The sequence below is a fragment of the Papaver somniferum genome, unplaced genomic scaffold (assembly GCF_003573695.1).
Source record: "Papaver somniferum cultivar HN1 unplaced genomic scaffold, ASM357369v1 unplaced-scaffold_80, whole genome shotgun sequence".
In the NCBI taxonomy this organism is placed as follows: domain Eukaryota; kingdom Viridiplantae; phylum Streptophyta; class Magnoliopsida; order Ranunculales; family Papaveraceae; genus Papaver; species Papaver somniferum.
Window position 1 is genome coordinate 506,715 of NW_020650971.1, and position 70,884 is coordinate 577,598.

A 70,884-nucleotide genomic window follows, 5' to 3' on the forward strand; every position below is an offset into this window, starting at 1 on the left:
CGGGCATCCAACTCAAAACCAATTGGCAATGAGTGGAAAGGCCCAAAGGATTATAAACCGCAGGATCTTAGAAACCCAGACAATGTGGGACTAATAATCTCAACAAACGAAGCTCCGTAAAAGACAAATGCACGGTCTAATTTTATTCTCAATTCTCATTCTTAATGCAAGGGTGTATATTTTTGGAAAAAAGAAAAAACAAAACTTCTAAAAAAATATATATTTTATATAGAGGTGCATTCTAGTATTTTATTTTATATCTTGATTTCCGAATAAAACAAGCAAGAAAACTCAATAATCTTGGCTTTATTATACTGGAGATAAATAATTGGGATACAAAAATATTACTCCCCGAAAAACGAATAATTCTAATAGTTTGTTTTGATATATTAAGTAGATGTCAATCTTGAAAGTCTAAAACAAAAACAATTTTCTTAAAAAAAAAACTAATATTTTGGTTTTTAGAAATCATTTTGATATTATATTCACAAATTAATTTACCGACTTTTTTACTTTCAGAAATCAAAAAAAATTTCTGAAATATTATCCAAACATGCTATAAACCGATATAGAAGATAAGAATTCTTCCCTCTATCACAAAAAAAAAAAAAAAAAACCCGAAATAGCTACAGCGTTCTTCAAATGTCCCGTGTCACTAACCTTGAATTTAATATCAAACTTGGTGTTTTATAAAGAGAAAATTTATGCAACTAGGATATGTGAACCCAAATCCATGAGTTGTGTATTAACATTAAATTATGTAAACAAACCTTAATTAGAAAAGTGATCAATTATTAAATCTAATCTCAACATAATCTTAGTTGAACATAAGATTAGTATTAAATGAAATTAGCAACTTAATCACTAAAAGAAGTACTACTATTATTTTAGAACTATATATTTGAAATTATTGTTTCTATTTTTTTAATTCTATTTATGACGGCAAAAAGGGTAACATTTTTCTTGTAATGAATGAGCCAATGAGGATATCCCAAATTAGTATTAAAAAATAGATTTCTTACCAAAAATGAGAAACTATATTTGGATACAGTAGTTTGATAATTACAACCACAATTTCTATTTGAGCAGATACATCAGCATCGACAGCAATTCCAAATTCTTGTTATTTCCACCCAGCAGTGTGCCTGCCTGAAGTTGCACCATACAATTTGTCTTTCATATTTGGTTTCTTTCATTTTTAATTAAGAAGGGGTGGATGCAAATTAGGTTCTTTGCATGAAGGTACCTAAAAAGAGCTACCAACTAGCCTCACTTGTACCACCAAATCTTTTGTTCAGTCAAATAAAGTCTAAGATGGTCACAAAAAATCATTAAGCGGCTTATTTTTTTATAAAAATAGCTATACTAAGATCACCAGGCATCTGGATTCCGAAAATAAATAATAAAAAGATTGATCGTATCTCCGAACGAAAAGGCATCTGATCACAATGAAAATTTACATTTATAAACTGTAAATTATTTACTAATCATTAAATGGAAGACAAAATCTTAAATATATCGTCGGTGTATAACCATTAATAAAAAGATTAGAGTTTATAATCAACGTTGAGCTAGTGGGAACAAGGAGCAACACCATAGATCTAGTGCGGTCCCCTACAAGCCCATTTTAATATTTAGAGGCAAAATAATAATAGCGCAGAGGAGAATATACGATCCAATCGAAACAGAGTTTTTTTGTATAATAAATTTGAGCACATGGTGGTGATCATCCAATCCATCCATAGTAGATGAAGAGAGAAATAAACTGCGCTCTTTAATGTCCATATAAATATATTGTTGATTTCAGTAAGAATGAAGAAGATATAGATAGTATTGGGAGAGAATGAAGGTATGGTTGTCATATTCAATCCCAAAACTAGACAAATATATTTATCGCAATTTAATTTGTTTTTATTATTATTTTTATTTTCATGGGTCATTTTCTTGAAAAAGCAGCTTACGAACCACTTTCAGTTGTATATACTTTATCTGAATCATCATCAGCTTTTAACGTTTGCTGCACGCATACATAAGGTTTGATGTTGCACATACCAACCCAACTCCACTCTCTATTGGTTGCCATTTTTTATGTGTAATTTAGTATGACCATCAAAATGAATCCATCCTAGGATCATTCACCTTCACCTAAAATAGTTGGTATCCGATGACGTCCGAGGAACGTGAATATCCTCGATAGAAAAAAAAATAATAATCTCAAAAATCAGAACCAAACTAATTTACCTGACGCAAAGTTACTTTATTTTGGTTTTAGAAGTCTTTTTGAAATAATTTCATCAAGTTGACTTCTTACTTATTTATTTATAAAAGATGTTTCGAAGTAACAATTTCATCAAACCGACATTTTTTTTTTTTTTTTTTGACTTCTAAAAGTAAAAAAGACTACTTCCAAACACCATTTGGAGAGACCTAGGATGCCATTTTGACTTCTAGAAGGAAAGTCTTACTCAGCATATACATCAGGCTCCCAGCTATTGCATTAGGTAAATCCAATGTCAAGAAGTGCTCGAGATAGTCTATGCACTCAAACCGGACCAACTTGGCACAAAAATAAAAGACCATCATGGAAACCATTGACCTTACAAAGCCCATCCTCCTTATCATGGCTATGCATCACGTCACATCATCTCACGGACTTGATAGATAAAAATTGAGAGTAAAAGAATTTTATTTTATTTTATTTTATTTAGAATAAAAACAAAGAAGAAGATAAATAATAATTATCCATGAGATAATGTAACAGCCAAGAGATTTAACGGCGTTTTAGATTGCTAGATAAGAGGGGGTCGGTCGTTGGATAATGTAAAGCAAAGAAAACGGGATTTGTGTGGTAAGAAACAACGGCGTTAAACCATGAAATGAAACCCACGACAGTGACGGTTATTCCGTTACATTGCGTAATAAAACCGTTTTCTTTCCCCCACTTTATTCGATTCCCAGTGTGGAGAAAACAACGGGCTCTCCAGTAAAACTTTCTAAACAACCACCGGTTTATTGGGTAATCAGTTAGTATTTTTTTACCTAACTTTGTGTAACGACACGTGTTGAAATACTAGTACGAAATTACACATTTTCAGCCGTAAGTGTTGAGGATTTAGAGACGTACTGGATAACCAATGGTACATGCTGCTCGAATCACAAATGCTGTCGTGCTATTCATGCATAACTTGGTTGACATGTTCACTCAAAGACTTCACCGACCATGATGCATGTTTCTAGCTCACAAGTTAAAACGTTTATGCTGGCATCGGCAGGAAAGCAGGAGGAATAGGGTTGGATGTCAATGACCTGAATTCAAAATTCGTCGCAACCTGAACTAGGGTGTGGGGGTGGAGCCAGCCCAAAGCAAAGAAGTGCAACCCAAGCTGGCTTTAAAGCTTAAACTAGGCCCAATAATTAGTATTAGGTTATTTACGTTTCTGATTTTATTTCTTTGCACCTATACAAAAAAGATTATCCAAACCAAATTTTTGCATCGTCAACTTAGAAATTTTGGCTCCTAACCCTACAAAATTGCCTATTGATCCAAAAATAAAATTGGAGAAGCAGCAGGACAGAATACACATATCTTAATGTGCACTATATGGTGAGGTGACGTGAGGGAGAAACTCGTCAGCACCAAAATAATTATCTATACAAAGGAAAAAAAATGGCAAGCTAAATCACCTGACCGAATTGGAGTATACCCAGATTAATTGGGGTATACAAAAGTTAAACCCATCCAAGATAGTGCGCCAAGGGGTGTCTAAAAGATGTAGAGGACCAAATTGCTGACTTTTCATACTTTCATAATTGAAAGTGTTAATTCCTTATGTAATTTTGAGTATGAAATCACTTAGCATCTTTGGTTTGTACAAGTGTTTGTCTAGTATGGTTTCATTTCCGTTACAAAAAAAAAACCTCAAAAATAATAACACATAATTCATAAGTTCAATCCAAATAAAACCTAATTTGGGAATTTTAATTCAACTAATTAACTAACCAAATTGATTAATCTAAACAAATTATTAGTGTTAATTAACCTTGCTTGATTGGGGTATACCAAATGAGACGAAATAAGGTCATTTTGAAGTAAAAAAAAAAGCATCTTAACCAAATATTTTCAAAATGGCTAATATATCCTTGTTTAAGTAACACTAAAAATTCTGATTAGGTTAATTAAGTAGATTAAAACTTATGAATTTAAGTAATCAAATTTTGTTTTTGATTGAACTCATGTGGGAAGATTTTTGATGAAAAAAATTAGCTTTGAGAATTTTTTTTGCAACGGAAATGAAAACATACTACCCAAACACTTCTAACAAGGGGGTTGCAAAGCTGATGTGTGAAATCATACTCAAAATTAAAGAAGAAATCAACACTTTCAGTTCTGAAACTATGAAAAGTCGGCAGGGTCGACGAATGAAGACCATGCCGACTATATCAGGCCGGAAAGGTCTACGGATGAATAACATTCCGACCATATCCGGCCGGCAAGGTCGATGAATGAAGAAGATGTCGACTTCATTATTTTTGACACAAAGGAGACTGTTGTAAATGTTTCACTAGTCGGTATCTTATTGATTTTTCACCTTGCCGGCTAACTTATAGTCGGCAGGGTCGACAAAAAATACCTTGCCGACTATAGGGCTTTTGACATACAGAGAAAAGTTGTTACAAATGTATGATTAGTCGGCAAGGTTTTAATTTCATAAGCTGCCGACTAAACTATAGTCGGCAAGGTATAAGGATGAATACCGTGCCGACACTATAAATGCAAATTTCAGATATGAAAAGTCGGCATGGTATTCAACCTTATACCCTGCCGACTATATTTTGGTCGGCAAGGTCGACAAAAAATACCCTGCCGACTTTTGGTTCGTTTTGATTCTTCGTTGTTGTTTTTTTTTGATTTCACATGTATAGTTAGAGTGTAGAAGAAAGATTTTGATTTTTTCTTAATATGTTTTGGTCGGCATGGTTTTTTAGTATGGGAAATTTGGTCTTTTAGACACCCCTTAACACACTAGTTTGGATAGGAATAAAATATGTATACCCCAATCTCGCCAGGTTAATTAAGCAAGAATAGATTAGGCATTTTGAAATTATGACCTGAATTTTGTCTCATTAGGTATTATTAATGTTAAGGAGTATTTTGTTTTACTTCAAAATGACGTCGATTTTATCTCACTAGATATACCCCAATTAATTTGAACATACCCAGTTCAACCGGGATAAATTATTCATACACCCCGTGTGTCCCCTCTGCATTTGGTAGGAACGGGGATACCATTTTGCTTGGGACTGTACCAAATTGCAAATAAGACAAACCATGTTTTGGTAAGGGATTGGTACACCCCAAACAAAAATGGTACCCTATTAGCAGCCATAAAAATAAAGACCAAAATCTTATGAGCTCAATGCCATATGAGACATGGAGCTTCAAATCGTACTTACTTATTCTCAAGATGTAGCTCACCAACCATGCCGAGATTAGACGCCCAAACAAATTCATTATTCTCTCAAGCGCTCACCAACCAGATTAGACGCAGAAACAAACTTGTTTTATCCACTGCTAAAACTATTTTTGATAGGAAATTTATAATTTGCAGCCTCCCATTGGCTCAATAGACATGTATCACCATCAAAAACGTCCCAACACACAAAAAACAATGGGCATATATAAAAAATGGCGGTGCACGTGATGAATAGTGACATAGGCTGGCAAATAACAAAAAGGGGGAATGGAATCTGGATAAGCGGATGAAGAAAACAAAAGAAACGTGATGGTGGGACAGGGTTAGGGGACTTTCACTCCGCTTCACGACAGAAACTATCCTCTCTTCTTTATCTGAATTCTAATCCATTTCCCTCCCACAAAAAAGGAGTGAGCCGTAATCCATTACGAGATCTCGATCGTGATCGTCTTGTCTGCTCCGTTGGATCTAGTTATTCATTGAACGAACAGTAGAGATTGTACTCATCTGTGACATGCAGGGAGGCAGTTGAGTATATAATATTTGAAGGGGATGAACATTTTGTTTACACCGTGTATTCAGCTTGTATAGCTCCACCTCTAGCACTCAAACGGCTTTATAGAGTTCCTCCTGCATTACTTGCCAGAACAAACAACCATCAACTGAAGTACGGGTGACTTGATATGCCTTGATAGTACTCGGAAACAAAAGTACTCAGCATAACTAATGGGCCGTTACACATTTAATGGCCCGCAATGAGAACACTACTAACTCAGTCCAGCAGATTTTGTTTATCTGTAAGAAACTGTGTCCCCACGTGTAGCCCACTAATTTGTGCATCAATAATTAGAGGAAGTGACGCAAGCTAGCTAATAAAGTTGTATTTTACTTGTGATGATGGAAACAGGATATCTTTTGAATAATTTACAAGTATTATTGATTTGATCTGGTTTAGTCTAATCCAGATATATTATTTTAATCATGATAATTTTAATGGTAATCGTCATCATCTTTTTGTTTAAAAATGTTTGTTGGTAAATCACATGAGAATGACACTCTCCGTCGTGTATGTACAAAAACATTGATTTGCGATACCCTCTCAGCACAGGATTCAATCCCGAGACCAAGAGAGAACCAAATAGTTAACAGAGATCCTTCTTTGCTGTTAGTTCAATATGTGCGGGGATAGCTCAGTTGGGACTGAATATTATTTCTCTTCATTGAAACATAAAGAACTTCTCAAAGTTGAGTTTGTGCCACTGGGGAGTGCACAAATTTTCTTCATCACCCCTATTTGTTATTGTTTCTCTTTTTCCCTTCTTTGAAACTTAAAGACTTCTCGAAGTTAAGTTTAGGTCACCACGGAGTGTATAAATAAGATGCAACTGAAATGGGATGGGATGGATTTTGGGATAGTCAGGTGAACAAACTCCAACAACAACAACTTCTTAGTTGAAAAATGGTGTTCAGTACAGGCTGCTTTTTGTAAAGCAAAGTCTAGGGATAAGTTTTTTAAATACATGGATAACAAGACTAGCTGGATATTTTATTTTGCGACCTCACAAAATTATTAATATTTGGAGTTTATCAATATAGAGATTTATGGCAAAAAGATATTTAATTTTTTTAACTTAAAGTATGTAAATAATAATGGACGTGGATGTCTTCCTTAATTATCCACGTGAGCAACAAGTCGTATATGCTTAACAGAAGAACAAATCATCGATGGAAGTAGACAAGAAGTAGAGGGAGAGCATCCTGATGATGGTAGGAGATACAAAAAGTTTCATGCCACGAAGCTTTAAACATGCATGACAAGTTGGAAATGTTTTGGCCTCAACATGAAGTTACATCATTTTCTCAAACATGCCAAAAGATGCGATAACAAATTAACAGTCCAAAAAAATACATCCTTTTCTCAAACAACTATAGATAAGTAATTTTAGTTCATCTAAATTTTGATGTAACGTGATGTATAAGTTTCCAATAATGTCGATTATATTAATATATGGAGGTAAATTCCTTATGGCGGGACTAGAAAAATCTATTAACATTAAAATATGAAAGTTATTACTATTTATAACTAGCCCGAGTTGGGACTATGATTTTTTATTAATATATAGAGTTTATTAATATGTGGAGTATCAATATATGGAGTTTTTACTGTACTTTCACTCTCTTGTAAATAGAATAATGCGTAGGAAAAATATTGATGCTGTTAGTGACTCTAATTTTGTTTGTCATAATGATGGAGAAGCTATTAACAGTCTTCTAACTGACCATTTTAGTTCTGTTGGTTGTACAACTAATCCTATTTTCGCGTACTGAAATTTGTGATGGATTTCCAATCTTTTATCTGGATATGAAAATGCCAGTCCGTTGTGTAACCAACTGATGTCGAAACTAATTTTGTTGTAAAAAGCATGCCATTGTAGAGCTTTCCTGGTCCTGATGGATTTTAGATTGGCTTTTATCAGACTCAGTGAGAATGTGCGGGTAAGGATATCATTGATGTTGTTAATTATTTTATTTTTTTTGAATCCGGTTTTATGTGCATTTGAATAGAAGTTACTTAACTCTTATTCCAAAAACTAAATTTACTAAACCTCAATCCGAGTTTAGGCCAATTGGTAATGTTCATTACTTTTTTTGTACGTACATAAACAAAACGTTCAAAATCTTACTTACCTTTTTTGTTAATATGTTTTTTTATCGCGAAACAACCCAGGGAAAATTGTTCAACACTTCTTATAGAATAGTTTCCAAAATCATTGTTAATGGGATTAGGCCTATTCTTGAGAAACTTATTTATTCTTTTCAAGATGATTTTGTGCCAAATAAATCAAGCATTTCTCGGTAGAACTCACAAGTATTGCTATTTCAAGCCTGTTGTCAAATTTAGTTGTCAAAACTATATCATTTCTAATCTACAATTAGTTAAGTCTCGGATTAGGATACAAATGTATTTGAGATACGACATCGCAGCATTCATCATTGCGTTCTACCATTTGCATGCGAAGATCAACCGAAGCTTTTGTAGAACTTCATCGACAAAAGGTAAGTGGAAACTGAACTATCCTATATCTCAAGTTTCATCTTTTTATCTATGAGACCATAACTAATTAGGCTATTATGCATAAACAATAAATTCTAATTATCAAATTAAGGAACTTCTCGAAATATAATGACTAAGCTTAATGAAAATTTGTTCATACTTGATAACTTTCGATTAAGGACAATTTATTATTCGAAATTAAAATAATGACTCAAGTATCATTCAGAATTAATCTGGAACAGTGATATGTGTCATCCATGTTATTCGGGAATGTTTCAAATTGATTTAGAGAGAAATATAGAACTACAATATTCGGATGCCAGACAGTGTTATCAGTCTTACAAACTGAGAGAATTATTATAAGTCTGGAGACGTATGACATGTACTCGTATACGCAGCGACGTAGCTATATATTGACATACGTATTTTTAGTAAGCATATTCTTATGCTTACCTTGAATAAAATCTGTTCACTCGTGAACCAGATTGGTACATATTTTAGTATACAAACCGTTAAGGAACTATGGTCACGGAACCGGTTTGGTACACGTACCATAAAAGTTTTGTTGATTCCCGAACCAGTTAAAGTCTTACGGTATGTAAACCGCTACACGTACCTGAATTTTTCAGTTAACTCTGGAACCAGTTAAAGTCTTACGGTATGCAAACCGCTACACATACCTGAATTTTTCTGTTAACTCCGAAACTTGACAGCGGTTGTAATATGCAAACCGGTACACGTATTGTGACTCAATTGACTCACGAAAGGATTTTGTATTTGTACTTTGTATACCTACTTTTCATGTCGATTAAATTATTATGCACAGAAATTATCTTACCAAGATAATTTGCAGTTGAGTAATCTCTATAAAATCATAGACATATTTGATCACCTGATTGCGGTTCGATTTAAGTTTTAAGTGTTGATGAAAATGAGTACTAAGAATTTAAGTACAAAGCGGGTGGTTTCGGTTACCCACGTTGAATATAGTCTTTATACACTGTTTGGTTACAGTTTGGTCACCTAACTAGAGTGTATATCTTGCTTATGTAAAATAGATTTCAAAGATTCATCTAATGGTGAATGTTGATTTCTTGGTTCCAAAGCTATCTTAGCTTAAACCTAAAACAACCTATGCTTTGAAAATCTATAAAAGGGGAATCTTAAGGAACTAAGATTTTTGAATCCCGACACTACTTTTCTTGGTGTGTCATAGTTGTGACTAGAGTCGTCCTCTTCCTAGAAACCTTTTAGGGTTTTCAGCGATAAAAAAGACTTCACAGAGATTCGTGAAGCCAAGTACAACTATTGGCTATTGATAACTTGAGTATCCTGATCGATTGTTGAGCTTCTCACTTGATCAAGATAGATAGAAATCATCTAAGTTTGTCTCAAACTTTGTTGATTCCACAGGTTTTATACTCGTGAGGTGAATAATAATCAAGGCTGCACTTCGGGTTGCATAAGTCCCTATTTTGAGGTTAGGCAGACTATGTCTATTGCTATCGATTTTCATCACCTTGATCAAACTTTTTTATCGCCAGGGAAATCACATATATATGCTTAATTTGTGGGATGCAAATTGGTTTAAAGTCTTCAATTGAGTTGAAGAAACTCTTAGTTAGTGTGACGTCAGCTAAGGGAATCAATTGCGCGGATTCCTACTAGGATTCAAGAGGCGTAAGGAACGCGACGATAACTGAAGTGCTCGGAGGGTTTAATTCGGTATCAACTACATTCCATTTCAAGTTAATTGGTAGGCTAGTGCCTCTAGCAGCTTAATACAATTTGGCGTTCAATCTGGACTAAGTCCCGGGGTTTTCTGCATTTGTGTTTTCCTCATTAACAAAACTTCTGGTGTATGTGTTATTTCTTTTCTGCATTATATTATTTATCCTTATAATTGTAATATCACAGGTTGTACGTTAATCAATCATAGTAGATACATCCGACCTTGTTTGTTGGATACGACTTGATTGATTACTTGGGAAATTAATCTTGGAATCACCCAAGTGCTCTCACCCAGAAATCAGGTTCACGGACTGTGTCTGTAAACGTTCTGATTTGAGAGTTAGAGATATAACTCTGGATATTCCTTCTCGATTAAGATCCATTAAACTCTCCAAATTGGATATTGAGTTTGTCCATAAAGATTGCCTAAGAAAAAGTTGGTTGTATATTTTTGGGACCGCCACGTTTTCAACAATATTATTTTTGATAGCAATCTTTCCAGTTTCCTACGACAGTTGGTTACTGGAGACGGTCCTGGGTTTAGTTGCTTACAAATGCGTATTTCTTGTTTGCCAATCATGAAAGAGGGTCTCAGTTTGTATACTATGAAGGATACAATGCAGTACTGCTACTTAGCTTCATGTTTGCAGACACAACAGCTACATGGTGAAATTTTGCATAACTCTAGAATCTTTGGTTTGAGATCTACATATATGCTTGTTTTCGATGCTTTTTCTTGTGCTGGTGGTCTTGATTTTTTCATTTTTTTGTGTTTTTGATACTTCCTCCCTTCCTATGAGTAAATCGGTAGTGCTATACGCATTGATGAAAGAGATGCCCCTAACGTACACATGATTATTTGTTAGCTATCCCAATAGACAACCCAAGTCAGAAGATTGGACCTCGACAGTTTAGTGTTGTTTTTGGATATACGTGCTTGGTTTTCCATTGTTCCTTAAGGATAACGCCTAACCCTATTGTGGTAAGGATGTGGATATTTTTGGAGATCACGCATTGTACTATGCGCACGATGTTAATTGGTTTCAAATTTCTCCATGACCTTGTTCAGAACACCTTGGTTGATATCTGCTTCAGAGTTGGGGTGCAGGCAAGGCCGAGAAGTTTCATTTTTCTTAATGTGGTGAATCTAGATCTGCTAATATATATATATATATATATATTCTGGTGTACAACTGGAAAAACAGACGTGAAACTTGCTTTGATGTGACTGGTGCTCTACGTTTCACTAGCAATAATCTACAACATTTCCGCCCCTGAGGTGGCTGTGTCTCGTGAATGAAACAAATACCTTAATATCTGTTCGACACATGGTTACAATTTTGGCACCTTAGCTTTTATGAGCTTAGGCGAACTTGGTGAGGAGACCATGATGTTGGTTGAAGACATCTAAGCCCTTATAAACATACCCAGCTAAACAAATCATTTTGAATGCCTCAAAATTGGCTTCCACGTTTAGCTTCTTGATGAATCCGTTAGTGCCCAAGATCATCATATACTGGGCAGGGCTAGTGCATTCAGTCGTGAGCCGTGTCACCTCGTAACTATGCTAGGAGTACAATGTGTATGATCAAGGCAACGCCTGTGGTAATGATTCTGGACAGTCACTCTTCGAGCTAATCTGTTTTTCTGCGCAACTCTAAAAACAATGCTGACGTTGCTTCCACTTCGGAAGCAGGTGGTTTGTAGTTTCCTATTCAAACAACACGTGCGGGGATAGCTCAGTTGGGAGAGCGTCAGACTGAAGATCTGAAGGTCAGGTGTTCGATCCACCTTCACCGCATTTTTTAGTTTCTTTTCTTTTCATGTTTTTGAGAAACAAAATATATATTAGTCTTGAAGTCCAATCCATGCAAAAAAAGATGGAGGAGCCAAGATTTCTGAAATGGGGATGCAAGAATTTATTTAAGAGAGTTGTAAATGTTTTTTAGGGATGCAAATAAGCAAAATTAAGTTTATATTATAGCAAGACAATTTCTATTAGGCCTAAATTAGACTTTGGATGGGCAGGTACACACCCTTGCAATGATGGCCCGGCTCCGCCTCTGTAGTAACAGTTGAAGAATGCCTTTCCAATATAAGATTTATCTACTAACACTCTGTGCTTTCTTGGCAAGCGTATCTGCCAATGCATTACCCGTTCTGGAAATATTTCTTAAAAGTTTGACAATGTTTATTACTTTACTACGCCTAGAGATAACAGTGGAGTTCCCAGGAGTGTTGGGTTTCGGAATCATGACAACCCATCCTACTATAAATAGGCCCCGAGTGCAATGCTGCTCTACAGTCTGCTCAGGGGAGTCCCTATGAAGCTACAAGACATGTAAACACGACATGAATGTAGATTTTAACACCTAGACTAAATTTAAACTCCAAATGTCAGTTCTTTACTTAATCTTTTCTTTTGTCTCGTATTCATTCTTTTACACAAACCAATTTCCATTTCTTCTTTTCATACAATTATTCGTGATTTATAAAGGGGATACGAGTTCTATTAAGTGCTGATACCGTTTCATATATGACAAAAAAATCCCATCGATCCTGGCCGTTGAATCGAGAAATTGAGATATAACTCTTTGATATACTTTTACTAAGATTGAGTCTGACTGTGTAGTTGGTTTTCTTAAAAGTATATTGGAATTTGTCCATACAGATTGCTAAGCAAAATATTGGGTGTGGTTGTTAGAACAACGCTTTTTCAAACCTCTTGTTAGGTCCTCTTAAGATTAAATCGTTCAATCCAATATTGTCTAGTCTTTTGAAGTTAGACTTAAAAATTTGATTAGTATGCCTTGAATCAGGCTAGTTGAATTACCACCGTGAAATATGTCCTTAATTCTCTTCCCACTCATCAAATGAGATGTTTTAACATCCCTAAAGACCTTATATTTACATTATACTCGCTTCAAAAACAAATTATGGGGACACACGGTTGTAAAGTATTTGTTTCACCTTTCGGGGTCTAGGTTTTAGAATTCTTGAGATTTTTAACAAAGCCTTAATCAACAGTAGTGATGAACTATGTATGGTACAGGTCTTAAAAGCAAAGTAATTTAAAGATAAAAGCTTTTTACACAATGACAAATTGAATGAGAAAAGCAGTTGGGTTTGGAAGGGGATATATAAAAGGTATTGTTGCCATCAAGTTTTAGGTTTTGGTCTGTTAGATGTGCTTCTAAGTTAAGGTTTTTCTTGATTATTGAACTGTTAGCCTCTAACATCCTCCTGAACCAACTACAAGTTTGACTATCTATCTTCGTGTGCTTTTGTTTGTGAATATTTCATTCCTAATTCTAGACAATGAAATATACATCCGATTAATTATCTTTTCCATCCTAACTCTGCTACCAAAATTTTATTTCTTTGGTCGGAGAAGATACCCTAATCTGGATGCCTAACATAAAATGGATTTTCTCGATGAAAATCGCTTATAACTCTCTTTACTATCATTTGTACTTTCTCGGTGAAAATTTCTTATAACTCTCTTTACTATCATTTTTTTCTTAGCAATTCCCCATAATCAACAGTCCTAATAATGAAAGGCTCTTTGGATTACTAATCTGCTTCACAAAATCGTTCATATGGAATAATGGAAGTGTTCCAAGAATATAGTGCCAACTAGATCCAAGTTAGTTAGGTATAAAAATGATACTCCCTCCGTCCCTATTATAAAGGCGGAGTTGTAAAAATTTGTAGTCCCATTAGATAGGTAGACTTTCAATTCCAAGATGGGTTTTCCCATATATTGTCTTTATTTATTATAGGTAATTATCACCACAATTAAGTTAATGTTTCTAGTGTTGGAAATTGTATAAAGGATAAAACAGGAAAGAGGATGGAAATGTAGGAAATCAAAAAAATTTCTTATTCTTAGAGAAACTCACTTCTCCACCTATATAATGGGGACGGAGGGAGTATTAGTTCATTGCAGTCTTTGTGGTGCTGGTTTTAAAACTTCTGAAAATTTATGTTTAGAATGTGCTTACGTCAGGTTAATATGGTTGGAAGTTGGTATCAATATTTTTTTTTTTGATCGGTAAAGAATTTGATGCTAGGAAGTTTCGAACTCAGGTTGCTGGTATCATCACCCAATGAGTTTACCACTTTACTACAGTGACATCGGCAGGAAGTTGGTATCAATATTTGTAATGTTCTAAACTTACATTCCTGTTTGTAGGAATGAATTATGAGTTGGTTTGCGTCGATAATACTATTGTTTCTTGAATATTTATAAATGAAAAACTCTTTACTTACTAACGGTCTCTTTACGAATGATCAAGAAGGATAGATGTGCCATTATATTTAAGAATGTTTCTTCCAATAAAGCTTCTTACTAACCAGTGTGCAGTTTTGTTATTATCTTAGACCTACTCCCGGGATCCGTCAGATAGAGATCTTATAAAGTTCAACATGGATACATAATTTTTTTAAAGAAACAAGTAAAATAGGAGTCAGACTAATAATTCGCGATTTTGTGGGTTTCTATCATCGAGTTAAAAGGAAGTAGTATGAGAGAAGATTAATTACTGATCATGAAGTTGAGCAGTTGGAGTGTCTGGTGCTCAAAGCAGCTGTGATCTAGACGAATTTTATTAGATATGACAAAGTGGTGCTTAAGTTAGTTAATGAATTACTAATAAAATAACAAGCCTGTTATAGGGACGGCATGATTTATTAGAGTGGCGGCATTGTAATAGGACAAAAAGGATTATTACATGATAATTCAAGTGTCCTTATCCAAAAAAAAACAACAACTGGAAATGACAAATTAACCCTTACACAGTTTAGTGTTGATAATCTAGTTTAGTGTTAATGATTAAGTTTCACTTCAATTAACTCTAAATCAAATCAAAATCAGATTTTAGAGTTTTAAAAAAAATCTATTTTTTTACATTTTAAGAGTTAATTACTGTTGGAATTTTGCTCGTAACCAACAGTAAATCTTAGTTACAGTTCGTAAAAGATGAACTACCAACCGTAACTGGTTAAATTTGAAGAAAACTCAATCGTAAAACCAGTTACGGTTTGTAATTGAATGCTCGATACCAACCGTAACTGAAGAAAATTCTCAGATATAAGAACATGCGGCTGGTAGTTGAACTATTACCAACCGTAACAACATCAAAATCTCCAGTTACGGTTCGTAATAGAGTTAGAATCAACCGTAACTCACATAAACCCAGAAACTTCAATTCCAATTTTCATCTAAAACCCTGATTTTTTGATAGAAAATAAACTTAAATCGAACAAAATAAACTGAATCCTAATTGGATTTTTCAAAACATACTTCATATAAGTCATTACACTACAGTTGATTAATTTTCGAATCGCCGATTAATCGAAGACGATGAAATTTTGAGTTTTAATGGAGGTTACGGTTGATGGGAGGAGGAGAAAAAAAGAAAAAAGAAAACAAATTTTCAATTTAGTTTTGATTTAGGTTAAAAAATGGGGAGGGTAATAAAAACATGTGGCCCCTATAACATGCTTGTAAAATAAATTAATCTTCGTAGTGAGTTTATTATTAGTTGAATAGAGATTTGATTTTAGACATTAAATTTTTGTTGTCATAGAAAAGATCAATTGGTTACGTACGTTAGTTGGAAGGATGAGAAATGGCGTTGGTGATTATTTGGTCAGTGGTTATAATTTTGAGCATTGTGGCAATTTTCCTCAAGATATATTAAGTTGGATCAATGGCTGTAACAACTCAAATTTGTTAAATAAAAAATTCTCTTTTGAATCAAAACTTAAAAGGAATGCATGAAGTAGCAGTCTACAACTAGTTTAACACGTGCGGGGATAGCTCAGTTGGGAAAGCGTCAGACTGAAGGTCGCGTGTTCGATCCACGCTCCCCGCATTAATTATTATTTTCTTTTTCTTTTGAAAAACAAGGATACCTTCACTTTTCGGTAGTAGCCTGCTAATAGGCACATTTGTCATCTTTCCACAAAGCCCATAAACATTTTTTGTCGGCCCAAGGCCTGCTTATCACTTGAAGCTCATTTTAGTGACTTCTGCTTCTGTGGAACGAACGATTATAGAACTTCTTTACTTTAAAAAGAGTCAGAACCAAAAGTCGAAGGCACAAATATTTATAGCGCGTTTGGATACAATTTTGCTTCACAGAAAGTCGACTTTTCTGCTTCTAGAAGTCGTTATGAAATTTTACACCCAAACTGATTTCTTGCTTTTTGACTTGTAGAAGTCAAAAAGTTACTTCTGGATGTGTATCCAAACGCGCTATTAACTTCACAAAAAAATTGATTCTTTTATTTTTATAAGCCATTATGAAATGTTGTACCCAAATTAACTTCTTACTTTGTTACTCCTAGAAATCGTTCACCAATCCAAGCGAGAAAGATGAAGGATTTGTTAGTGACCTAGCATGGCACAGCAGTCTACGAGGGGAGGAATATCTCATTTTTCAGTCAAAATCCATCGTCTAGTACACTGGTTTCTTTGCAAGCGTTTCTGCACTTGGGAGTCTCAATTGAAGAGCGTCAAGTGCAAATTGCTCTGTTTATAGAAGTATAAGCATGTTAAAAAGCTACAAGACATGTAAACACGACATCAATGTAGCTTTGGAAATTTTAACGAACACCTACACTAACAAAATACTTTTGTTCGATTGCAATGCAGATACCAATTTCCATTTCTTCTTTTCATACCATGATATCATATACTAATCGAGTATAATTTTATTATTAATAATAGTCCCTTTTATCTAACGGAGAATCTATCTACCTTACAAAGACATGAATAAGACCTTGGAAGGAAATCAATAATAACCTAAATATAATCTCTTTTTTTTTCTTTTTTCTTTTACCTATCTACCAGGAGTAACCGGTGCTCCGTCCCTGCCATACTTCCTGCTCTATCTATACTTTGCTGATTTCGCCTTCAGCACATACACCAACCTCAATTACCATTCTTCCTTTCTTGTTTGTAGGTAAAATACGGCAACAGTTTCTTCTAGGACTCTGCAAATCGAACCAAATACCAACATTTTTCTTAAATAAAATTACTGGAAAGTGTTCGGAACATTATTTTAAGTTTCTAGGACTCTGCAGGTTAGTTCAAGCCTCAAGGTTGTCCATGTTAGCTTAGTAGCAGGTACAATTTTACTAATGATATATGATTCTTTGATATCTAACACCTCTCCAAATTGACAGAATAAGCACCCATTTCAACGAATAATCTAATACCCGCACCATCATAAAGTACACAGCAGTCAGATTTAGTGATAATAATAACAATCTAGCATTGAGAATGACAGATGGAGCATAGAATACTTTTTATAAATGAACAGCAGATTAGATATTGATAGTTTATTCGAAGTTGCAATGTAAACCGGACATATGGCAATGTTGTCTTAATGTAATGCAAGATTAATACTAACAAATAAGCATTAAATGGTTGATTAAGTTACTAACTGAGATGTACTCATGGAAGTTTGTGTAATAAGAAAACTAGACCGATGTACCTTATTTCTTCTAATTTTGTACACTTTCATATCGAGATACTACTATGTAAAAGACAACTCGACAAGCATAACTGAGAAATCGAGAAGAAAAAGAAATAATGATAAGAGGATTACCTTGTCCCAAAGATGAGGGTCGGGTCTCTTGTAAACCAAAACGGTCTCTATGTCATCTGGACTCGTCATTTTCCACTTGCACGTTGGGTGTGGAGTTCGGTGCTTCACATACTCGGTCACCGTTTGATTCAACGTAGAATCAAATCTAGCATTAGCCATGAAAAACACAAATGGTTTCTGACATGGATTTCGAGCAACTGGTCTTGTATTGAAAGCATAAGCAGTATAATCTGCTCTTTTATACCAATTCAAAAAAGTTCTCGAAGGCATTTCCATCTCACGTGGTGAGAAAACACCTCTAAAAATCTGAACTGCATAACCCCAAGAAACAGACACAGTCCACCTATTCTTTTTGTCATAACAAATTGATTGCTGCATTAATCCAGCCGAGTCAAGTTTCATCGGTACCATGAGCCTTTGTAACGCTTGTACACGCGTCACATTTGGAAATATTGGTTCAACTACATCTAAATGATGTAATGTTACCAAAGGTGTCACCGGATGTGCCGCTAGTAACCCAAACAAGTTACCATACACATCGTACTGCATCCATATTAAAAACAACAACAAATGTCAAAACGTGAAAGTAAAAGGAAGAAACACAAATCCATAAACACAGGAAAATGGTGGTGGTCACCAGACTCATCACCACCACCACCGACTCATACCGACAAATAATTCAGTTTTGTGGGTCCCACGCCTTGAACACATTACCAATCTTTTTCAACATTTCCACAGTAGTACATTACTATAACTGAACTATAAACTGAAAATTGAATTGAAATCACATTTTCAGTAGTTTACCTACATTTATGACTATGCGAAAAACTCACCCAAATCTGGGTTTACTCGACCCATGTTGCAAACCCGTTACCTTACACGTGGTCCATTCTTTAATGGGACTGTAATATTATTTTTGTACCAAAAGTCACATCCTTTTGAATCAATCAATAAAAATAATCAAACCACCACCCAACAGAGATAATGAGATCTTTGCAGCTGTAGGGCCCTACCCTACCTACTAAAAGTGTTAAGGGTGCTATTCCTGTGGGTCCCACAATGGTCCTACTCCTCCAACAAGAAGAAAAACAAATGCTTAAAATGGAGATTACTCTAAACAGCACTAGTAAACAATTTTAGAACATAATCTTAAAGTCTAGTGTTTGTTGGCGAATGGAGACCACAGAAATGAACATAATCTTAAAGTCTAGTGTTTGTTGGCAAATGGAGACCACAGAAATGAACATTTTGGGTGCAAGTCCAGCTAGGGAGACTGGATTCCTCATCAGAAGAAAAACAAATGCTTAAAATAAAGAATTAGTCTAAGAGTAGTGGTAAACAACTTTAGAACATAATCCTAAAGTGTAATGTTTGTTGGGGAATGGAGATCACTACAATTTTGAAGGAAATGGAGACCATAGAAATGAAAATGCATCTAGGCATTGTGGGTGCAAGTCCAGCTGGGAGGGGATCGATTCGTCCGATTCAACTTTCTTCGGATCTAAAGGCTTTCCTCGAGGGGCCAAGGCATCCGACTAGACCCACAAGGATTTGTGCCCTGTTTTGATAGATTAACTAGATTGAAAGTTCACCTATTCATTCACAATTATAACCTCATTCAATCAATGACACTACTGTGATTCAGCATTGCATCCTCTAGTGTGTATTAGATATACAACTCAGAGGCAGTGAGTTACCACCGAGTTCCACTGTGTCACTTGCCTTCTACTCTACTGTACATTCTCATGGGGAGTAATATTTTTAACCAAAAAGTGACACCAGTCGAAACCTTTGAATCAATCAATGAATAAACAAACAATTGCTACAACCAAGATATGTCTGTGATCATTTTGCAGGTTCTAGCCCTACCACCTTTCACTATATTACCTACTGGTAAAAGTCACAGGATGCTGTTTATGTTGTCCCATCATAGTCCACCATATGAAGAAAAACAATGCATAAAGAAAAGATAAATACAGTACAATCTAGGAAACACAATCCAGGCAGAAGGTATGGGTGAATTCAGCAAGACCACATAATTTTGTTGCAGAATTTACTATAGCTATAAATTTCACCAGCAACATTCAATGCTACAGTGCTCTAATTCAGCATTCATGTGCAATTATGCATCACCTAGTGCATTGGATGTGCAAGTGAGTTGCCACCGAGTTAGAATGTGTGATGTGAACACCTAGCTAAAAATGGAGGTGGGGGAGAGGGTGTTACCTGATGGAAGCCAAGTTCTTTAGTAAGAGGAACACCTAGCTCAGACATGCAAGCTTGCATCCGGTCATCGGAACCGTAAAGCCCCGGGTACCGATGAATGCACCGGTCTTGAATCTTATCAAGTGCAACAGCCAATGGATAACTAATAGCAAATCCACCACCACCATAAGCCATACCATAAGAGAAATAAATGTTCTGCAAATGACTTTCAGATAAGCTCCCAATGTAATAATACTGATTATGATCATATTTTGATAAAACCCTCACTAAATTCTCCGCAACAAAGAATGTATCATCATCTCCCATTACAAACCATCTCACATTTGTCATACCAAGTCTCAATGTCTCCGATACAATCCTTGATATACGAATCGCAGACCGGTGACCTTGCCGGTTAGTATAAGGAAACCTTGATGTGTCACCTGAGATTTTCACTTGTGGAATTCCTCTTTGATCTCCTCTTAGTTTCACCGGTTTATCTAACCAGACAATCCCTCTCATTTCATTAGACTTCCACCATAACTTGATGTAGTTTTTTCTCATTTCCCAGAGCTTTGAAGATGCTGCTATCCCAAATACAATGTGCTTTAACCCTGTTTTGGCTTCAACCCTTTCAATCAAAGAATTAGAAGAACTACTAGTCTGATTCTGATTTTGATTTTGGATAGAAATTGTTGTTGTAATGCCAACACCATCATCATCATCATCCTCATTATCAGTACTACTAATGGAGGATGAAGAAGAATTAAGAAGATGGTGAATGTGATTCAATGTAGGAATTTGTTCAATACAAGAAGAATTAGAAGAAGATGATGAAACCAATTTCAATGTATAAACTAAATAAGTTAATGAAATGAAGAGGATTAACCAAACCATTAACTTTTGCAGACCTCTAGTTGAAGAAGAAGATGAAGCAGAATTTCTTGGTGTACTCATGATTTGATCAGAAATTAGAAGCTCTTTTTGAGACCCTTTCATTTGTAATCTTGAAATGAATCCTCTTAATAGCAAAAAGGGTTCTCAATCAAGAATTTATAAAACCCCAAACCCATTAAACACTTCAACCCATAAAACACTTCAAGACTTCATTATATAGATAGCCAAAGGTGAACGAAACCCTGAAAAGTACTGTGTAATTTTTTTCACCCCAGCTAAAATCTATAACCCAACATTCTTAAATCTGTAATCTTAACAGCATAATCTAAAATTTAATACAGATCTCACCCTCATTTAATTCGGTTGAGCTGATTTCATTTTTTTTCTTTCTTTGTTCTAAGAATAGTATAGACCAAAAATTCAGCTCCAATTGAGAAATCTAATGAGAACCCAGATTCTGGTTCTAGATGAATTTCATGAATTCAGAGGAAAAAGAAGAAAAACATTTTTGAGAGAAATTTTTTGTTGTTTGATTGTGATTTGCTTTTCCCAAAACCCTCTGAAAGGAGCACGCGCATGCAGCGTACGTGTCTAGAGGTGAGGGTTATTGTGGAGGTTTGAAACTTGGAAGGACATGAGATTTTGACCTTATATTACCTTACACTTGTGCCTTATCTACTGTCGGTGTGCAGCAGCTAGTAAAAAAGTTTCCGTTTTGGATTCAGCTTCTTTGGGATAAAATCCATGGCAACCAACAGCTCTATTAAAAAGATAATAATGAATCTCAAAGGTGGCAATTATTGTGTACACACACACTTGTTAGTGAGAAAAGGTCACAAGAAGAAATCATGGTAGTTGGTACATGATTGGGAAAATTAGGTAGGGGTAATAGTTACACGACAAGTTTGGATACCCGAAATAGAAATAATTTTTTTTTCTATCGCTAAAATGATCACAACTTTAATTAGTGATTACAAAGTGGTATTTTACCATCCGATTAACTGTATTGAGAAAAACAGTCTGAATTTTGTCTTAAATACCCCTCTAGAATTCTTGAGGTGATGATAGTGGTGGTGGTGGTGACGGTGGTGGTGGCGGCTATAACCCAGAGAGGAGGCGGTGAACCCTTCTGGGGACTGTGATGGAACGATCCTGAATGCGGGCTGAAGTTCGGTGCCATGTAAAGATCCCGATCTATTTCACCAACAACAGCATCAACAAGCAGTAGCACCACCACCACCTACAAGCAGCACCACCACCACCTACAAGCACCACCAAAAGGTTATACTAACAGCTCAAAACCATCAAAGCCATTCTTAATAACGAACCTGTTCAACTTCAATCCCTATTCCTCTTCACTGATAAAACATACATGCACCACCCTGTAATTATCCAACACAATCTGTAATAACACTTTATTATTACCAATCCAAACTAAGTTTTCAGAAAATAATACCCAATTTCAGAAACTTAGGCTTATAAGAAAAAAAATCCCAAAACTAGAGTTTCTGAATCGAAACTGGGATAACATATAATCTTGTGAAAAATCAACAAATTACAGAAAAATAAAAATTCCCAAAAATTTCTTTCACAAATTTAGGGTCTATGAAAAAAATCAAAATTAAAAAACTACGGTTTCTGTGAACATCATCATTTGTTTTCTCTGTAAGTTTGGGGAGTTTTCCTCTTTTATGAAAAAAAGTGATTTACTTTACTTCCGCATTATATTGCTTTCTATTGATAATTAAAGTAAATACACATGTACATAAATCGTCAAGTGGTTTGACCCCATAAGATTGTTTCGATCACGAACTAAACCTATATATTAAGTGTACAACTTGTTGAAATAATCTTTTGATGATTGTTGTCTATATAAGATTATACAACGTATGTCTGGAATAGGTTGATATCAAAAATATTGTGGTGTACTCAGTATCCTCGTCATTTCACTATATATACTATACTTATATAAGGCTTAGAGATGTGCATGTTAACTTACGATTGTTAATTTTAACTTTATTATTGTATTTAACATCTGAGAAGCTATCCATGAATGACATCGTTTTTTAACTGGAATACCTAATTTTGACGATTATGATTATGTTTTTCATACATGGAGGCTTATAAAGAGTATGATCTTTTTTTAAGTTATCAATCTGAGTACGAAGTTTGGGTATTTTAATGCATCCCACATAAAATCCGTTTTCAATATAAGTTTTTATTTTTATTATTAATGTTATAAAATCCATTTTGATATTGAAATTATATCCAACATAAGGATGGGTATGATATACAATACCATGTCGAAGTTGTGATTCACGAATTAAAGGAGCCGGAAGAACATAATAGATATGAACCTGTTCAACAGAGGATATATTAGAAATTGGAGAAGCTAAAATGAAAATAACGAAAGAAAAAACTGAGATGTTGCGGGGCATGGTGATCGACACCTTGGCCCAGTTGTGAAGAAAAAAAAAACAATGAGTTTGGATTTTTTTTTGAAGAAGAAAAATACAATCGATTTCTCACTTGCCGCGAGTGTTGTCCATCACTTTCTTTAGGACAAGTCGAAGTCGGGGCCGACCCTCCCGTTAAATCAAGGAAAGCCTTGCTTGAGGCCACGGATGGGAGGAGGCCACAAAGTCTTAATTTTACATAGGTCAATTTGTATGTTTTTTTTTTCCTATTTTGAAGTTAACCTTAAAACTAAGAAAGAAAAACCGAAAACAAAAGATATAAACTTTTTTAATTAATCGTAAAACTATGAAAGTAAGATGGAAGGAGAAAGATAAAGGAATGGAGATTCATAACAATCTCTAGACTCTATCATAATCATTAATACTCCTAATGCACAAGGTAAATCTTGTTTGTATCCTTCCATAATATCTTCTTGTTTATTTTCGTTCATTTTGTAGCTTTAGGTTAAACCAAATTTAAAGGTTGTGGTTAATTTGCTAATCGGAGAATCAAATTTGGTTCCATTGTTGATTTCTTTTTTCCTTATTGTTATGTGAACCGATAATAAATACTTAGATTATACAATCATTGAAAATTTTGATATTAGTGATAATTCTTTAAACCTAGACTAGTTTGTTAGTCGTTAGTTATTACATTAGAGACCGATTTAAATTAAATGGAATGCACAAGTTTAGATTAAAGTTTGCTAGCTAAGACATCAAATTAGCCTCGGTCTGTGTACATTTAGAAATTAGGCATCAAATTGGCTTTAGTTTGTGTACGTTTAGAAATCTGTCATCAAATTAGCCTTAGTCTGTGTGTATGTTTAGAAACTAGGCATCAGACAAATGTATTATTATACTCATACTAAGTAAGGAATTGTAACCACATTGAATGACTGATGATTAAATCCGAAATGTGGTTCTAGTAACCATTCACTAAGACTGTAATAGGTCTTTTTTCAAGAACTAGTATAGAAACATCAAAACGGAAAAGAAAGAAAGAACGAACAAAAACTAGTACAATAACTTGTTAATTTGTACAAATGGATTTACAAGGGGCCACAAAAGATGTAAGACCGGCCCTGATCAAGTAGTATACATACAATTTGCCTCCCTTCCATTTTTTACCTTCAGTGTGCAAACCCTAGAGCTAGAAACTTTATATTTTTCTCTTTTCTTTTCTTTTATTTTATTATATTCTCTTTGGGTGATACAAGTCTCTGGTGCTCATTTTTTTAATCAATGGAAAATCTACTTTATCAATTAAAAAGAAAACACAAAGAAAAAAAAAGGATTAGTATTCATACGATGTAAAATCCATCATTGATATACAACTATTAGTGGCTGTTCTTTTTTTTCTTTTCTTCTTCGCAATATAACCGCGTGTGTGGTAGATCAACTATATTTTGAAGGTCAGTCGTGTTTTCAAGTCGACCATTTCTAATAACTTATTTGTTTAGTCTAGAGAAATATTGAGGCATTCACCTTACCAACACAAATGTGGTGACAACATTTTTTTCTAGCCCATTGGTGGTTCTTTATCGTATCGATTTTCAACATCAAATTCAATGAAACTTTATTTACAGTAGGTAAAAATGGTTTGCTCTTGCTTGAACATCCAGTACATCCATTTTAGATCATATATCCGAGAAAAAAAAAGTAAAAAAAAAAAATGACCGAATTTTGCATCGCTTCGTAAATTATTTTATAGGATATAATGACTTAGATTCCGTACAATAAGCATCAAGCGGGGATAGCTCAGTTGGGAGAGCGTCAGACTGAAGATCTGAAGGTCGCGTGTTCGATCCACGCTCACCGCATATTTTTGTTCACCTTTTTTTTTTTTTTTTTTGCTTAATTTCATGTCATAAGTAGACTTCAAAAACATAATACATGTTCATTTATTATTAACAATTTCGTATACAAGGAATCAAAAGATAAAAACAACAACAATCCAATGGAAATGATACAGAAATAAATCAAATTTCCGACGAAATCACAAGCACTTCTTTGCCATGGATCTTAGTCGCTCGAACACTGTTTACGCCATTGTCTTTCGAGCTTACAGCAGCAACCCAATGGAAATTATGCAGAATAAATCAATTCAACTTTCACTTTCCGGCGAAATCACAACCACTTCATTGCCATGGATGAAACTCAGTTTCTCGAACATTGCTAGCGCCACAGTTGCTGCTATTCAATAATTCTCGACGTTCGTTGTACTTACCATTGAACTGATAAACCTCCAAATCACCCCATTGTGTAGCCACTACTTCTTCAGTTCGATCGAACCATTTTGGACTATATTTAACGCCGCTAGCTTTTCGCCTTTTCTTTTCAGCCTTTTGTCGCTCTTCCAACCTGCTCTTTTCGCTACCAGCTTTAGATAGGTCACCGGTCTCATATGCATATCTGTCAGGACGTAAACGGGAGTCTGACGACAACAACTTCTCGGGTGCAGTTTCGAAGCTGTTTATCTTATCACCAAAGTATGTGTAAGGAAGTGTTTCGGTTTTAGGAGTGTCACCAACGCTCCAGACCTGCAGCAACAACACCGAAAACATGAAACTGCCGATAATCTAACTTGCAACACACATTACTGCAACAAAACGGGAAATAAACTTCTTCAATGGCGCACGTTTAAGGAGAAAGGAAATTGACCTCTTTTAACTCAGTTCCTGCAAGTGGCTCTCCTTTGATATCACATGGTTGGTAACTCATTGAACTGTTCCATTTCCCGGTCATATGTATTTGAGGCTCCTTTGCAGCATTGTAAACATATCCATCCACTTCAGAGGGACGTCCCGTACTGCAGATGTACAGCTTAAATACGTAATTATAACTAACTAGGAAAAATATTAGTACTAGTAAATGCTCCGTACCTGAACCAGCGGGACGGTTTGAAATTTAGCACAACTTTGTCTCCGGTAGTCACGTTTGTCATGGTCAAGTGCCCGGTAAAATCAATCCAGGTTTTTCCGACAACAATGTTGTTCGCTTTTGAGGGAGGGGGAACCAAGTCTAACACTACACCGTCTCTTTTGAGGGTAATACGGGTTCTGCATTATATATACGCAAAATCGAACAAAACTAATCAACGGAACCATTTTACACCATGAAGGCATATTGAGGCGTACAAGGAAGATCTTCCTACCTTTCAAGAGGACATACATCAATTGAATTTGCAAAAAATTTGGTCTTTAATCGGGACGTGGAATCATAAGTGAAGTGGTCATTCTCGGCATGTGAAGCACCCAATGGTGGACTATCACTAACCTGAAATCACGACGAATCAAATAAGAGAAAACCCGAAAACAAGAAAAGGATAATGAAATGAGAAATTGCATGATCCTAAGAAACCTGCTCAGCAATGTATGAAATTCCATGGTGATTGACCAATTCAAAAGTCTCTCCGAGAATTGGATCGAACGGCTTCAACGTCCTCTGTGACGTATATAAGAAGCTTGTTGCCCATGATGCTGCAAAGAACCAAATCCATTAGAGCTAGTTCCGGTATAATACGCGGTAATCTGCATATTACCGTATAAAATTTTACAATCATTTAGCCGAAACACTTACAGGCATACACTAACCGCATGTAAGGATCCTCACTCTCATCAGCCTTATCCAACAAGTGACAGCACCCCATTACCTCGGCAATCTTCTGGAGTTGGGTGACTGGTTCGAAATAAGAAATTGGGATTGCAGACAGTGATGTAAGCATATTCCAAGTACGCTCTTTCTCCTGCAAGCGCAATTAAGAAACCGGCTTCATGAAACATTAGAAGATAATAACATACGACGCTTCATAAAAATAGCGTGCATTGAGGAGGAGGGTTGGCTTTCTTACCTCCAGCTGCTTAGATAGCTTTGATTGCCCTCCATTGATGGGTGGCTTTCCCACCTGATCCAGCTGCTTAAAAGATAGTCCTTCACTAAGTGCAACTGCTATATCCTCTATTCCTCCATTACTAATGTGGCCAATCAAACAAGTAAAAGTGAAAATTATATTAGTATGTCACAAACTCGATCTATCCAACATGTGATGAAATTCAACTAGTATCAGATCATACCTGTTAGCTGGTTTGTGGGTTTTCACAAAACCACCAAAGCTTAAAGAGGATAGCAATCTAGAACTAGATTTTTTCTGAACCTTTGTGGATGCCATTTGAGAAAACTTGCTGAGTTATGAATAATTACTTGAATTTTATTGAGTTAATAAGAAAATGAGAGTGATCAGATGGAGAAGTGGAAGGTGGAAGTCTAGCTGAAAACGATACTATATATTTATAGGCGGGAAGGACTAAAATCATGGCGTCTTTAACAGATTATCCCAACTGTCAAATCATCATATTGAAATGCAGTCATGGTGGCCGTGGGTACATGTAATGATTTTCGTTTCCGAAAAGTTGTCTACTTTGCAGTGCTACTTCTTACTGCATCTGTTGCAGTGTAATTTTAGTATTATCAAGTGTTGGTTCCACTTTTTAAAGTCTAATTTTGTGCTTATTTTCTGATGACTCTTCACGTAACATTTCAATGTCATCATCCTATTTATATATTTTGGAGGTGGGATTATTTGTTTACTACTTAACCGAATCAAATAAAAAAAAAATAATCAAAGTAACACTCTTTCATGCAGTAGTGACAGTGTGCCATCAGTCAGTGTAGCACGGCTGTTGAATCTTTTGGCTTGCAAATAAGTTTCTCCTGCTTCTAGATGTAATCCTTCCTTTTGATGTAACTTGTCTATATGAAAGATGATCTTTTACTTCACCATCTATTATTGAGGAATCAAATCAACCACTGAAGAAAGTGAATCTTATACCAAAAAGTGCAGGAAAAACTAAAATCTTATAAGAAAAGAAAATGTAAAAGTAAAAGCAAAAGTAAAATTATTATTTTCGTGAAAAATATTTATTGTCTGATCTAGGTAACTAGGTAATCCTTTATAGTTTCTATTTTATTTTTTCAATTTTTTAAAAGTTTTTTCTTTTTAACCATTTATACTTGAATGTATGAGTTTATTATGTTCTTCTGCTACACGCAAGAAATGATGATGTTCAAGGGTCCAGATTCGTGCAAAGACTAAAGTTGGGAACCAGTCAAGAATAATGGACCTACCATTTCTTTGCATGCCTGATGCCCCACACCATCCATCACGAGTCATCCCTTGCTTTCCATGAATAAGGTCCGGCCATCCGAGCAGAATAAAAATCGTTATCGATTCGCTAACTAGGACCAATGTTCCAAAATATTTATCTGATTTCGGCTAAACTTACTTTACATTGAAAAATTATTAACTGTTCGAGAAGTACAGTTGAGGATCAGTAGTATATTGACTTACATTGACCAACAGAGAAGATACATGAAACACTTGCAGAGAGGGGAAGAAATGAAAATACACCGTCAGGCAAGCTAATGATAAAAATGTAGCCTTCATTGTTGCCATCATAGCTAGGATGATTAACAATGAAGACCAAAGCATCTGTTTTCCAAGTCTCCAATTAACACTGGATTAAGGTTAAAATGTTCTTTAGGAGAATCCCCTTTGGGAATCGTTTCTTTTTGATTGTTTATTGGCTTTTGGCTGTCTCTTCTTTATTTTTTTGGTCACTAGTACTAGTAAGTAGTGACTGAAATGAGTACATTGAACATGTAACTATCAAGTTCTTTCCTTTTCCTTTTTCAAAAAGACATGATCATTATCATGATTATAAGTCGAATAATTACTTCAAAATGACAGCTAAAACAGTCCTTTTGATTCGATCAAACGAAAGATAAAAAAAACTGCAAAATATAACAAGCTAATTCCTCTGAAGTTCGCATGCTCTATATGACTATATTTTGGTGAAAGTAGGGGCGAAACTATAGCCCAATAGCTCAAGAAATCTTGTTTTCCACTGTCTATTATAAGTTGGGTTAGAAAACATGTTTAAAATTTTAAGTTTAAGTCCGGATGAAAAACCGTTCAAACCCTTTAATTTACGAGTGTATACGCCGAGTATGACCTCTGATTAAATATGAGAAAAACGAATCACAAACAACCTGACATCTAATTCAGGCCAAGTCAAACACGAGTCAGATCTAAACAAACAAGCCAACAAGGTGTCATCATGCTAATGGACTTTCATTATTAGTCCAATAACCAATACACATTTCATATAAGCCCATGGTTGATATCTTCCTTGGTACACCACTCCAAATCCAATTATCGATAGGGTTAAGAGGAAAAATGCCTCAATTTCGACCATCACCTTGTCAAAATGCCCCGGACGTTAAAAAATAAGTCAAAATGCCCCAAAACCTTACTTTTAACGTTAGAGAAATATATCTGGTCAAACCGGGGCATATTGACTAGTCAACACCAATGCTAAATTTCAATTTTACCCTTGCTAATAATTTATGGTGACACGTGTTTATATCCTATGGAATCCAGATCACGAAGAAAATTAACGGACAGATGGAAACATTGGACCAGTGTCAAAACCGTATTTTCCCACGTGTGTATGACGAAATTACAAAGTTTATCCTTTGATGACTCATCTATTGGTGCCACGTGGTTTTATATAAAATGGACACGTGTCATTTAAGTACACGGTGTCATTTTGGTGCACGTGTGAACCCGTACGTGTGTTGCTAATGTCTTATCTTCTCTTCATCGAGTTTCATCCACAGAAACTCAAAACCTGAAAAAGAAAGTTATCCAGAGAGAGAGAGACGGATTTCGAGAGGGAGGGAGAATATTGAACTAAACTTAGAAGATCGAGAGAGATAGTTCGAAAGGTTGACAGATCGAGAGAGATAGGTTGACAGAAAGACGGATCGAGATAGTTTGCTGATGTTTAATCGAGTGAAGAACTGAACTGTAAAATTTACTGAAAAAGGTAAGTAATCTAAATTATTAATTGTTTTTTGACTTATGTTGATCGTTATTTAGACTTAGTATTTAGTATTTCCAGTAATCGCTGCTTTGAATCTATGTTTAAAAAAGTTAGAGCTTATAAAATTTGGAATTTCAATTTCTGAAATTAGGGTTTTTTTTTTTTTTTCAAACGGGTTAATAATTGTTAGGGTTATATTGTTCTATGGTTCTGAATCTACGTTTATACAATTAGGGTTTATAAAATTGAGAATTTCATTTTCTGAGATTGGGTTTGGATATACCAAAATTCTGTATTAGGGTTTATAAAATGTTGTTATTATTTTTTTTTTGTATTTGTAATTTTGATCATGATTATTGATCTGTTTTATTTTGTTTTTTTTTTTCAATGTTTCAGAATGGCTATTGAAGATAGGGATTTCTGGATAACTGATATAGGTCGGATATATAAGGACATGTATTTTTATGATTGTAAAGCTGGTATAAGTGGAGACAAATTCATGCCTATGATAAAGGAAAGGATGGTAAATGAACAGGGTATGAATCCTACACTTTGTTGTTTTTATTTAGTGATAATGATGGGAATGCATGGGATAAGTGTGAATTAGAAGATATGTTTTATTCATTCTGGAAAAGTGGGAATCCAAATAAAAGCAATTTTGTAATATTGTGGATTGCTCCAATTATTCCTACAACAGTAGAACGAGGTTTCTGTTGTGATACTGCTAGTGCTAGTGGGATGAGTTGTGTGACTGAGGTGATAAGTCCAGTGAAGAAGAAATTCGTGAGTAAAAGGGTTGAGGTTAGGAGGAGTCCAAGACTTAATAAATAGGATAAAAACCATGTTAAGAAGCCTTATACGAGACCAACAAGACTTGATTTTGTTCATGAAGAGCAAGATGTTCCAACACAAGCATCTGTTGCAGACAACCAAGAACAGGGGTATGGAGATATTCCAACACATGCATCTGTTGCAGAACCAAGAACATGGGTATGAAGATGACCAGGTGAATATGCCTAATGTACATATAGATGAGTGTCATCCTGGTGATAGGCCTGAGTTTCTGTTTAAGGAACATGCAGATGAAGATGCAGAGGAGGGTGAAGCTGAAAGTGAATATGAAAGTGAAGATGAAGAAACACAAGAAAAGTTCATTTATGAAGATTGGGTTTCTATGTGTGCTAGAGGTATAGATGTTGGTAATGAGCCTGATGATTGTAATGAAAATTTCAATCAAGGTGGTTATTATGAAGAGCAGAATGCACTAGTGAATGAAACTTCACATGATTTGGTTCCCATATATGATGTCACCCAAGAGGATGAAACTAAGTGGCAACAAGTCTTTGGACAACATTTAAAGTAACAAGAAAGACTGGAAATAATAAATGAAAAATTCCTGAAATTGAACCTGGGGAAATAAGTTCTGGTATGGCTTTCAGATCCATAAAAGCTTATAGAGATCATTTAAGGGAATATTCAGTGTTGAAACATAGGGATTTTAAAGTGAAGAAGGGAGATAGGACTATAAATTATGCATATTATGTGAACAAGAGTTCCCAAGGATGTGAATGGAAAGTGAATGCAAGACTGTGTCCAAAGGAAGGCACAATCACAGTAAGAGTGTGTAACATGAAACACACCCGTAAAAATCTGAATGCAAACCACAGCAGAAAATGCAATACCAAATTTGTAGCTAAGTATTTGTTGAAGACTATGGATGTGGGTTCACCAGTGGACAAGGCAGAGCATATAGCCAAGAAGATCATTAGTCTCAAGTTGCAAACTGACATACCATATTGAGTTGCCAATGATGCAAGAGTATGTTTCTAATGCTTGTCTAAGTTTTTTTTTTGTTAGTTTAACCTGTTGTATGTGTAAAATGTTAATATTTTGTTTGTTTATGTACACAGAAATTGGTTTTAACAGAGTTGAAGGGAACTTTTGAGAGTTATTACATAAAAGCACCAGAACTGGTCACAGCTGCTACTTCTTTGAACCCAAACAGCATATGACATTTCAGTTGGACCAAAGAAGGTGAAGATAACATATTTGAGTCTGTCATTTTATCCTATGATAAAGGATTTTTTGAATGGTTGTAGAAAAGTAATTGGCTTAGATGGAGCTCACCTAAATGGTAAGCTAGGTGGTGCAATGCTTGCAGCCACTGGTGTAGATGGTCAGAATGGGGTATATCCAATTTGTGTGATGTTTACTACAAGTGAAACTGAAGAAAAATGGTTCCTGATGTTGAAAGAATTGAGGAAAAGGATTCCAGATATGGATGGACTTACCTTTATTTCTGACAGAATGATGGGCATACTTGAATCAGTTAAAAGGTTGTTTCCCTTGGCCAATCATAGATACTGCCTAAGGTAAATGCATTTTGTCTTTTTATTTCCTTATTCACACATTTGTAATTGTATCTCTCTTAATGTTTGGCTTGTTTTTTTTTTCAGGCATCTTTACTTGAATTTCATGACCAAGGGATTCAGGAATCCAAGACTAACATACCTTCATTGGCAGGCAGCCAAGGCATACAAGTATAAACACTGGGAGGTAATGTCTGAATGATGTTTCAATATAATGAATGAATTGGCATGTTTCAATAATAATGAATGAATTGTCATGTTTTTAGTTAAATTATTTAACTTAGATACTCTACATATTTTCTAGGAGGCCATGCAAGAAATGGTAGGGATAAATCCCAAAGCATACCAGTACCTGATTGATGCAGAGCCAAAGTCTTGGACAAGATCATGGTTTACTCATGATGTTGCTTGTGAACACATCTACTCCAACTTTTCAGAAAGTTTTAATAACATGTCCCTCAAGATCGGAGACAAGCCTCTCACTCAGATGGTTGATATGTACACACACTTGGTGATGGTGTTGTTTTCAAAAAGAAGAAAGCTTGCTTTAACTTGGCAATTGGGTGATATTGTTCCTGCTGGAAAGGATCTCATTGAGGTGATGTCCAATCTTAGAGGTAACTATGAGTGTGATCCTTCTGAAGAGATGAAAGTGTATGAGGTGACCAACAAAGCTACTGGAAAAGTTTTTGTGGTAAAAGTAGAACAACAAACTTGTACATGTAGACAACGGCAGTTGAGACAGTTCCCTTGCCTACATGTTGTAAAAGCCTTGTTCCCTTTGAATCCTGATTGGGCCCAGTTTGTAAATTTACATCAATAATGTTGTTGTGGTTTGCTTGTTTAAATTGAATACTGATTTACACCTAAATATGGTTATGCAGTAAATGAATGATGATCATTGCATCAATAATGTGCAGGTACTGCAGTAAATACTAAACTGTGGACTATTATAGGACCACTTACTCATGGTCAATAACCCTATTGGGAGACATTGATGAGTATGAAAATAAGGTTTGTCTAGATTTCAAATGCTTTAACTTTTTCCATTGTCTGATATTTTTGTTTTCAGAATCTTTTCATTGAAAGATGAGATCTGCTTTTGTCCTTTTACTTTATTGTATCATTATTTTTTCATTATTCTCTAGATCTGTGCATTTAAAGTATACCAACACTAACTTTATTTTGTTTGCAGACTGGTATCAACATTATACATCCACACAGATTGAGAGATAAGGGAAGACCTTGTGTCAAAAGAAACAAGTCTTGGTATGAGAAGAACAAGCCGCGCAAAAGAGTAACGAAGTGCAGTGTATGTAAAGGTCTTGATCATAACATCCTTACCTGTCTAGGTCCTCCAGTTGGGTCTAACCCCAAGAAGAAAGGAGTTAGAATGGAGTGTTCTGTTAATGGGGATGAGTTTTGTATTACTGCTGCACCAACAAAGAAGATGAGGAATGCCTTGTCTGCACCAAATAATGCATCAACATCTGCATCAAAGAAAGCAACAACATCTGCATCAAAGAAATCAGCTGAGGTACACCATTGTCAAAGGGCAAAGCAGTTGCTACTACACCATCTACTTCTTCAGATGGTTCCCAGAAAAAGGGTAAGACAACTGCACCATCCTCCTCCACTGCACCCAAAAGGAAGGTAACACATCCATCTACTTCTTCTACACCTTCATCTGCCTGTTTTAACCAGACTTATCATGGTATTGTTAATATTTCTAGCCAAACAATCAACATTTCTGAACCACCATCAAAAAGGGTTAGAAAACCTATCTCTAAATATCAGTAATATCAAAAATGTTGGTTCATGTTTCCCTTATTTCTTTTAGCATTTCTTTGAACAATTGAAAGTTTGTAATGGCAGACATACTAGTATTCAATTTCTGTTTTAAGAGTCATGACAGTATTTTATTTATGAATCTATGGTTTTTAAAGTATGGAGACAGTGATGCTTTTATTTGTTAATCTAGGTTATTTCATTTAAAACACTCATAACTGCAAACTAACATTACATTGAGAAATACTTCCAATATGTTACATTAACTTTGTTGACATGAGTTAACTTCTAATTCTGCACTTTATCTTCACTTTATCTTTAAATTGTGCACAAATTTGATCTTAAGAATTGTACAGTTGCTTTTGTTTTTCCACAAAGATTGCATCAGAAACCCATTGGAAATCTTCACACTTTTGGCATTTTAGGTACCCAATACCATAATTCCATGATGTCTGAGCTATGTTTAACATCCTCACCTTAGTTGAATGGCATTTGGGGTTGATACAAGAAGTCTGTGACCAAGGACAGTCAGCAAATCTGTGATCACCAGCACAAGCATTAAAACCTCCCTTGTACTGAGGAGCCATGGATTTAACTGCATCAGTAGCTCCATCAAACCATTCAAAATTTGAACACACTGGATTAGAACAAGAAAGGAATTTCTTCCCTGAATTGACATCATCTTTAACCTTTAGAAGCTTTTGAATTCCATTACAAGGAACTAGTTTACACCGTGAGTAAATCCAAGGACAATCCATGGATTCATGATATTTTTCGCTACACATTTCACATTCCTGCATTTTGATTAACTATAAATTAAAATCATTACTATGCTACAAATTCTAATGATACTTCTTTTTTATGAAAATTGAACTTACCATTTTAATGCTTGAGCTAGCAGCCATTAAAGTTGATGAAGAAACACTACCAATACACTGGAAATATGTTTTGGATCACCATCATATATAAGAGTACTTCTGGTGAAAAAATGGTCGTTATTTTCAACGTTCGGGACCTGTCACCGCCCGTTTCATATCCTCGGACACGTATCACCATCTAATCATTTTAGACAAGATGGAAATTTTCCAATATTTGAGGACTAAGATGGTAAAATTCCATGACTCGTGTGTGTCACATGTGTCGCAGATTCGTTGAATCTAGTCCCGAAGAACATAAATGTAAATTTCCTACATGTGCGGGTACACATGTGTGTTTTTTTGACTAATTAACTATCTCTGACGTTAAAAATAAGGTTTTGGGACATTTTGACTTATTTTTTAAATTCGGGGCATTTTGACAAGGTGATGGGCGAAATTGGGGCATTTTGCCTCTTAACCCTTACCGATACGTATCTCAAGTAACCTTTTGTATCTTCCTTTGTACACCACTCCTCATTTTCATTCAGTTCTTTCGCCTCTATCCATTTCTGACATATCAGATTCCTGGCTCCGTCACTAGATCGAAAGTTTTGCAGCAGCAGCAACATGGGTATGAACGATCTTCCATCTGATATTTCATTGAATATATTTTCTCGTCGAGATGTTGATTCTCTTTTGGATAGCAAACTTGTTTGCGAACCATGGTGCAATCTCGTTAGGAATCCATCCTTCGCTCAAACTCATCTTTCTCGTCAAAAGTTATTGCTCTCGCCTAATGCATGTGTAGAGATTATGGAATTAGGGTTCCTTTTGCTAGAAAAAATTGACGATAAGTCTGATAACTGCAAACTTCACTATGTTGGATGCGATGTTGATTTTAGGAACAAGTCGTACCAAATGAAAACGAAAACAATTAACATTCCACACATTAAGCAGAAGAGCTTATTAGATGTCGTCGTGGTTGATTCATGCAATGGCTTGATTTGTTCTACTGTACCTCACCATCAGCAGTATGACCCTATTCACATATGTAACCCTGTCACCAGAGAGTTTGTTTATCTTCCAAGATACGAAAATAAAACCGGTTCATTACGTGTATATGGGATGCAGAGTGGCTTTGGTTACTGTCCTTCAACCAATGAGTACAAAGTTGTAAGAATCTATCACAAAGGTGCTTCATGTTTTTTCCAGGTTTATAGACTTGGCAATGAGAGTACTCATAAATGGTCCGACGAGAAACAAATCCCGTACCCGTTGTTTTATAACGTTCATCGATCAAAGGGTGTTTCTGTAAATGGAGAGATACATCGGCTGGATGGGGCATCAAAGATTGTTGCCTTCAGCTTAAAGGATGAGGAATTCCACTATATAGCTTCACCGCCACCTCTTGTGGAGGCAGTAATACATATCTTCAAAATAAACTGTGTGTTGGGAAACTGGTTATGTGTTAATCGTATATCAACCACTAAGGAGAACGACATATGGTTATTTAAAAAGAACAATGAGATGAACGGGAAACACAATGGAACTTGGAATTGGAACAAGGAGTTTACCTTGCAAGCTGAAACTAGAAGTGTTATTCCACTCGCTTTTACCAATGATGGTAAGGTGTTATTTTCGCAGGGTTATGGACTTGCCTATTACGATCCAAAAGAATGTGAGGGGGTGCTTGTAACACTTGGCCGGGATGATCATGATCGAAGTGCAGGTTTGACAGTTTATGAAGCAACTCGTCACGTTAACAGCTTTGTTTCGCTGAAAGCTCTTGGTGTCAAAAGCAAGAGAAGACTACAATATAAGGGTAAGTAAACTGAACGATGATCCAAGGGTATAATCCCTACGATTTTATGTTTTGAATATTTTATTGTTTAGCTAACTAGTGACTGATCATATGTAAGCTTCAAATTCTTTACTTATAAAACCAACATTAGATTTATGCTCCTTTTCTCAAAAGACATGATCATTTTCTTATCCAAGTTCTTTTACTTGCTGCTCTCTATTTCATCCAGTGTGAAAAACTAGTCAAGCCCCTCCCCTCCCGTACAAGTTTTCTAGTTCTGCTACTGGCACCACCACCACCACTATACAATTTTTCTCTCATGCAAGAAAATATTATAGGAAGCTGTAAGCTTTAACATTCATTCTAATACGAAAAACAAAGTTACCACATGCCCGATGCATAGGACGGGCACAGAAACTACTAAAGCATGAAACTCTCTCCTTCCAATAAAGAAAAATATAAAGCATGAAACTTGCAAAACTTTCAAGGACAAGACAATTTTAGAAGTTGGATATTATCATCACAGGCAATGCCCCACATTGATTAAAATGACTTTTAAATAATTCAAATAAGTTTTTCCTCAGTGAAGTTTACAGTAGATATCAGCAATTTCTTCTTCTTCTTCATATTCTTAAGTGTCTATCTTAGAAGAGGGGTGGAAGTATTGTTGGCATTGGCTTTAGCACAAATGGTGTTTTCATCAAAGGATCATTTGAAGTACTGTCAGACAAGAATAAACAAGGACAGCGTAGCTCCTCAAATCTTCTGGTTCGGATATTGAACTCCCAAACATAGTTCCAGCAACCTAGCAAAACAACATCTTGGTCTAATGGATTAAAGCCTACAACCTGTATTAGTACTTCAGCAGAACCCCATCTAGAATTTGCATTTTGTTTCTTAAAATCCATCTCTACTATGATATCGCGCAACTCAATACCATACAGTGATTGCCAGTTGTCTTCCTTGAGCACCCAAGCACTCAAAGTTCTTTGATTTGTAATTCTAGCGTAACAGATCAAGCCATCTGACTCCCCAAGATTACGATCTCGAGCATTAGCACCATCAACATCCGGAAAGTCAATAATTCTACACTGATAGCCATCAGTTCTGAAGTTGTTGAGAATGCAAGCTACAATTTTATGTCCTTTGTTAATCCGAACACCATCATGGGTAACAACAGTATCGTACCAAAGTCGTTCCATTGAGACATTAACAGGGCATGAAACTTCAAAAGAGTTCCATTCACCCGATTTAGAACAAAATATATCAGCCCAAACTTTCACTGATGATAAACCTGCGATACGTACAACCTTGTAGCAACTCGTGGTATAGGATGACGAATACTCACTAAAGAAACCAATAACACCAAAATGACACCAAAAGGGATTGGGTGGTGAAGGAATAGAAACCCATTTTTGTGTGAGTGGATTACAAACATAATACCTCCTCCTATGGTTCAGCGTAGTATAACAAAGTACCAAACCATTACTAGAACCTACAAAGGCTAGTTCTAATCCTTGGATTTGTTTAGAATCCGTAAGAAATTGAAAAGAAAAACCATGATCAAAAAGTGTAGACATGGACTTTGAATATAAACCAGGGCATGTGTAATTTCCCAACTTCAGAGGGTGTAATTTCTTCAAACCATTGGGGTTGATCCTTGTATGATGATGCATCCATGGGTGAGACTTGTTTGTGATGTTAATCTGAAACCATTCGGTTAAGAAATAAGTGTCAGAGAGAATAGATAACCATACCTTTGAAACAGCTTTGAACTTATAGATTGATGTTAGAGGAAGATAAGTGAAGATGACGATCAAAATATCTTCCGTTAGAAAAGCACCCGCCGCCATCACAATCTTTGTTACGTGAGAATAGAGATTTGATTCTTTGTGAAGTTTGTGTTTTCAAAAAGATTATGTCCGACAGTCATGGACGAAACCCTGGTCGATGATATAGTTGATAAAGGGCTCGATATTTTCAAGTTCAGTTTGATAGATAGACTTGAGTATAATGAAATGGTAATGTGGTGCCGAGTCAGATCCAGACGGCGAGTCACCAAAAAAAAAAAAGAAACAAGCTGTTAGGTCAATAAAAGAAAAGACCTAGAAGAGCATGGGAGCTAATGGACTTGTATTTGATATCTTCCTTGGTACCCCACTCTTCATTTTCCGATTCAGTTCTTTCGTCTCTATCCCTTCTGACGTACCGAACTCTTGGCTCCCTCACTGGTGTAGGATGTTAGTACTGGAAACGGAAGAAACCACACATAGATAAAACTTCTCAAAGGAAGAATATGATTATTCAAAGTCTGTCCTCTTTTTCTTTAGACGAGGACATATATAGGCCTTATTAGGCTTAATGACAATATCTTCTAAGATTAATGCAAATAAAAGGAAATCTACCCAAATACGATATCATGCAAGATATCTCTTATTTCTTAACAAAAATAACAAACATGCAGATATTCTTGCATGGTTAACGAATATTCTTTCGCTGATCTCTTCCTTTCAAATAAGATTCTGCCATATCTTGCACTACATCATTCTCCCCGGGAAAGAGGAAATTCGCCCTCGAATTAGGCAGGTTAGGAAGATCATCATCGGACGAGTCGCCGTGGTAGGGAATTAGATGACGCACATTGAACACATCAGCCGTATGAATATGACTGGGAAGCTTCAAACGTTAAGCATTGGGGTTGAGTTTTTCAATTATTTCAAATGGACCAATCTTGCGAGGACCCAACTTGTTGTATGTACCCGCCGAAAAACGTTCGTTAATAAGCACAGCCCAAACGAAATCACCTACCTCAAATTCAACATGACGACGATGCTTATCAGCGGCCGTTTTATATTTGGTAGAAGAAGCTACCAAATTTTGAGCAGCAATCTCATGAATGTGGTGAAGATTCTCCACTAACGCATCCGCAGTGGTATGCACACGTTGTAGGTCTGGAACCGGTGCTAGGTCGAGTGAGGAACGAGGGTTAAACCCACAGACCACTTGAAAAGGACTAAACCCTGTGCTTCTATGAATTGCTCTATTGAAAGCGAATTCAGCTTGAAACAGATGTTGATCCCATTGCTTAGTGTGAGACCCAACCAAACTACGAAGTAAATTCCCAAGAGAACGGTTCACTACCTCTGTCTGTCCATCCGTTTGTGGGTGATAAGCGCTGCTGAATTTTAGCTCCGTACGTAACAATTTCCAAAGGCACCTCCAAAAGTGACTAAGAAATTTAGAATCACGGTCAGAAACGATGGATTCCGGAAGACCATGCAGACGGTATACATGTCTGAAAAATAATAGCGCCACATTAACCGCGTCCGTAGTCTTCTTGCATGCTACAAAGTGTGACATCTTGGAAAATCTGTCAACTATAACAAAAACAGAATCCATTCCCTGTTGAGTGCGCGGAAAACCGACGACAAAGTCCATACTAATATCAGTCCATGGCTTTGAAGGAATTGGTAACGGCATATAAAGACCCGCATTCGTAGCTGACCCTTTAGAGATCTGACAGACGTGACAACGGGAGACAAATCGTTGTACCTCCTTAAACAGACGCGGCCAAAAATAGGAGAAAGAGATCAGTTGGAACGTTTTGTCACGACCAAAGTGACCTTCGTTATGTATCTCCAGGATGATCTTCAACCGCAAGCTACAGGACGGGATGCACAGTCGAGTACCTTTGAAGAGAAAGCCGTCCAGCAAGGAGAATTGTGTATTATTGCCTGCACGTACAGCTTCCAATATGACAGAAAAATATGGGTCTGATTGGTATAATGTCGCAAACGAGTCAAACCCCAATACTTCCGTCCGCAGGGATGTTAAGAGGCTGCGACGACGACTCAGACCATCAGCCACACGGTTTTGAATACCAGCTTTGTGTTTGAGGACGAACGTGAAATCCTGCAGATAGCTAGCCCACTTAACCTGTCGTGCATTCATCTTGTCTTGATTACCTATGTGCTTGAGAGCGTCGTGGTCAGTAAACAGAACAAATTCGGAATGAATCAAATAATGACGCCAGTGCTTGAGAGTCTGTATGATGGCATAAAATTCCAATTCGTACGTGCTATAATTACGTTTGGCTCCATTCAACTTTTCACTGAAAAAGGCGACCGGCTTACCTGTTTGGCTTAAGACGGCACCAATACCAACCTTAGAGGCGTCTGTGTGAACTTCGAATGGCAAAGAAAAATCGGGCAAAGCTAATATAGGAGCCGAACAAAGCTTTTCTTTAAGCAAGATGAAGCTTGCTGTTGCCTCTTCTGTCCATGCAAATTTACCATTTTTTATGCAGTCGGTGATTGCCGCTTCTATCGTGCTAAAATGGGGAATAAATCTCCTATAAAAAGACGCAAACCCGTGAAAACTCCGAGCCTCATGGATTGTTTGGGGGCAAGGCCAAGTACGTACAGCATCAACCTTAGACTCATCCACCGAGATGCCATCCTTGGATATGACGTATCCGAGAAACAGAATATGATCCGTACAAAAAACACACTTCTTTGGAGCAGCAAAAAAATGTTGTTGGCGTAAAACTACTAAGACCTCACGAAGATGACATAAGTGACAGTCCAAGTTAGTACTATAAACCAATATGTCATCGAAATAAACGACAACAAACTTACCCAGAAATGGTTTTAATACTTCGTTCATTACGCACATAAATGTACTAGGAGCATTGGAGAGACCAAACGGCATCACCAACCATTCATAAAGTCCTTCCCTTGTTTTAAAAGCGGTCTTCCATTCATCTCCTGGCCGTATACGAATCTGATGGTAGCCACTACGCAAATCCAATTTACTAAAAACTGTAGCACCATGAAGCTGGTCAAGTATATCGTCCAATCGAGGAATAGGAAAACGATACTTTACCGTAATCTTATTAATAGCACGACTATCCACGCACATGCGCCATGTACCATCCTTCTTAGGAATGAGCAACGCAGGAACTGCGCAAGGGCTGAGACTCTCCCTGATAAGGCCTTTGGCTAACAACTCCCCCACTTGACGTTGTAGCTCCATATATTCTTTTGGACTCATGCGATAATGAGCTCGATTAGGAAGCACTGAACCAGGCACCAAGTCTATCCGGTGCTGAATAGCTCGGGAAGGAGGTAAACCCTCTGGAAGATTAACTGGGAAGATATCCTCAAAGTCCGATAATAGCTCCTGCACACACGCCGGAACTTCCATAGCCGCTGTAGCCTCAAGAGAGAGACCACACAAGAGGAACACCATCCCTTCAGTGAGCATCTCGTTCTCAAACGGACGCCAAGAAAGAAAATTGGAAGCCACGGAAGAAACAGGGACGTTTACTGTCATATTGGCAGGAACCAGGGTAACACGAGTATGCTTAAATATGAATGAGTATGTGTTCAGCTTACCATCATGAGTCACTGCCCTATCGTATTGCCATGGTCGACCCAACAGCAGATGACAGGCATCCATCACCACGACATCACACCACACGGCATCTTCATAGACAGAACCAATTGAAAACTTCACAAGGCAACGTCTGGAAATAGTTACCTCGGATCCCTTACTAAGCCAGTGAAGGGAATATGGGCTAGGATGTTTTTCTGTGGGAAGCTTGAGTTTCCGAACAGCCTCGTCAGACACCACGTTTTCACAGCTGCCAGAATCAACGATCAAACGGCACACCTTGCCTGCAATGGTACACGTTGTCTGGAAGATGTTCTTTCGTAGCCATGACTCGTCAGCGTCAGCTTTAGGAGTAAGACATGAATGCCGGTAGATCATCAAACAGTCACCTTGGTCTCCTGGCAGGAACACCTCATCGAACTCAGCTGATGTCTCTTCCGCATCAGCAAAGACATCAGCAGTAGTATCCACTTCTGTAAGCAAAGCCTTACCCGGTCTTCCAGCCTTGCGACACTCGTTTGCCAAGTGATTTGGATCTCCACAACGATAGCACTTAGGACCAGACTTCGTAGGCGTACTAACAATCGGTTGAGCGGAAGCAGTATGAGAAGAAGAAGTCGGGGGACGGCCAGTTGCTGCCCGAATCGACTTACGAGATAGTTGTTTCTCCAATCGCAAAGCACGCTGATGAACCTCAGACACAGAATAATAGTCAAACAGATTAAGGGTATCTTGAAAAGTCTCTCGCAAGCCCCCTAAGTATCGATAAACAAGTTGGTCTTCGGTGTCTGTAATACCTGATCGTGTGACCAAGTCATAGAACTCTTTTGTATATTCATCAATGGACCGAAAACCCTGACGAAGATTTTGTAAACGAATATAGAGTTCCCTTGTATAGTTAAACGGTAAAAAGGCCGAACGCATGCACTTTTCAAGCCTAATCCAGGAAGAAATAGGAGGTTTACCTTTCTGAATTCTAGATGCTTTCAACTGACGCCACCAAACAGCAGCCCTTCCGCGAAAGCGCGTAGCCACAAGCGAAACCACTCGATCATCAGGAACCCTCTTAAATTCCAGAACTTCCTCCACGGTAGAGAACCAGTCTATACAATCTTCCGGTGATAAACCGCTACCATGAAACTCAGGAATCTCTATGCGGAATGACGATTCCCAACTCCTAGAATCACGCTCACGCCCAGCAAAGGGGTTTTCAGTATCCGTATCGTCATCTGTTCCATCCGAATTGGATTCATCCGTAGGAGGACGACGGCGCTCATGTCGTTGTAACAATGTTGCTACTTGACCGGCGAGCTGCTCAACCGTGCGTGATAATTCATCGTATCTAGTTCTCTCCATCACCTCATCAACTAGAGCTTCGCGAGGACCACCTTGACCTCTACCACGAACCATGTTGGAAGGATCGATACCCAGATTCTGAATACCAAATGGTGTAGGATGTTAGTACTGGAAACGGAAGAAACCACACATAGATAAAACTTCTCAAAGGAAGAATATGATTATTCAAAGTCTGTCCTCTTTTTCTTTAGACGAGGACATATATAGGCCTTATTAGGCTTAATGACAATATCTTCTAAGATTAATGCAAATAAAAGGAAATCTACCCAAATACGATATCATGCAAGATATCTCTTATTTCTTAACAAAAATAACAAACATGCAGATATTCTTGCATGGTTAACGAATATTCTTTCGCTGATCTCTTCCTTTCAAATAAGATTCTGCCATATCTTGCACTACATCACTCACTGAATCAAAAGTTTTGCAGCAGCAGCAATATGGGAATGAACGATCTTCCATCTGATATTTCATTGAGTATATTTAATCGTTTAGATGCTGATTCAGTTTTAGATTACAAACTCGTCTGTAAACCATGGCTCAATCTCATTAAGAATCCATCATTTCTTCAAACTCACCTTGCTCACCATAAGTTATTGCTCCAAACCCTTGATTATGCATGTGTGAGTGTGGATTTAGGGTTCCTTTTGTTAGAAAAAATTCTCAGTAAACCTAATGATTACAAACTTCGCTATGTTGAATACAACGTAGATGCTAATAAGAAGAAATCATACCAAATGAAAAACAAAACGATTAACATTCCACCCATTAAGCATAAGTTTTGTGTTGATGTCACCGTGGTTGGTTCCTGCAATGGCTTGATTTGTTCTACTGTACGTCATGATGAACTGTACGACCCTATTCACATCTGTAACCCTGTCACCGGAGAATATGTTTATCTTCCGAGATAAGAAAAGGAAAATGGTTCGTAATATCTGAGATGGCGGGTGGGTTTGGTTACTGTCATTCAACTGATGAGTATAAAGCTGTAAGAATCTACCTCAAAGGTATTCATTGTTTTTTCCAGGTGTATAGGCTTGGCAAAGAGAGTATTTGTAAATGGACAGAGGAAAAAGAAATCCCAGAATTGTTGGTTGCTTCCATTGATCATTCGAAGTCTGTTGTTGTGAATGGGGAGATACATTGGCTGGATCTAGATTCAAGGATTGTTGCCTTCAGCTTGGAGGATGAGGAATTCCGCGTTATAGCTTTACCGCCACCTCTTGCAAGAGGCAGCAGTTCCTATCATGATAAGAAGACACTTTGTCTGTTGGGAGACTGGTTATGTCTTGTTCATTGTATATCATCATTCACAAGGGAGGGAAATAAACATCACGTCGACATATGGTTATTGAAAGCGAACATGCAACAAGATGGAATTTGGTTTTGGAACAAGGAGTTCTCTATGCAAGTTGAAAGTAGAAATGTCATTCCACTCGCAATTTCAAACAACGGAAAGGTTTTATTTTGGGAGGGGTTGAGATTTGTCTCTTACGATCCAAAACATGGGGTACGTGAAAAACCAAACTGGGATCATGACCACATAGCTCGTTTGTCAGCTTATGCAGCAACTCGTCACGTTAACAGCTTTGTTTCGCTGAAAGCTTTTGGTGTCTCTGATGGAGAAGACTACAATATAAGGGTAAGTGATGACTTAAGGGTTTAATCCCTAAGGTTTTGTGCTTTGAAAATTTTCTTGTTTAGCTAATAAGTAAGTGACTGAAATGAAATGAGTACATTGAACATGCAACTTTCAAATTCTTTACTTGTAAAACCAACATTGGGTTTATGTTCGTTTTCTCAAAAGACAGCATGATCATTATTCTGATAATCTATGAATAATTACTTCAAAAGGACAGCTAAACAGTTCTTTCTATATGAAGATTAAGAAAATGCAAAGCTAGTACAATATTGTCAAGACTGTACTGTCACTATGGGTCTGCAAATTCTAACATAATCTGCCGTTACTTCTGCAAAATACTACATATACTGATTACAAGTTCTTCAAGTTGTTTTACTTGCTGCTTTCTATTTAGTATCGCTGTATTGCCAGGGGTTGAACTCAGTTGGTTGAATGTCTGCATCCTTATCTGTAGAGGTATCTATTGCTGCCCTGTGTTCATCATACTTACCATTGAATTTGTAAGCCCGTACATCACCCCATGGTGTAGCTTTTACTTCATCACTCAATTCGAACCATCTTGGAACAAACTTATCAGCATTGGCTTCTCTTCTTTTCTGCTCGTTTCTCTGTCTTGCCTCGATGCTGTAAGTTTTTTTCACATGTACAACATCTGAAAAGCGTTAAAACATCCACAAGGTTCTTCCAGAGATAGTGAAGTCTACTACCAGAAATTAGAATCATACAGAAAAATACAGTAAGGGAGGGGCAAAATAACCTGGATTTTTCACGGCTGACTTTGGAGAGATCACCTTTCTCAAGTGCACATCTATCAGGACGTAAACGAGAATCTGATGCTAACATCTTTCTTGGTGCAGTTTCTAAGCTGTTTAGCTTATGTGTGAAATATGTGAACTGAAATTTATCCTTTTCGGGAAGATCAGCCACTTTCCAGACCTGCATTATGAAATAATGCCACGACCTTAGTTACCAATGAGCATACGTAGTGGAGATTTTTAGAGGAAGTTCGGAAATAAATTTAACCTCTTTTAGTTCAGTTTCTGCAAGGGGTTTCCCTTCCTTATCACATGGCTGATAACTCAACGACTTGGTCCATTTTCCTGTCATAAGTATCTTAGGTTCCTTGGCAGCATTGTAAACATATCCATCCACTTGACCACGAGATCCACTGCACAACCGAAAATTATCAGATTGCAAGCAATTCGCAACACAATAAAAGTAAATGAACAGAATAAGGCGAGCTATGCACCCTAGGCGCACGAGGCGGAAATTGGGGGCCACTGCCTTGAACTATTTTTCTGGTCGCCTTGGGCGCGCTTAGGCGCCTAGCGCCTCACACAACGTAGTGCACAATGATATCAATAAAAGCATTTGAGCTACCCCCTGGTCTTCCATGTTTATACAATGCATCAATGTTGCTTTTTTTTCATTTTAGGGGCACAATTTGACTAATAATTCAGCGAGAAATCGTAAGAACTACACTATATGCACTTAAGTTGGAGAAAGAGAGAATGAAAGAGAGAGTCGCAGAACCATACCCAAACCAACCAGGTTGTTGAAACTTGAACACAACATAATCTCCAGTGGTCATGTTCGTCAAGGTTAACTCTCCCGACAAAGAAACCCACAATCGGCCAAATATAAGGTTATTAGCTCTTATGTGAGGTGGATTAGCATCTAGAACAACACCATCTCTTTTAAGAGTAATACGAGTTCTGGCCAACATATAACAATTTCAGAACTAAAGCGAACATATTTTCGAGAGACGAACAAAGCAAATACAGATCAAGTTTTACCTGGTGCTAGGATATATATCAAGTGAATTTCCCAACAATTTGGTCCTCAAGTTGGATGTAATATCATGTATGAAATGCTCATTTTCAGCATGTGCAGCATCTATTGGTGGATGATGGCTCACCTGCAAGCAAAACCATTTGGTAAATGAAACAAGCACAGGAGACGAACAAAAAGAAACATAGTGCCCGATCTTGACATGCTACCTGCTCTCCGATGTATGTAATCCCGTCGTGATTAACCATTTCAAACGTCTCACCAACTATCGGATTGAATGGCTTTGTTGGCCGGCTTAACGCAAAATAGACAGATAATGCCCATGATGCTGCAATCAATAACTACAAGTCACTAAAAAAATCATGCGATGCAGAAAAATAAATTCATAGGAGAACATTCAAGGAAACCACTTACAAGCGTATACCATCCGCATGTAAGGGTCCTCACATACATCTGCTTGATCCAACAGGTGCGAGTACTCCATTAACTGCGAAATGGAGATTATACTTCAATGAACAACACAAACAGTATCAATTGAAGAAATTCAAGATCTCAGAAAAGAGAAGGCACGAACCTCCGCCATTCTTGAAACATTGGTTGCTGGTTCCATGTAAGAAATTGGAGTATAATTTAAAGATATAATATCTCCACCGATGTACTTCTTCGCCAGCTTCCATAAGCTCTCTCGCTCCTACATCGAACAACTTAAGAACATAAACAGAATACCAGAAGAGTCTGTGAGAAAAACAAAACTGAGATAATTACATCTGGTTTCCATTTTCCTTTAGTAGCTTCTACTGCTGCATCCACTCTGTCTCCATCTGGACTTATAACTTCTATTTCATCGATACTACACATAAAAAAAAATAGTAAGAACCTCAGCAAGTTAGATAGATACATTCATTCTACTTATGGAAAGAGAAAATTTGCATATACCTGTTAACAGATTTGCTTATAGGGATCTTTCCGATATTCGACAAGCTAGACTTGATTGAAGAAAAGAATCTACCACCACTGCTCTTTTTCGAGGCCATTGAAGCAAATCGATACTGATGCAAAACAAGATTCCTTTTGCAGTGAAAACAGCTTCAGAATAGCAAGAGACTAAGCAGAGAATAATTTTGTAATGATTTTGAGTTTTTGATGAGAGTATGAATTCTACTTGGGCGTTAGGGCAGTTGGGCATGCTTTTAATGAGTGTGGTTGGTTTATTACTTATTTTCGGTTCAGTCATTCAATTGGGTAACTGTGAAAATCAAGTACTCTTCTGTACAAAACGCGCATTTTTGGATGTGTTTTCATATCAACATTGAATGACACCAAGAACAGGTTAATTAGCTCCAACTTTAAAAGCTAGGACTTCAAAGCTAGTTTCACAGCTATAAAAAGTAAGAAGAACATTAACTTTTTCTGATAGTTCATGACCTATAAATCCCACGCCAAACTTGCCACGATGCATCCACAATCCGCGAACGTGGTCGCTGAAATCACGGAGCATGCGTAATGGTAATTGTATCTGTTGGGTGGATTTGCTAAATTGGACAAGTACAGAGGAGACCCTTACAAAATTTATAACGTTGATTTAATCTCGAATCGTGTTTTCCTGAAGACGGAGAGGAAAGGGAAAAACAATATTCCACAACAAATATATTACAAGACTTTATACATATAAATGGTGTGAGGATGTGAGTTGATGCTGAAAACCAGCATTAACAATAAGCAAAGGTTACGTAAGAAACATGATATCTCATTCTGTTGTCACATTACCATATTGCCACGGGTTGAACTCGGTCGATTCAATGTCAATTATATTTGTGTCGTCTGAGATATCTGCTGCTTCTCGGTGTTCGTTGTATTTACCATTGAATCTGTACACTTCCAGATCCCCCCATGGTGTAGTTGCAACTTCCTCGGACATTTCAAACCATCTTGGAGTAAACTTATGGCCTTTGGCATCTCTGTTCCTCTTTTCAGCCCTCTGTTTTTCCTCAAGGCTGCAAAATATGGAGCAGAGTAACTTTAGACTTTTAACTGAATTGAAAGAAAGAGGAACAGAGATGCCAAAGGGCAGAAGTTTCTCCCATGTTAATGGAGAAGAATGAACCTTTTTTTGTTTACTACAACCCTATGAACAATTCTTAAAGAAGGTCACTCTTTCAAGGTCCACTCTCTTATGTAAATATGAAATGCTAGAAGCATCCTGAAGTACCAATATTCATTAACGATTCATAATGATTAATGAACTACCTATCGCACACCACTGTTCTGGTTTCTGATATTCCCAGTTCTCTAACGTTGTCAAAGTCTAGAAGAAACTATTGGTTACAGATTCAATTTTATGTTGGTAATACTACCGAGGGAGGAAGAGAGTACCTGCTCTTCGCAGAACCAGCTTTGGAAAGATCACCCTTCTCAAGCGCATATCTATCAGGACGTAAACGAGAATCTGATGCCAACAGCTTCTTGGGTGCAGTGTCTAAACTGTTTATCTTGTGTGCGAAATGCGTGTACTGAAATTTATCATTTTCTGGAGCATCCGCAACTTTCCACACCTATAAAACATTACCAAGTTATTCACTTTAGTACATAAGAAATCTAGTTAAATCAATGTACCTTCAACACTTGGGAGAAATCAGAGTAGGACTATCTTGAAGAAGGTTTAGTAAATCTAACCTCTTTCAGTTCAGTTCCTGGAAGTGGCTCTCCTTCCATATCACAAGGTTGATAACTCATTGACTCGTTCCACTTTCCAGTCATCAGTATTTTGGGTTCCTCCGCCGCATTGTAAACATATCCATCCACTTCATAGCGCCCAGCCCTGCAAAATTACAACTTGAACACCAATCCGCAGGAAGTGAACTTTTAAAAAGAAATACATGTGTAGTCATGGGACTATAAAATAGGCCTAGGCTGCCTGATTTTTTCAGGTGTTTGGCGTCTAATGGGTAGAGCCAACTAAGACCAGCCACTAGGTCGCCTACTAACTAGTCAGCTAAATTTAGCTTCAACTCTTTTCCGTTTAGCTCTCTGGTTTGTTTTTTTTCTTTTAGTTCGGGTATAGGAAAGAAAAGAAAAATTAAATAATAAAATTGTTAATTTAGTGATACTAAGCAGGTACATTTACTGGGTCTTTACTGGCTGACTTTAAAAACCAGTCAAAAGAAAGGTTACAGCTGACAATAGGGAAGATAATCAATATAAACTATGAAGGGTGGTGTAAGCGTTGCAATAAGATGATGTTGAGTGGGTTTGATGTTTATATCTACGCCTAATCATATATCCATTACATTATAATTGTAAGTGCTTGAAGTACAGCATAATCCTCGACCCCAGGCGGCCTTGCCCGCCTAACGACCTTAACTACCCAAAAAACTAATCTATGGTTTTACTTTTTTCTTTTTCTTATTGAACTTCTTGTTGTATCAAAGGAAAAGTACGTAACGACAAACTCTGAAGAGATCAATCACAGCGAAAGTAATGTAAGCAGATAAACATACCCGAACCATCCACAAGGTTGAAAGTACAGCACAACTTTTTCTCCAGTAGTCATATTTGTCATAATCATGTCTCCCGCTGAATCAACCCAAGTCCGCCCAAAAATAAGGTTATTGGCTTTGGAGGGAGGGGGGACCAAGTCTAAGACTACACCATCTCTTTTAAGGGTAACACGAGTTCTGCATTACAGATAACCAAAAACTGATTAAACCACAATTTAAGAATTCAACCAAACAGAACCAGTTTAGTTATGCAACTTAAAAAATATGAAGCTTCTAAAGGTACTTATGTTCAATAAAGATCAAGCTTCTAACGGTACCTTCCAACAGGATAGATCTCAACCGAATTTCCAAGCAATTTCGTCTTTAGCTTGGAAGTCAAATCATAAGTAAAATGTTCATTTTCAGCATGAGCAGCACCAATTGGGGGATGATGACACACCTGAAATGGAAAAATAAATAAATTAGTGTGTCTCATTATCGATTCAGACTACACAGATCACAAGAGCTAACAGGAAACAACTGAATGGAAAATTATAATTCTCTGCATCTTACCTGCTCTGCAAGGAATGTAATGCCACCATGATTGACCATTTCATAAGTCTCACCAAGTATGGGATTAAATGGCTTCCATGTCCGCTGCAAAGCATAATAGACTGATACAGCCCATGTAGCTGCAACGAAAAACCATGAGTTCTGTATTCCATATAATGATATAAACATGATATACTCCACTAGTAAAACACTTACTAGCATAAACCATCCGCATGTGTGGATCCTCACATTCATCTGCCAGATCTAACAAGTGAGAATACTCCATTATCTGCAAAATCAATGGTTAAAGTTGTACAGAGAAGCATCAAACTCACCCACATGAAAATCCATAATGACATCCAATTCGCAGTATTGATAGACACATACCTCTGCCATTTTCTGAAGTGTGCTCATTGGTTCCATTATAAAAACCGGAAGTGTCACCAATGACGTAATATCTGAGCCAATATAGTTCTTCATTATCTTCCAGTGACTTTCACGTTCCTATAAAAACAATAAAGTAAAGAACCCCAAACTAACAGTCAAACAACAACACCAGAAACTAGGTCTTCCTACGAATGATATATTAAGTAATTGACAGACAGATTTCTTCTTCCACGCCAACAAACAGCAACTAACTACTTGTTCTAGTTGCTTTCAGCCTGATGTGGATGGTGATTGCCCAGCATCCACAAGCCTTAGATCCTTGGGATGAACAACCTGTTGAGATGAATACCACGGTCTGCGGTAGGTAGCTAGTTCTCACCCCAAATGGGTTATCCATCCCGAAGATCTAGAGCATCTGGATGTTGTGCACGTCACCATCCACCTAAGCTTGGGACTTAGTAGCTAGCACCCTAACAAGCTTTAAAGGAAAATGCTAGAACACTTGCTGTAAGGGGTAGCTAGTTGCTAGCACCCCAACGTGGCAGTGAATCACATGGGTTCCCTGATCCTGAGAATAACGGACTCCACATGTAACAAGTTTGAAGAAAAATGCTAGAATTAGTTGCACTTGGTGCTAGCTACTTGCCAGCACTCCAATGTGACAGTGACGATTCACCCAAGTGTTCCCCAATCCTGAGGATTAGAGACTCGACTTGAGCACCATGTTTGAAGTGTTTAGCACCCTAGCAAAGTCGGAATTAAGAATGAAATTTACTTAAAAAAAAAAAAGAAAGAGAAATTAGGGATTGTAAAATCACGAGTAATAGTTAAAATTACCTCTTGCTTCCATCTTCCTTTGTTAGCTTCTTCAACTGAATCCTCTGTACCTCCTTCAGGATTAATCACCTCAACTGAATCTTCAGCACCTCCTACTTCTGAATTTCTAACTTCAACACCTTCATCACTCATCAAACTAAACAACAATAACAAACAAAATCCAATCAATAAATTAATCAAATTCCATTCGACAAAATCGCAATCAAAAAAAAAATCGAAAACTATTAGGCTAAATTTCCATACCCTAGAGCGGTTCCTAGATTAGATAATCGAGAAGTAAACGATGCGAAATATCCACCACCACTGCTGCTTTGATCCTTTGAATCCATATCGGAAAACCTTGAAAATTTTCTAGTATCGATCAATCTATTAACTGAATTGAAGAGAATGACTTTCCTGAGTAAAAAGAAAAACGAAGCTGGATTTGGATGAATTTTTAAGAAACCCTAGAAAAAGAGACAGGGAGTAGTGGGACTTGGTTGGCGGTTTTGATTTGGGGTTTGTGTTTGTTTTTTTTGGGTTGGGTTGAAGTTGGATTCTTGACGCGGTGGAAAGTTAAGATTATTCAAAATACAATACAGCGTCAATGTCGTGTTTGTACTTTGTATCATGACAATTATTATTATGTCAAGTGGCACGATTTGTCACTTTTGCCGTGCCAAAGTATAATGGAAGAGGTTAGCATGGTTGCCTCAAGTGGGCACATGAATTTGTAGGATGTCTATGTCTAAAAAATTAAGCTTAGAATCATTAAACAATTTTTTCTTTTTTTATTTTTCCTTTTCGAACGATCTTAAAACACCAGAAAGATCAACGGATATTTGTATTTTGTGAAATCAACAAGTTAGCTTAATATTTTAATTGTCACCGGTTCATTTTATTTTTGTTCTCCCACATGGTTACATCTCGTTTTGTGCACATTTGTTTAAAAAGTATTAACTTAACATTTTTCATTTGATTAATCAACAACCAATACCATTAACGTGTGCAAAAAGTCTAAGAAGTGCAAAACTTGATTTGGTTCATACTGATGTATGGAGACCAATGACGTTACATCTCATAATGGCCTCCTTATTTATTATGTTGCGTTCTCAGTGACGGACTCGGTGGCACTTTGGTCACTTCTATTTTCAATCAATTGTCAAGAGATTGGGATGTTGCCTTAATTTTGAATATAAGGCATGTACGGTTAATCATCTAATTTAGTCTCATTCTTGACAAACCCCCATATGAGATTCCTTAAAATGAATAAACCTGCTTCGCATAAATTGTTGTGACAATCCTCGTGTGAGATATCCTTAACATGATTGAACTTGTCGGATTAACTTTGCCTGAAATCGATACAACAAAGTTGATCAAAATATTTATATCATCAGCTTTGACCGAGTAATAAGCTATTTTGGGAATTAAGAAGACATGTGCAATACTTTCCCAAAAAACTAAAGTAACAGATATCTTAAGTGTGTCGTTCTATTTTCCTTTCTATTTGCAAACCTAAAAAGAGACTGATTGATTTACATTAGAAGTGGCCCGGTTGGTCACTTCTGCCGTCCATTGACTGTTTAAAGAAAGAGAATAGATTTTTGGCACGGATGCCTCAAGTAGGCATATGAATTTACAGAATGTGAAGCAGAAGTTGGAAACAAAATGATTTTTTTTCTTTTATCTTTTAGAATTCTCTAAATTTGGTACTCAAATTGATTTCTTGCTCTTGTGCTTCCATAAATCAGCAAAACAACTTATAGATTTAGCGATTAACCTTTAAAAAAATATTTTTATTTGTCCCTTTCAAAAGGTCGTATAACACTGAAAAGATCAACAGACATTTGAATTTTGGTAAAGTCAAAAAATTGGGTTATTATTTAAATTGTTTAAGCTGGTGGAGTGACTTTCCTTAATCTATCTTGACATATAAAGATTTGGGAACCCTCAAATATCGGTTCATTTTGTATTTTCTAAATTGAAGTCCCGAAACTTGTGTATATATGCACTTCTCAGGGTTCGATTGTTTATTCTTTGACCACCAAATTTTGTCTTGAAAGAAACCATCAAAGTCATGTTTCTGTTTCTTTTAAGGTTGTCTAACACGTGCATTCGATTATTCTTTCGCCAAAGTTCCTTGGTTTTTTTAGTTTTCTCTAATGTCTCGAAAAATCTTGTGATATATCTGACAACATATCTTATGAGTTGAAATGGTAATTAATATATGTAGCTGGTTGAGAAACTTGAACAAATTAGTATCAACCTATAATTTGAAATGGAAATGAAATTATGAAGTTACTATTTATAAGCATGCCTATTATGATTGAATATAAGGTTACCACCAAATTTACGATTTGAGTGTCATGCTTTCTAGGCGGGAGTGCATTTATCATGAAAACACCAATTCGTTTTATTTTTGTTCTTCGACATAATTGTATCATGTTTTGTGCCCATCTGTTTAACTAGCCATCTTTCATTTGATTAATAAAATAATAAACAACTGATCCTGTTACCATGTGTATTAAGCATCTAATTCCTTGTGAAATTGAATCATTTAAACTAGTGGATTGACTTTCCTTAATCGATCAAGACATATAAACCTTTGGGAACCCTTTTGATAGCCGTTCTGCGTGTATTCTCCAAATATATGAGTCCCGAATCTTGTACGATTAAAACATGAGAGGTTTAATTCTCCATTCTTCGATCACCATTTTTGGTGTCGAAAAAACAAAAAAAACTAATAATCTCTTGTTTTTAGGTTTGTTTAGACCTTGATGCAATTATGGTTTCGTAAAAGTTCATTGTGTGTTTTTAGTTTTCTCTAATATCTCAAAAACTCTCATGAAATATCTTATGAGCTGAAATGGTAACGATTATGTGTACCTGATTGAGAAACTTGAATCATAATTAGCTAGTAGTACTCAATCAAAATGGAAATCTGAACTTACTACGTGTAGGTGCGCAAATCATTGTGGATGATTGAATATCTAAGGTTACCACCAAATTCATGCATTGGTTGTCATGCTTTTTGGATAAGAGTACATTTATCATCTTCGACACCAACTCATTTTATTTTTGTTCTCCCACATAATTACATTTCGTTTTGTGCACATTTCCTTAAAAAGTGGTAACCTCGCATTTTTCATTTGATTGATCAAATAATTAACAACCAATCTCATTACCAAGTGCAAAAATCTTAAGAAGTGCAAAACTTGATTTTGTTCATACTCATGTATGGGGATAAATTGATGTTACATCTCATAGTGGTTTCCATTACTATGTTACCTTAGTTGGCATCATGTACGGTTCAACAACTTTCTGGTATGGGTATAAATGCTTCTAAACAACCAACATTGAATTTTGAAATATCAGGGAATCAATCATATCATGTGGCAGTAGAACTAATATTATGTTTTGGTTTTCTTATTGTTGATGTTGTCAAATCACCGATTATACCTCTACATAAATGGTTACCAGATATCCATGGAAAGTTACAGGGGGTAGTCGAACGGTATTTCTATAGACTTTCGTAGATTTTTTATTTGAGTGACTTCCGGAGATTCTCTGAAAATTTAGAGATTTCTAATGATGTTCTGAAAGTATGTTAAAAAGTCTTTGTGACTTGTTGATACAGAAAAATGAACTTTTGCAACTTTTTTATGTTGTGTTTGTACTTTGTAGTTTGTACGATGACAATTACTATGTCCAGTTCATGGACTCAATAAGTGGCCCCTGAGTCACTTTTGTCGGATACAGACTGTCTATCAAGAGATAATTGCCCCAAGTGGGCACATCGTTAGAGGATGTCTATGTCAAGAGGTGTAAAACGTGACAACCCATCACGGCTCGTCCGATGAAATTATGTGCCTAGGATTAGAGATGTAAAACGGGTCGGCATAGTTCGGCAAAGCCATTAAGAGACGAGCCCATCGTGCTATGTGTCGTGTTGTGTCCTGTCAAGGCGTGTCGTGTTGTCGCATATTAGGACGTGTTGTGTTGTGATTGACACATTTGTTTTACATTTTTTAAAGTAAATATTTTCAATATATTTAGATTTTACATATGTTTTTATTGAAATAATTTGACACAACGAAGATAGAATATCAAAAAATGGTTGGAAGGAACACTTTTTTGTGAAATATATAAAAAAAATGTGTTGTATTGTATGTAGTGTTTTATTCATGTTATGACGTGCTTTATTAGTGTGTTGCGTCGTGTTCTACCACATGTCCCTTCCACGTGTTGTGTCACTGTTCCGATTAGCCTGGCTTAGCAAAACACATTAAGCTAACATGTCATGTGCTGGGATGGGCTATGCTTGTGCTGGCACGACCCAATTTACACCTTCACATAGAATGATGTGTGTCGTGTTGTATTGTGGTGTGTCAGAGATCTAGGTAATTAATGTTGTGTCATGCCAGCACATTTATGACACAGTTTGTAATATAGCTAGATTGTAAAGCAGTACAGCCTGAATTTCTAGCACAACACAAAATACACCTGAATCTCAAATAAATCAAATCAATCCGGTTATATATGGTTGCAAAATATTGAGCATGTTCTGCAACATAGTTATGGTGGGTGAGATATAGTAAAATTTGGATTATGGTTACTGAAATGAATTTTCTCGTCTATGGTCAAATTATAGCGATTCGCGCATATGCCAAGCATTATGGTTAGCCATTTTTCTTGGTAATATGCTAAAAATATAACAAGCAAAACGAGCGAGACATTGCACTCATTAGTGACTTTCCGTCCATATAGAAGAAAACGGATATTGAGTTCCCATCTTTTTTTAATTCCAAACTTTTTTGTTGGACTTAGATAAAAGTTTGTTAGGGGTTTAGAGACATTAAAGAAATCCGTTCCACTTAGTAGCGAATCGAAGGGATTTCACCAGATTTGACCAAATTTGAACCCCTTCATGGTAAAATTTTACTATAATCTAGCTATAGACAAGCAAAAACAGCTGCCATATATAGTGTTTGGCCGCTTAGCATAGCTTGATCCGTATTATATTTACAATTTTATGCCCATTGGGAGAAAGTTTTGGGATCTTTCAGGGAGTAATTTTTGGGAATGCGGCTTAATTTCGTTTGTGGAGTTACATGACTAGACTTCATATATCTAAATCAAGCGTGGAAATCTTTTTTTTTTCGCCTAAAAGAAAACATATGAGTTATATTTTATTTAAACATTACTAGTAAATTAACATATATTTAAATTATTTGAGAGGAGTGATATTAACTTTGAACAATCTATCTCTGTATAAACCATTATCCTCTTTAGCTCGTGATACAAGATGGGATTGTAATCTTTAATATTATTTGAGTGAATATCATCCCAATAAGACTACATTCATCGAATACCACCGTATGAGAAAACCATAGTAAACGATGCGAAATATTCACCACCGTTCATCGATCCACTTACTTATCGCTCTCGGAGTTCCCTCGGGATCCTTCATCCCCTCCTTTCCCGTACAAGTCCATCTGGAACAACCATGTCCCCCCAAAGGTATGTTTCTTTTATTGGACTGCAGCACTATGTAAAATTTCCACTCAAGATTCCCTCCATCATAGATCTTACAGTCTCGCGAGCCGTTGTCCCTTGTGCAAATCTGAGTGTGAATCTACCCAACACCTTTTACTGTCCTGCCAATTCACTCGAACAGTATGGTCTCTAATCCTCGCCAACCATATCCCTTGGAATCCACCACCATCAATTATCCACCTCTCTCAATCTTGGTCATTGAAAGACATTAATGGTCCGGCAAAGGAAATTTGGGACATGGTTCCGGCAGCTATTATATGGGCTATCTGGAATGAGCGAAACAACCGAATCTTTGAAGAAAAGTATCTTTCGGATTTTCAAATCAGTGTGGAGGTCAAAGCATTGATCTTGGCTTGGAGCTCTGCCTTCAAAAGGAATTTCAACTTCAGGCTTGATGAGTGCATATTTTCTTGGGAAAGCATGTTCCACTGACATCAATTTCTATTTGTTTTATCTTTCTACTTCCTGTATTAGGATTGTATCTCTTTTTGATTCTGTTTAACACAAACTAGTTGTACTATCATTTTTTTCTCCTCTCCTTAATAAAATTCTCCTTTCACGATCAAAAAAAAAAAAGAAAAATTGCTTTGATCCTTTGAATCCGTATCGAAAAACCTTGAAAAATTCTAGTATCGATCAATCTATTACCTGAATTGAAGAGAATGACTTTCCTGAGAAAAAAGAAAAACGAAACTGGATTTGGATGAATTTTTTAAGAAACCCTAGAAAAAGAAACAGGAAGTAGTGGGACTTGGTTGGCGATTTTGATTGTGGTTTGTGTTTGTTTTTTGATGGTTGCGTTGAAGTTGAATTCTTGACGCTGTGGATTGGAAAGTTGTACTTAACTTTTACGAATTTTCTATGTCGTGTTTGTACTTTGTTGTATGATGACAATTATTATGTCCAGTTCATGGAATCAAGTGGCACTGGTCACTTCTGTCGTCTAACGACTCTCTGTCAAGAGAGAATAAAATAGGTTGGGAATTTGGCACGGTTGCCTCAAGTGAGCACATAGCCCCACAGTTACAGGATATCCGTTGTAAAAGGTGTCAGCCCAGCACGGACCGGCCCATGAAGTTACGTGCTGATGGTATTGTGCAGTGTTTTGTTGTGTCACAGATCTAGGTAATGTTGTGTCGAGCCAGCACGTTTACGACACAGTTTTGTTACATAGGTATATTGAAAAGTAGTGTTTAGCCTAAAATTTCCGGCATAACACAACGCGGCATGACATTTCATATGCCTAAATTTCGAATAAATGGTGATTCAACTATGGTTCAGAAACATCAAGCACGTTCTGCAACATACTTGGGTGGTAAGTGAGGAATTCTAAGACCATTTCTAATGAGACATCCGTGTCCTTTATATGCGGACGGGTGAATTTGTGCATTTTCGTTGAAACTTTCCTTAGTTTTAGGAAGTTTAAAATAATGATCTCCAACCATGTGACAATGTGAAAGAAGCAACATTACTGTTGTCATATATTGATACATACAAAATATTATTTTTCCTAAATACTAGGTAACTAAATACTTTTTGGATTGTTTAAATCCTCAAAAAAAATCCTCTGAAACTAGAGAATGGGTTAGAGGATGTAAATCCAACCGCCTGCCTTGCCACATAAGCTTCACATCCTCTCTTTAAGTTCCCGTCGGAGATGGATTTTTAAGAAAAATAACCCAATCCGTTAAAACCGAAACATCACATCCTCCCGTTGGAGATGCTCTAAACTTTGGAATCTAGTTGTTGAAATGTATTTCTCGTATATGGACAAATTATAGCGATTCGCATAGGACAAGCATTATGGTTGGCCATTTTTCTCGGCTATAGGTTACATATAACAAACAAAAACAGAGAGACATTGTACTCACTATGGTAGAGGCGTTGTGCTTGGTGATTTTTCGTCGGCATAGTTGAAAACAAATAGTGAGTTTTCGTTTTTTTCCCTATTTTTTTCCGTTACTTTTAGATATGGGTTTAGAAACATTGAACAAATCTGTACCATTCACTAGCCAAACGAAGGGATTTCACCAGACTTTGACAAAACAGTGCCCCTTAGTAGTTAAATTTTGCTATAATCTAGCTATAGCCAAGCAAAAACAGCTACCATATATAATGCTTGGCCTCTTAGTCTTAGCATAGCTTGATTGGTTATACCCAGTGAGAGAAAGTTTAGGGCTCTTTCAGGAAGTAATTTAAAATGTAGCTTGATTTCATTTGTAAATTTAAGAAAGTAGACTTCATTTTAAACCAACCGTGAATTTTTATTTTTTGATCTGAATGAACACATACATAATTTATATATTTTGTAGTGATTATTAATAAATTAACTTATATTTAAATTGTTTGACAGAGCTGATATCAACTTTGAACAATTTATCTTGATATAAACCATTATTCCCTCTAGCACGTGATACAAGAAGGGATTAATTGGAATCTTTGGGTGAGGACCATCCTAATAAGACTACTTTCATCGAACCGTATCTGCCACCGATCTGAAGAAACTATTGTAATGTCTGTCCGGTTTCCTACTCGCATCAAGCTCTCCTTTAACCAAATTTTTGTGGTAGTTTTTAGTTTTCTCAAATATCTCAAAAGCTTGTGTAGCCAAATTTTATAATATTTTATTCTTATTAGTTAAGATAGTAATAAGTGTGTCTAATGTGGTTTAAAAATTTGACTAGTATTATTACGCAATTACCCAAGCTAGAGGAGTAGTTGAAACTATTATTTAGGTGTGGATATTGGTTTTTTTATGAAGAATGGTTAACACCACTTCCATGCATTAATAATCATGATTTTCTTAGTTGGAATGCGTTTACCATGTGCTGCACCAATTGATTTCTTTTCGTTGCAAGCAAAAATAATAGTATGTTGTTTTATGAAACTCAAAGGCCTAGCTATTTACCAAAATTCCTATTGCTGACACCGGATATAATTAGAATGACAAAGATAACAAGTACTAAGAATTACATGCTGAACAATGAGTGATGCTACCAGCCGAAAGAAAAATCAAATCCGACCTAAAGTTTTTGATTGAAGTGTAAGTTGTTAGTTATGACACAAAAAATACCTACAATTCACATGTTTACACGTAAATTACTCAATCTAGGATTGTAATCCACTCTGCCTTGCCCATATCAAAAATGCTAGAAGAGCTGGGAAGACGGAAGGTGGATCCCTTGTGGAAGAAATTTCGGAAGATTTCTTCAATAAGGCTAGGTTGAGTACAGGTTTAGACCTATTTCTTCAATAGGTCTAGATTTCTTCAATGGAAATTTTGGGAGATGCTTGATTTTAATTGCACATGAAGGATTATTCCTTGTGGTAATATTTCATTGGTTACTGAAACCTAAATTGAGCTAATGAAATATATGAAACCGTGGATTTATTTTCTTAATACAGTGGAATGTATGTTTGTGAGGGGTAGATTTTCGCCCATGATGTGTTTGTGTTTTTTACTGAGAGAAAATTGAAAAGCAATTAGATTTTACGTTTACATTTCTTGTTCTCATCATCATCATCAGAAACACTAAGTAAATTGAATAAAAATGAAATGAAATTCATTCAAATAGTTAACTGCTTATAGTGCACAACTTTCTAACATCCAAAAACGCATTTTGTCTATGCATGTTTTGACTGGTAGATTTTGCATATTCTTGTCTTTTGAAGGCTTTGGATCATAAGCTCTTAAGGGAAAAGGAATGGTTTAGTTTGCAGTTGGGTGCTCATTTTTTATCATCCTCAGCCCAAAAATGGGTGATGACCCATAAGGAAAAAGTAATGTTCCCTCTGTTTCAAAATAATAGGCTTACTTGTCATAAATTTATGCACAAACAAGCCTATTATTTTGAAACGGAGGGAGTAGCTAGGCGAGAGTTTTTTGCACAAGTTTAGCCATATCCAACCATCGTTCATGCGTCCATACCTTATTATAAGATCAACCAATTCAACTGCTAATTTGAATTATTTTTACTAGTGGATTGAGTTTTTATTTATTTATCTAGATAGAAATCTTAGCGAACTCTTGGCACCAGGTTTTGTTTTTTTTCTCTGGAAGAGAAGGTTATATTAAAAGAAAAAAGATAAAAACCAAGGATTAAACCAAGATCAGTACAGAGAAGACTGCATACATATTAGGGTGTTCCAATTGCTCCAAATTAAGCTAGGCTCAACGTACTTAAAAGTATCGTTATCACAAGACCATAAGACTACCAATTGCTTAACCAACTCGATACTTTCTTGCGCATCTTTGTGACGACCTCCAAAAACCCTTCCGTTCCTTTCCTTCTAAAGAATCCAACATATCGCATAATGCAAGATTTGCCAAACATCCTTACCTCTTCCTTGTAACACATTAGTAGACCATGCTTCGAACAACTGAAGCAAAGTTCTTGGCATTGACCAAGCTATATTAAAAGATTTAATGAAATAACTCCAAATCTCAGTAGAGTACTTAAAGTGAATGAACATGTGGTTTGCAGATTCTCTCTCCTCGTCACACAAGACATACTGCTCACTATCAATGTCTACTTCCCTATGGCGCATCATATCTCTGGTTGGGAGCGAATCATGGAAAGTAGCCCAAAGAATAAAACTCACCTTGTTGGGAATATTACTTTTCCAAAGAAACTAATCGAATCCGGATTCTTCCAGGTCGCCTGTAAGCCTTTCATAACATCTTGAAACACTGAAATTGTCCATTATCACCATATCGTCATCCACCTCTACAAGGCTAGGAACTTGATTAAGATCACGTCGCAATAAGTCCCATTTTAATTGCTCATTCAAATTTAATGGCCTCTTGAATTCACAAACCCACTCTCTATTTGATATCATATCAAAAATTGTTGCATCCTTCATCTTGACCACCTGGAAAACTATTGGAAACAAGTCTTGCAATCTTCCCCTGTCTAGCCAATGATCCTTCCAAAAGCGTATGCCTTTACCATTCCCAACCGTGAATCTCGCCAAACTCTGAACTGTGGGAACCATATTGGTGACATTCTTCCACAGACTTCTACATTGTGGTTTATTATCCACATCAGGAACAAGTAATTCGCTATTGTAAGTGAATTTCTCATTTACTATCTTTCTCCAAAGACTGTTTTTTGACTTCGAAAATCTCCAAATCCACTTAAATAGAAGTGAATGATTTATTTTCCCCGGGTTTTTCACTCCTAGATCCCCGTTCACCTTTGGAACACAAAGTTTCTTCCATGAAACCCAAACCAATTTCCTTCTACCTTCCACCGCACCCCATAGAAAATTACGTATAATCCTTATCATTCTTTTTTCCACACTCACCGGAAGATGAATAAGAGAGAGGTAATAAATTGGTAAGCTCGCAAGATAACTCTTAATGAGGATTAATCTACCTGCTTTATTAAGTTGCCTTTTCTTCCACGACGCCAGCTTTTGTTCCATTCTAATCAAGACATGGTCCCAAACTGAAGTAGAACTCCAGTGAGCTCCAATTGGCATTCTAAGATAAGTGAATGGAAGCTTTTCTGTCTTACAACCAATCTCTCTAGCAAGAACATCAATTATCCCATAGACGCCCATACTAATCATGGTACTCTTTTGTAAGTTCAGCTTCAAACCAGTAATAGTTTCGAACACAGCCAAAATGATCAAAAGACGTCTAACTTCATCCACCGAAGCATCAAGAAAAATCAAGGTGTCATCCGCAAATTGAAGATGAGAAATAATAGAACCGTGATCCACAACTTGGAAACCAGAGAGTTGCCCTCTATCCACCGCATCATTTATTATCTTAGATAGTATTTCAACCACAAAAAAAAAAAACAAATACGGGGACAATGAATCACCCTGCCTTAAACCCATTCGTGGTTTAAATTTTTCTGTAGAGCCTCCATTCACAAGAAGAGAAAGATGAGTAGAAGTAAAGCACCATTTAATCCATGAGATCCATTTGTCACCAAAATCGTGCTTCTGTAGAATGGTAAATAAAGCTTTCCAATTAACATTATCAAAAGCTTTCTCCATGTCAATCTTCAAAGAATGCCAGGCTTCTTAGCCTTCAATCTTCTATATATCTACACACTCATTAGCAATAAGAACACCATCAATAATTTGTTTACCATGAATGAAAACCCCCTGGAAGTCAGAAATTAGAAGCGACATCACCTTCTTCAGACGAATTTCAAGAAGCTTAGATAAGATCTTATACACCATACCAATAAGACTTAAGGGTCTAAAATCTCTCGGAGTACATGAGTCCTCTTTCTTAGGAATAAGAGTGATGAAAGAACAATTAAAACTCCAGTCTATTGATCCAAACCTGTGAAAGTCTTTGACCACACCCATGAAATCTTCTTTTAACGTGTTCCAACAACTCTTAAAGAATTCAGCAGTGAAACCGTCTGGACCCGGAGACTTATTACTCCCCATTTTTTTATCACCTCCAAAACTTCTTCTTCCGTGAAGTCACGCTCAAGCCACAATCTGTCCACCTCTGTAATTTTTGCAAAGTGCAAACTATCCATATTCGAGTTCACTTCATCCCCCTGTGTAAATAGATTAGCGTAAAAACTTCTAAGTTCTTCCTTAATGAGGTGTTGATTAAAACAGTCTACACCTCCTACTTGCAGTTTGGCGATAATATTTCGCTTTTTCCTTGCACTTGCAATACTATGAAAGTACATTGTATTGGAATCTCCCCGTCTAAAATTATTTTGTTTAGATCTCAGTTGCCATTTTCTTGCTTCCAATGCTTCTAAATTTCTCAGCCTCAACTTACATTGAGTTCTCTCTGTTGGAGTATGTGGCGCGATGTAAACCACATATGTATAGCTAGGTTAGTCCCACGTGGAATAAGAGGAAGTATTGTGGTGCCTAATAAGCATGGGCATCTCCTTACATATCACCAAGGCCTTTTAGATTAAAACCCCACACCTGCTGCAACAGGTGGTCAAGTGGGAAAATATCGGTGTTATGTGGTCGTGCCCATAAGTAGGGTCTGGCGATCCGTGAAGATCTTAACAACTGGTATCAGAGCCTATGGTTGGGGCTACTTTCCGAACGGAGAAGTGGTTGTGGATGTCACCCGGTACGGCGCAGGTGGAGTCAGACTCAAGGTGGAGCAGGCAAGGCCCAAGGTAGAGCTGGCGCTCAAGGTGGAGTTAATGCCGCACCCCATTAACTCAGGTGGAGCAGGGTTCTGTGGTGGGCAAGGTTGTGCTCAAGATGGAGTTAGTGCTAGCCTTCCCATTAACTCAAGGTGGAGTACGGTTCCAGGGCGCGTAGTGTCAATAATCATGTTCGATGGGTAGCATATACGGAAGGTGATCATATGGTGGAGTATGATTGGATTGGTGAGGTGGTTTAATCTCGCCAAGGTGGAGATTGTTGGAGTATGTGGCGCGATGTAAACCACATATGTATAGCTAGGATAGTCCCACGTGGAATAAGAGGAAGTATTGTGGTGCCTAATAAGCCTGGGCATCTCCTTACATATCACCGAGGCCTTTTAGATTAAAACCCCACACCTGCTGCAACAGGTGGTCAAGTGAGAACAATATCGATGTTATGTGGTCGGGCCCAAAAGTAAGGTCTGGCGATCCGTGAAGATCCTAACAACAAATTGTTCTTTATTGTTTTTATTCTTCTCAAATGTCTCGAAATCTTGCAGAGCAATTCGGAAATTTCATAACTGTCTACCATTTCTTCTTCTGTTAGTTAAAATTGTAATAAGTGGGGCTTTGTGCTTTAGAAATGAAACTAATATTATTACTCAAACAAGAAGAAAAGTCAAAACTACCATTAGGCCATTTAACTCTTCATGGATTAATTGTCATGCCTTTTGAGTTAGAGTGCGTCCGCCATGTTCAGCACCAGCTCATTTACTTCTTGTTTGGCATAGTTATACGCTATTTGATGAAATTGCATACATAAGTATTTATTTACCAAAGGTCCCTTCGGAGACGTCCGATAAAATTAGAATGATAAAGACGAGACGTACAAATAATTATATGCCAAACACTAAGTGATGCTACAATAAAATTCTTTCACAATCGAGTACAACGCATCAAATGACTACGCACACGTACTGCCAGTAATTAGGGTCTTGAATCTTGGTAATGGTGGCACAATGGACAAGATTTAAGAACAATGCAGGGAAACTTATGCCGTCTATGGACTGTCTGAGAGTTGTGTCAAGATCGGCATGTTGCCTCATCTGGTGGCACAAAAATATCTAAAGTGATACTCAATTGAGGATTGTTACTTTGTAAGTGATAATGATTTTTTCTAAAATTATTATATTTCTTCTAATCATGAATTTCTAAGATTAATAAAATTAAATAGACAAATAGGACATAGGTGTTTAGTGTGGACTGTGGAGTATGCACCAATAAAAGAACTAGTATGACTTGAACGTTGTTCGAACTTGAACTCGGAATCAAAATCGATGGTGATCCTGGCTTGTTTTTGAATCAAAAGCTGTACTGTACTACTGAAATATAATCTTGACTTAAATAGATCAACGAACTAGGTTACGTTTGAATTATTTAAAGAGCTAAATAACTGATTAACTTGTAATGGTACGACTACTATATTGACAGCCATTTATTGTTGTATACTTTCCTAATTGTAATGTATGCGGAGACTCTCTCCAATGGCATGTAGTATCTTCCAATGAAGTACTTAGGATGAAGTTGTATCTACCCCTTGCTTGTTTAGACCATTATGCAATTGTTTGTTCCTTAATTTTTCTTATTTGTTTTTAGTTTTTTCTAATGTCTCAAAAATTTGTGTGGTAGTATATATATGGAAATACCGGATTATTCGGTGTTTTTTTTTTCCTTTGAAACTTACACGATGTGCATATTGGTCTATAATTTTACGATCCACGGATTTGAATCTCCAAGTATAAGAAAAATTGATATCAAATTAAATTTATTATTTATGGGTGCATATTGGTTTGGAACTCTCAGTAAAAATATATGGTTACAATCAAATTCATGCATTAATTGTCATGCCTTTGAGTTGCAGACTTGCAGTGCATTTATCATGTTCACTGGCGAACTTATATTGCTCACTGGCGCATTAATATGTCACGTCTAAAAAATTTGATGCTCACTGCCACATTTGTCGAAAAGTTTGATAAAGGATTTTCTCCATTTTTCCGTCTTCTTATTTTCTATTTTTCCAGAAAAAGATAAATTAATCAAAGAGCAATTTCAAATATAACCTTGCATATATATATATTTATCAAAAACACCCTACAAAGATCAATACAGAATAAACATCCGTGTAAACCTCTGCCATTTAACACTCTAAATTCTTATCAAAACCACCATATATCAATTACTGCATTTGCTGCTGACAGACAATTAGATGAATAATAAATAATAAATATGATTAAAGGGTAATTCCGAGATGAATAGATGAACAGATGTGTTTCGTCTGCTGCGTTTTTTGACGAAATTTCGATAAATTAGACCCTTGAATCCAAAGCCAAAATAGTACTGAGATTCATTGGCTTCATGTATTTCTCATCTCCAAGCATGAACCTGTCAACAATGAGTCTGTTTGCGCGCTCACTTGGATGGAAAGCATCCCAAAAGGCATATACATCTCTGTCAGGGCAAAGGTTTGATGCGGCTGTGCAAAGCCCTATTCCATTATACGGCCCTTGTCCACAACAAGCAATCTTGGAGGTAACAAACCCTACACAAGAACAATAAGAGGTAGTTTGTTACTTCAAGACCATCAGAAAATGTTAAAGACTCTACCTTTACTCATGTCGACACACCAAGCACAAAAAAAATGTTGAAGGACTCTACGTAGACTCATGTGGACGCACCAAGGACAAAACTATGTCCCACAAATTTATGGCAATTGATGATGGCCCTATGGTACTAACATAATACAGACATACCGTTCGCTGTATTTATTTTGCACCCATCTGTTTGCTTGAATAGCAGCCCTAGCTTGTTAGGCCTCTAAGAGGAGACTCTATTCAAACATATGGAAAACCTGAACACTGAATTGAATAATAATTAACATTTTAACGTGCCTACCATAAGCTTGTGGATTACTGATGAAATCGTTATGCATTTCGAAAGCATTGGCACTAATAAAGACGTGATCACCAGCTTCACTGTTGAGTTCATTCAACATCTGCTCTAAGGCAGGATTGAATAACCCTGATGCCTTCTGTAGTTGTGGGTCACATTGTCCGGTTGCAGGTTGTCTTTGTCCTATCTCTGCTGGAACACAACCCAATGGACCAGTTCCTGTCACAAGTACCCGTCTTGCTCCCAAATTATACAGCCTCTGCATTCATATTACATTAAGTTCAAAAAATTAAATAATTATCAGTTAATTTCTATTCTTTGGAAACTAAAATGAGATCGAAAATGCACTGCTACCTTCTAAGATCCACCTACATTTTAGATGTTGACCTAATTTCCGAGGTCTAACCTAGCTAATTATCAAAATTGACATCATTCCTTTACCAAATTGGGGAGTTCATTTCATTTTCTGTTTCTTTTTCTCTTATAAAACCTTTGAAGCTAAAAGCCATAACCAAAGGTAACATGTAGTTGAGTATGGTGGGTGTAACAGTTGTAAAATTAATGGTGGAAGGTTCGAAATCAGAAGAAGACTTTAATGAATTTTTTTTTGAAGAAATAAAAGAAAACCCAGACTTTTTGACTGACAATTATCAACCACCCCTAGCCATGTCCATTTCCATTAACTACCTCCATTCTTAAATTTCCTCCCTCATGCATATACCTTTGTTCATGGCATGTATAAACTTGAAATGTAATTCACTCTAAATGAGGGGGGAAAAAGGAGGATAAAATAAATAAACTTACAGATAGAATTTTCCTGTATTCCACAATGAGGAAAGGAACGTAATCTTCGAGAGAGAATTGTCTAGATCTCGCTGAGAATGGAACTAAAAAGTAATTGTTAACGAAATCATTTCCACCAAGGGTCATGAGTACAAGAGCTGAGTTTACTAGTTGCCGAGTTTCATCTTCTCCAATTAATGCGCTTACTCTTTCTTGATATTGCTCAAAGTACTGCAATTGTCTTGTCATTAGGATTATGTTTATCTGCATTTACAAAATTCAGCAACAATCAGTTATACTCTCAAAATCTACCAGCACCACAGTTTTGAATTTTTTTTAAGAAAGACATCTAACACAGTTATGAATGAACATTCAACCACAGAAACAATTTTGGAACGAAATTTATGTAACCTCTGTGAATTTTTTAAGCCTTTTTTATCCTAATTACTCTATACAAGCATTTCAGAAGTAAGCAAATTCGACTAAAGTGCTTAATTGAGACTAAAATTGACTTACAAATTGAACTCCGGTATCGTTGAGGATTCCAACCCCAGCTGAAGCAAAATTGGCACCAACAAGTAGAGCTTCTCCTTCCAACTGCGGGCTTAAATATGGTAATGTAGATTCAGCACCAAGGCGCTCGCCTGTAAATTATAAGAAAAAGAAGAGAGAAAGTTATGAAATCGTTTATAATTAGTTATGCATAAAGATAGCAAAATGTCAAGTTCTTAGAAATTGAAGAAAAAAGAATAATGTAAGAAAACGCAACTGATAAGATCTGGCATGTTAAGGCCATTAGAGAAACGTCCGGTTGGCCGACCAGTTGGGTAATCAATACCATAGGGAGGTGAATCGGCACGAGCACTTGTTAGAAGATAATTGTTGTTCCCGTTATCGACAAGTGAATCACCGAAAACGAAAAATGCTCTAGCGGCGTTAACTTGTTGAGGTGAAATTGTGACCGCTAAGAATGTTACCAACAAGAGCAAAGTGATGCATGATTTTGAATTAATTCTATCCATGGCTCTGAATACGAATTCACTCACACTGTCTCTTTTGTTTCTTGAAACGCGTTCTATCTCTCACTCTCACTATCTCTCTTTCTTCAGAGAGACAGGAATATCTTTCAGCAGCAAATGAATGAGTGAGTGAATGAAAACTATGTAAATGGTGGGTATATATAAGGGATTTCTTGGGAGTTAGCTAGGGAACCATAACAATAATGGTTAGGTTTTGGTTTCTCTAAATCTCTCCAGAAGAATGCAAGCTAAGCATGTCCTAATTTGTACAGTCACATACAATATTACACCGAATTTGCAAGTGTGTTTGTGTCATGTTCGTGTACTGTTGGGGTTGTTAGAAATATTAAAGGAGCTTTTCTGTCTAGCACACAGCTTCAGCTCTTAAAGCTCTGCACAATTTATTTATGAATTTTTTTTTTTTTTTTTTCAAAATATTATTTCCATTCTGCAATAACTTTTCTCAAAGAAATTTATTAGCCACACAATATGGGTGCAAGATATTTTCTCCCTAATTTATAAAGTCGAAATAGTTTATAGAATCATAGATCTCGTATGAGGCATATAAAGAAAATTAAATTAAAAGCTAGTCACATTTATTTGCATTTCAAATCTCCATTTAATTTTAATTAATGAATGGTGTCACAAATGCCCAACCAATGAACGATCAAAATCGATCTCATGAATCATCCATCATCCACTCCAATTGTACGCATCATTTACTACGTAATGGGTGTCAGACAATCTCTTTAATTCCTCTAATTAGCTTCTTAATCTGTTTCGATAATGATGGTCACTACTAAGTACTCGTGCTAATTTCCGTTGACTGATGAAGCCCCACTTGTGTGATTATGACTTGCTGATTTCCCTTTCGCAAAAAAAAAAGGTGAAAAAAGAAGAAGACTCAGAGTTTACTTCGTATAGAAAAGC

The 70,884-nt window shown here is 36.6% G+C and overlaps 7 protein-coding genes and 2 non-coding genes across 9 annotated transcripts; 3 read left to right on the forward strand and 6 right to left on the reverse strand.

The window, feature by feature from the left end:
• Positions 1 to 11,988: 11,988 nt before the first annotated feature.
• TRNAF-GAA lies at positions 11,989 to 12,061 on the forward strand. Its single transcript has one exon. It is a non-coding gene; the product is annotated as a tRNA-Phe (tRNA).
• Positions 12,062 to 16,916: 4,855 nt separating this feature from the next.
• On the reverse strand, positions 16,917 to 21,703 carry LOC113345035. The gene is made up of 3 exons (XM_026588898.1): positions 20,106 to 21,703; positions 17,880 to 18,422; positions 16,917 to 17,262 (listed from the first exon to the last, which is right to left on the reverse strand). The coding sequence occupies exons 1-3, from the start codon at positions 21,081 to 21,083 to the stop codon at positions 17,161 to 17,163; spliced, it is 1,623 nt and encodes a 540-aa protein (XP_026444683.1). The 5' UTR covers positions 21,084 to 21,703; the 3' UTR covers positions 16,917 to 17,160.
• A 3,484-nt stretch (positions 21,704 to 25,187) lies between these two features.
• Positions 25,188 to 25,260, forward strand: TRNAF-GAA. The gene has a single exon. It is a non-coding gene; the product is annotated as a tRNA-Phe (tRNA).
• Positions 25,261 to 25,314: 54 nt separating this feature from the next.
• On the reverse strand, positions 25,315 to 27,823 carry LOC113345082 (oxysterol-binding protein-related protein 3C-like). Its single transcript, XM_026588948.1, has 8 exons — positions 27,514 to 27,823; positions 27,291 to 27,411; positions 27,020 to 27,185; positions 26,801 to 26,919; positions 26,595 to 26,716; positions 26,323 to 26,499; positions 26,102 to 26,249; positions 25,315 to 25,980 (listed from the first exon to the last, which is right to left on the reverse strand). The coding sequence occupies exons 1-8, from the start codon at positions 27,606 to 27,608 to the stop codon at positions 25,579 to 25,581; spliced, it is 1,350 nt and encodes a 449-aa protein (XP_026444733.1). The 5' UTR covers positions 27,609 to 27,823; the 3' UTR covers positions 25,315 to 25,578.
• An 8,142-nt stretch (positions 27,824 to 35,965) lies between these two features.
• LOC113344887 (F-box protein At3g07870-like) lies at positions 35,966 to 37,168 on the forward strand. The gene has a single exon (XM_026588778.1). It carries the CDS (start codon positions 35,966 to 35,968, stop codon positions 37,166 to 37,168), a length of 1,203 nt encoding a protein of 400 aa, XP_026444563.1.
• A 615-nt stretch (positions 37,169 to 37,783) lies between these two features.
• On the reverse strand, positions 37,784 to 38,992 carry LOC113344888 (putative F-box/kelch-repeat protein At4g22430). Its single transcript, XM_026588779.1, has one exon. The coding sequence runs from the start codon at positions 38,990 to 38,992 to the stop codon at positions 37,784 to 37,786; it is 1,209 nt and encodes a 402-aa protein (XP_026444564.1).
• A 6,671-nt stretch (positions 38,993 to 45,663) lies between these two features.
• LOC113344980 (oxysterol-binding protein-related protein 3C-like) lies at positions 45,664 to 48,710 on the reverse strand. The gene is made up of 10 exons (XM_026588845.1): positions 48,259 to 48,710; positions 48,088 to 48,172; positions 47,897 to 48,013; positions 47,737 to 47,809; positions 47,532 to 47,650; positions 47,328 to 47,449; positions 47,070 to 47,246; positions 46,555 to 46,699; positions 46,289 to 46,467; positions 45,664 to 46,155 (listed from the first exon to the last, which is right to left on the reverse strand). The coding sequence occupies exons 1-10, from the start codon at positions 48,354 to 48,356 to the stop codon at positions 45,918 to 45,920; spliced, it is 1,353 nt and encodes a 450-aa protein (XP_026444630.1). The 5' UTR covers positions 48,357 to 48,710; the 3' UTR covers positions 45,664 to 45,917.
• A 149-nt stretch (positions 48,711 to 48,859) lies between these two features.
• Positions 48,860 to 53,091, reverse strand: LOC113344979 (oxysterol-binding protein-related protein 3C-like). The gene is made up of 10 exons (XM_026588844.1): positions 52,818 to 53,091; positions 52,575 to 52,710; positions 51,738 to 51,854; positions 51,567 to 51,639; positions 51,372 to 51,490; positions 51,137 to 51,258; positions 50,820 to 50,996; positions 49,996 to 50,140; positions 49,696 to 49,874; positions 48,860 to 49,316 (listed from the first exon to the last, which is right to left on the reverse strand). The coding sequence occupies exons 1-10, from the start codon at positions 52,901 to 52,903 to the stop codon at positions 49,070 to 49,072; spliced, it is 1,401 nt and encodes a 466-aa protein (XP_026444629.1). The 5' UTR covers positions 52,904 to 53,091; the 3' UTR covers positions 48,860 to 49,069.
• A 14,219-nt stretch (positions 53,092 to 67,310) lies between these two features.
• LOC113345053 (GDSL esterase/lipase At4g28780-like) lies at positions 67,311 to 70,100 on the reverse strand. The gene is made up of 5 exons (XM_026588916.1): positions 69,705 to 70,100; positions 69,452 to 69,579; positions 68,957 to 69,199; positions 68,156 to 68,411; positions 67,311 to 67,802 (listed from the first exon to the last, which is right to left on the reverse strand). Exons 1-5 carry the CDS (start codon positions 69,955 to 69,957, stop codon positions 67,570 to 67,572), a joined length of 1,113 nt encoding a protein of 370 aa, XP_026444701.1. The 5' UTR covers positions 69,958 to 70,100; the 3' UTR covers positions 67,311 to 67,569.
• Between the last annotated feature and the right edge of the window lie 784 nt (positions 70,101 to 70,884).

What these genes read in the sequence shown, in the direction of transcription:
- LOC113344979 (XM_026588844.1), bottom strand. Translation starts at nt 52,903, where the DNA reads ATGGATTCAAAGGATCAAAGCAGCAGTGGTGGTGGATATTTCGCATCG. An exon ending in CACTTCAGAAAATGGCAGAG is followed by an intron (nt 51,640 to 51,737) that starts GTATGTGTCTAT and finishes TTGATTTTGCAG; the next exon opens with ATAATGGAGTATTCTCACTT. An exon ending in GCTGGTTCTGCGAAGAGCAG is followed by an intron (nt 49,317 to 49,695) that starts GTACTCTCTTCC and finishes CATATTTTGCAG; the next exon opens with CCTTGAGGAAAAACAGAGGG.
- LOC113344887 (XM_026588778.1), top strand. Translation starts at nt 35,966, where the DNA reads ATGGGTATGAACGATCTTCCATCTGATATTTCATTGAATATATTTTCT.
- LOC113345082 (XM_026588948.1), bottom strand. Translation starts at nt 27,608, where the DNA reads ATGGCATCCACAAAGGTTCAGAAAAAATCTAGTTCTAGATTGCTATCC. An exon ending in CATGCGGTTAGTGTATGCCT is followed by an intron (nt 26,920 to 27,019) that starts GTAAGTGTTTCG and finishes GGTTCTTTGCAG; the next exon opens with CATCATGGGCAACAAGCTTC. An exon ending in GATGTATGTCCTCTTGAAAG is followed by an intron (nt 26,500 to 26,594) that starts GTAGGAAGATCT and finishes TATATAATGCAG; the next exon opens with AACCCGTATTACCCTCAAAA.
- LOC113344888 (XM_026588779.1), bottom strand. Translation starts at nt 38,992, where the DNA reads ATGGCGGCGGGTGCTTTTCTAACGGAAGATATTTTGATCGTCATCTTC.
- LOC113344980 (XM_026588845.1), bottom strand. Translation starts at nt 48,356, where the DNA reads ATGGCCTCGAAAAAGAGCAGTGGTGGTAGATTCTTTTCTTCAATCAAG. An exon ending in ATAAGCAAATCTGTTAACAG is followed by an intron (nt 48,173 to 48,258) that starts GTATATGCAAAT and finishes TTTTATGTGTAG; the next exon opens with TATCGATGAAATAGAAGTTA. An exon ending in GATATATATCCTAGCACCAG is followed by an intron (nt 47,247 to 47,327) that starts GTAAAACTTGAT and finishes TATGTTGGCCAG; the next exon opens with AACTCGTATTACTCTTAAAA.
- LOC113345035 (XM_026588898.1), bottom strand. Translation starts at nt 21,083, where the DNA reads ATGAAAGGGTCTCAAAAAGAGCTTCTAATTTCTGATCAAATCATGAGT. An exon ending in AAGAACTTGGCTTCCATCAG is followed by an intron (nt 18,423 to 20,105) that starts GTAACACCCTCT and finishes ATATGGATGCAG; the next exon opens with TACGATGTGTATGGTAACTT. An exon ending in ACCCTCATCTTTGGGACAAG is followed by an intron (nt 17,263 to 17,879) that starts GTAATCCTCTTA and finishes TTCGATTTGCAG; the next exon opens with AGTCCTAGAAGAAACTGTTG.
- LOC113345053 (XM_026588916.1), bottom strand. Translation starts at nt 69,957, where the DNA reads ATGGATAGAATTAATTCAAAATCATGCATCACTTTGCTCTTGTTGGTA. An exon ending in AATACAGGAAAATTCTATCT is followed by an intron (nt 68,412 to 68,956) that starts GTAAGTTTATTT and finishes ATATGAATGCAG; the next exon opens with AGGCTGTATAATTTGGGAGC. An exon ending in CAGTAATCCACAAGCTTATG is followed by an intron (nt 67,803 to 68,155) that starts GTAGGCACGTTA and finishes GTTCTTGTGTAG; the next exon opens with GGTTTGTTACCTCCAAGATT.